This window comes from Pyrus communis, chromosome 13 (genome assembly GCF_041283825.1).
Source record: "Pyrus communis isolate YQ-2024b chromosome 13, ASM4128382v1, whole genome shotgun sequence".
Taxonomy (NCBI): Eukaryota; Viridiplantae; Streptophyta; class Magnoliopsida; order Rosales; family Rosaceae; genus Pyrus; species Pyrus communis.
Window position 1 is genome coordinate 28,329,467 of NC_142577.1, and position 72,089 is coordinate 28,401,555.

At 36.8% G+C, this 72,089-nt stretch overlaps 5 protein-coding genes and 1 pseudogene across 5 annotated transcripts in view; 4 read left to right on the forward strand and 2 right to left on the reverse strand.

The window, feature by feature from the left end:
- Positions 1-14,270: 14,270 nt before the first annotated feature.
- Positions 14,271-21,512, reverse strand: LOC137738131 (phosphoenolpyruvate carboxylase 4). Its single transcript, XM_068477757.2, has 20 exons — positions 21,084-21,512; positions 20,695-20,858; positions 20,314-20,437; positions 20,008-20,085; positions 19,861-19,929; positions 19,688-19,766; positions 19,517-19,593; positions 19,320-19,415; positions 18,957-19,098; positions 18,310-18,432; positions 17,988-18,040; positions 17,628-17,870; positions 17,327-17,452; positions 17,094-17,195; positions 16,874-17,020; positions 16,520-16,618; positions 16,262-16,350; positions 15,928-16,054; positions 15,642-15,848; positions 14,271-15,289 (listed from the first exon to the last, which is right to left on the reverse strand). The coding sequence occupies exons 1-20, from the start codon at positions 21,237-21,239 to the stop codon at positions 14,465-14,467; spliced, it is 3,126 nt and encodes a 1,041-aa protein (XP_068333858.1). The 5' UTR covers positions 21,240-21,512; the 3' UTR covers positions 14,271-14,464.
- Positions 21,513-24,876: 3,364 nt separating this feature from the next.
- On the forward strand, positions 24,877-25,621 carry NUDX1 (nudix hydrolase 1). The gene is made up of 2 exons (XM_068476896.2): positions 24,877-25,070; positions 25,188-25,621. Exons 1-2 carry the CDS (start codon positions 24,923-24,925, stop codon positions 25,496-25,498), a joined length of 459 nt encoding a protein of 152 aa, XP_068332997.2. The 5' UTR covers positions 24,877-24,922; the 3' UTR covers positions 25,499-25,621.
- A 10,074-nt stretch (positions 25,622-35,695) lies between these two features.
- On the forward strand, positions 35,696-36,620 carry LOC137737432 (geranyl diphosphate phosphohydrolase). Its single transcript, XM_068476897.2, has 2 exons — positions 35,696-35,894; positions 36,149-36,620. Exons 1-2 carry the CDS (start codon positions 35,738-35,740, stop codon positions 36,442-36,444), a joined length of 453 nt encoding a protein of 150 aa, XP_068332998.2. The 5' UTR covers positions 35,696-35,737; the 3' UTR covers positions 36,445-36,620.
- Positions 36,621-39,974: 3,354 nt separating this feature from the next.
- On the forward strand, positions 39,975-40,574 carry LOC148692049 (geranyl diphosphate phosphohydrolase pseudogene; annotated as a pseudogene).
- A 5,195-nt stretch (positions 40,575-45,769) lies between these two features.
- Positions 45,770-47,071, forward strand: LOC137738363 (protein MIZU-KUSSEI 1). Its single transcript, XM_068477999.2, has one exon. The coding sequence runs from the start codon at positions 46,047-46,049 to the stop codon at positions 46,842-46,844; it is 798 nt and encodes a 265-aa protein (XP_068334100.2). The 5' UTR covers positions 45,770-46,046; the 3' UTR covers positions 46,845-47,071.
- Positions 47,072-70,430: 23,359 nt separating this feature from the next.
- Positions 70,431-72,089, reverse strand: part of LOC137735927 (uncharacterized) — a 2,233-nt gene continuing 574 nt past the window's right edge. Inside the window, exons 1-2 of the mRNA XM_068475280.2 lie at positions 72,032-72,089; positions 70,431-71,640 (exon numbers count right to left, since the gene is read on the reverse strand). The exon at positions 72,032-72,089 is cut by the window's right edge and continues 574 nt beyond it. Coding sequence (XP_068331381.2) covers positions 70,570-71,640; positions 72,032-72,089 — 1,129 coding nt within the window. The 3' untranslated portion in view covers positions 70,431-70,569. The remainder of the gene's footprint in view (positions 71,641-72,031) is intronic.

Here is a 72,089-nt window from a genome sequence, read left to right on the forward strand (position 1 = left end):
ACTTAATCACCTATGCAAACTAAATGTAAATTTCGTGAAAGAAAAACCTTGTTAGAATTAGTACTAAAAGGAGGATTTAACTTCATCAAGTTTTCAGTGTGATATGTTTAACATTATGGCACCAAAGATTTGGCACCCCAAAGGCTAATGTATATCATCAATACTGCGTGACTGTGTGTTTATTCGATCTATTAATTAAGACTAATGAAGCTGCTAATACATCATCATCGTCCACTTATGCGTTGAATTTAACTTTAAATGCATAGAAATTCAACTAACCAACCCTATATATTTCTTTTTAGGGAGACTTTAGATGCGGTTCTTAGCTATGGATATTCTTTGACTAAAACCTTGTTAGTTTTCAATTTCTTATTGAAGTCCCTGAAATTAATGTGATAATTTATTTCTATGTATATTACTATATTTTTAAAATTAAAAATTGAAATTTATAGTTGTTTATATTAAAGAGATTTTAAACAAAAAACCATAATTTGTGGGATTAAAAATATTAAAATATAAATTATACTATTGTGTGTGTGTGTGTGTGTGTGTGTGTGTATAAACATGGGTACATTCATCAAAATTAACTAAAAAATTATTGTACCAAAACATGGGTGCATTCTTCAAAATCACACACACACACACACAAATAGATATTAGGCTCAATAACATTAGTAAATTTCTTCGATTAAACTTGACATGGATACATTCTTAAATCAAAGAAAAAAGAATGTACCCATATAAGTTTAAAAATGGATTAGAAAAAAAAATTGAATAGATTATATATATATATATATATATATATATAATAAAATAAAGGTACATTTTACATGTAACAAATTGGTATATTTAAGAATGAATACATTTTAAGATAAACATTTGCAAAAAAATTACATGAATGGGTACATATAAGATTAAAAAATTGAAAACATTTTTTTTAAAAAAACCTAATGGGTACAAACTTATTCTAATTTTTTATTTATTTTGAAAATGTTTTGAATTAAAAATTAGTTGGGATTTAATAAAGGTGTGAGTATTAAAATTCTAAATCAATTATTAATTTTTATTTTAAAAAATTATGTAACTAACATGTAAATTTATTATTACATTAATACTAAAAACTTTGATCAAAATATAAAAACTAATAAAATTTCAATCAATGTATATTAGCAACTAACGACTGAATACTAATTTTTCCTTCTTTTTAATTATCTTGGCTTTATTTTCTTTGTAGGGTATCTTCTTTTGTGGTGTGCCTTACGAAAGAAAGAAAGGAAATGCTGGGTTCCTCGTGCCCTTTATTGGTGTCAAATGCCTATTCATTAATACAAGATAGTGGCTCAGATCGTGTCGTCTTGACTATAAAAGGCTTGGTGTCTAGGTGGTCTCACCGTCATTGAAAGGCTGCCATGCTTTTCTTTATTTTTGTTGGAATTGGAATCACCATGTTGCAATTTGGTTGGTGCTCATTATGTTAATTACTATATATCTCACTAATTTTATTACGTATTTTAGGCAAAAAAAAATGTAGCATCAATGTGTTGGACCGCCCGGAGAGAAAGTATATATACTATATAATTTACAGGTCGATTGTATTATTCGACCGATAATATAATGTAGATATCCGTCGGAAAATTGAAATGATAATCTGTTAAGATCTGGTGCTTTTCAAGAGAAGATTCGGGTACACAATTGTGTTAAAAGTTCTATTAAAAAATGAAAACTAATGTAAAGGGTTTGAAAAATTTTAGTTTTAATAAAAAAAATCATGTTATACGTTTTGTTTAATGTTTAGTACAATGCCCATATTAAAGTAATCCAACTAAAAATGTCCTAACCATAATAAATTATGATTTGTCGATTTTACCCCTAACCTTTTTAGGTTGAGTTCTAGATTTTCATCGTTAATGGAGTTCATCGTTATTTTGCAGACCTTCTTCTTTTTCTTTAAAACAAAAATATAGATCCTCATACTATTTAATTTATATTTTGTATTATTTCGTTGAAATGTGATCGTCATTATTATTCATAATGTATTCGAGGTACTGTTTTTCAATTTGTCTTCGTTAGTGGAGTTCATCGTTTGTTTCTCCAAAAAATAAATTTGAGATCTACATGTTATTCAATAATAACAACGGGTCACTGTTTCTGGACTATAAAAATAAATTGTTTCTAGATTTTAAGTAACACTGTTTTTTGAATCTAAGTCATTGTTTCTGGAATCTAAGTTATTGTTTTTGGAATCTAAGTCACTGTTTCTTAAATATAAGCTAGAAAAGAAATAGTGAAATTCATTGTATTTTGATTCAAAGCAAAATAAGCATCATGTTTTTTAAATATAATCAAATGATGCATGAAAGAAAAGAAACAATCAAAGGTTAAAACATAGGTTGTTTCTGGAATCTAAGTCACTGTTTCTAGAATCTAAATCACTGTTTCTAGAATTTAAATCACTGTTTCTGGATTTTGGTTTTTTTTCTTTCCAGATATAGTGTTTGTTTGTGCACAAACAAAACAAACATTGTATCTGATGTTTAGACATGGCATATCTTGAGCATGATTGGCATACCCTTGAGCATGTTGGGCATATCTATACATACGTATATATGTTATTTTCTGGGAAGTATACAGGTTTTACGGCGAGGGGTTAGAAAGTATTTTACTAAATGGTTTTAGAAAAGATTTGTTTTTGCCCACTCACGCTTTTGTTTTGCGCCCCTCCAGGTTCTAGTTGATTAGCAGTTTCGGTGGTTTCCCCAGAGGGCTTTTCCGGCGTTTCTGACAGACACTCACCGTTGTAGGGTCACCTTCGGGTGTACTATTGTCGCAATCTTCTTTTGGGACTGCTGTAGACCTGCTCTGAATTATGTTTCACTTACGCTAGCACTTGTTCTAGGACTTTGTATGCTAGTTTTTAAATTATTCGTACTTTTTATATTACTACTTTATGAGCTTCCGCACGTGCACATGGCTACGTCACCTTCGTGTGATGGCCAGCACGCTCCGATCTCGATCGGGGTGTGTCATATAAAATATATAATTTTTCGAATTATATTCCAATATTTTCAAAATTAGTCAAATTTTGAAATTTCTGAACCAAATTTGAAAGCTTTGATCTGATTTGATCCAATTTCAAAATTTTAAAACAAAAATTGGAAAAGTTGTTTCCAATCTGGTCCTCCCAAAATACACCCCTAATATTGGGGAAAAAAAAAATACACCCCTAATAAAACTATTTACAACAGATAGTTTTTTATGTTTTAAAAGAGAACATATATTCGAACAAAGTACCATAAACAAGAATTCCCTAATAATATGCATGTAATCCACCATGCAGATTGAGTACTACTCAAAGCTTTATCGAATAATATAAAGGTTATAACCCTATCACCCTAAAACCGTAGAAAAATCCATTTATAGAAGGTAACACACAAAAATCACGAAATATCAAAAATATTCTCATACTTAAATGTCGTTTTGGGCTAATAAACAATACAATTCGACTAAAAATGGCCATAGGCTAGGTTAAAGCATACAATGTCGATGCACACATTATTCTTTTGTCACGAGAAAAAGAGAAGGGAAAGCCCTTTTTTGTATGCTTTTTACCCTTTACTGTATACTGCAGTTGCACATACTATAGTAAATTTGATTCGGACGCACTTTAGAAGTCTTATCTTGGGAGCTCTTTTAAGTGCCAGGTGTTACGGTGCTTTGTTTGGAGTCCCCTTTTAAGACGTATCCTTTCCACATTGCCATGAAGGAATGGAGGATAATTGAAAACAACTTTGACGTTAATCCACACATTGCCACGTATACCATTGTTCTTATGCCTTTTTCCCATAATCTTTCTTTTTTCCTTTTTTGCTATCCAAGTTTTGATGTGAGGGGCCAATGAACAGCAATTATGATCAGATTCTTTACTTTAATCGCAATTAGAATAAGATCTTAATTTGTCTTCTTGACCATAACCATATAAAGAAATGATAAACATGGGATGTTTACAAAATCTAATAATTTGATTGGTTAGAAAAGAAAATGAGTCATGACTCATCCTTTAACATAATTTGTTTTATCGATTACGGATAAAATAAATATCAATTTACAATTATAATAATGAAGACATTTTTTATCATCACCCTCATATTGGACAGTGGACACTCACATGTGGAGATCTCTTGGGGGAGGTTGGAAAGATTTTGTAATAATTAATCCTTCTTTCACTTTTTCTGGGTTTGTAAAAAATGATCAATCGCTCAAAGTTTGACTTGTAAATTTCGAACAGAAAACGTGTATGCATATATTTTAATTTTTAAGGAAGAAAAAACCCGTTACTTTATCCAAATACATATAAAGGGGAGAATGTCAAAATAGTGAAGATTTCATAATACTCAAAATGTCTTTTTTGCATTAAAAATTTGATAAAAGAAATTAAAAAAACATGTAAGGTGGCTAGTAAGTTTATTATTTTATAAAAAAACAACAATATTTTAAATAAATAATATTAAAATAATAATAAAAAGCCACTTGCCACACGCTAGTGGACAATAATTTTCAGCACTCAAGTTTTAGTGACCTTCAAGTGCACTTAAGAAAATTCTTAGCCTTCCATTTAATCACAATGTGGGGGGTCTTGATGACCATGAGTCATTATGTTCTTGTTTCAAACATATGATGAATCGGATTCTTTTAATTAGAAGGAAATTAATTACTATTGTTGGGCAATAGATGAATAAATATTTGTATCAGTTACAATGTTAAACTTACATCAAACAATAACGAATGATGACCCACATGAGCAATTAATGTTGACATTGTTCAATAGCTTCATCCTTTCTGATATTGCGTGTGTATAATGCATGTCATCCTATCAACAAGTCAATTCCATGAGCTATATATAATAAAAGATTACGGGGACAACTAACATATGGTCTCGACGAGCCCCTTTTTAATGGAAGAAAGAAAAAGTAAGCGAAGAAAAATAAGTAGTGATAAGGTTTGTTAGCATGCATGTTAAGGAAATTAGCGATAAGGTTAGTTAACTTTTTTTTAGTGAAGTAAAGTTTTTCCCGGATAAAGTTCATCAAGAATTAGATATTATTGCAAGCGTATACGGAATCATGTTAGTAATCTTATTAGGATCATGCACGAATCATCGGTCAGTCCATTTGGAAGGAGAAAGTGGGGAAAGTGAAGAGTATCTAAAACGTAATATATTGTTCCAAGTCTAAACATATGATTTGACTCAAGGAAATTAGTTGCATGCATGAAGCAAATGACAAGGCTACATCCGCACTGCTTAGTACTTATGCATTGTGACAATTCAGTGCAATAAATGAGCAAGTTATTTTACAAAATATCAACCATGCAAGCTAGCTAGCTAAGATCTATTTTGTCATATATATTCTCTCATGCCACCGATATTTTTTGTTCTTTTTCTATGATCGATGAATGTGTGTGACCAATTATATGTAACAATATTGTACCTTAACCCTATGAGCTTTCCCAAATTAATTTGTCGAAATGAAAGGCATACAGAAGTGGTTGAACACTGGGGACATGCGCATACCAGATAAGAGCAAATCGATCATCTTGTCCAGACAGCTTTAGGGACACATTAATAAGAAGCACAGGATGCAGGCGGCAGGCCCCCTACATTGCCTGTGCATTGCTTCTTATATTATGCTCTTTTGCTTCCACTGAAAACCTCATCGATATCAAATGAGTAAATGCATATGGGTATGGAAAGTTAAATTAATATTATGGGTCACTGCATGCATGCTATACTAAAGGGAAGCATTCCACCCTATCAAGTTGAGTATGACATCTACAAACATTTCGATTAGTGCCTTCTTATCTTTGTTGTAGAATTCTGCTGCATGTACCAAAGAGCACGGAAGTTAACCTCAATATATATTCCCAATTGGTTCCTTGTTTATCTCCAAGTTTAATCGATTGTCCATTAGGGTTCTTGTCGCACGTCAATTTTTCCTTTCATATCTTATTTATTATCAAATAATTACACGGTTTGGTTCAGTGGCGGAGCTAGAATTTTGGTCTAGGAGAGGCCCAAATGTCGAAATCCGAAATGCTCACTGAATCTTACAAAAATTAATCTACCATGTGGTGAGCAACCTACCAACATCGTTTAGGTCTGGTATGGCGTCCATCTTATCATCCTCTTCCTTAAACCTAAACCCCAAGCCTCTTTGACGTCCTCCCTCTACTGATTCCCAGACCAAAGTCCTTCTCAAAGCTCACAAGCAACGAATTGCCTGAACTCCATAGGAGTCACCAACCTCAAATCAAACCCAATGAAAGAAATTAGAGTAAAAACGTTGGATTGGGGCTCTGAGCCTATGAAAAAACCTTGAAAATCATAAGTATAGTACTAGATTTTTCTATGTAAAAAAATATCAGGATGGTCATGGGATCATCCTAGTCCTTCCATGGCTCCGCCTATGGTTCGGTTGGCCGGATTATGAGATTTTAACGTTGGGGACTGATCATTCCCTAAATATGGCTCTGTTCTTTTAGAGTCAGTAGCATATGGTCATCAGAGGTTTGCATAAGGTGTTGGGTTCAGTCCTCATTTCTCACATTCTTTTTAAGGATCTTAAGTTTTGGGACCAATGATAGGAGCTTAAGTTTCAGGACCAATGATTGTCTTAACTTTAATGTTGTATTGCTATAGAGTTCAATTGGTTTGGTTGAATATTGTATATGCATTTAGCGATACATGAAATGCATCCGCAACGTCGGGCTCATTTGAAATTGCTTTTATAGAAAATATTTCTACTTGTAAGCACTTTAATTAAAGTGTTTTCATCATAAACACATTGAATTTTTTTTATTAAAAATTCAAGTCCTACACTTGGAAGTGATTCCTCAAGAAGCAGTTGGTAGGTGCTTCTCTAGAATGCTATGATCCAAAAGCACTTTTTTTTTTTTTTTTGTCAAACACGATCAAATGACTACATTTTCATAAGAATTTACAAACAAGACCTATGTAATAATTTGGACGTCCGAATAAAAGAATAGTGATATTATGTAATATATAAAAGTGCGTATTCAGTGAACTCCCTAATTAAGCTGGTGGTAGGCTAAATTTATACGGTGAAATTGATGGTTGTCCTTAGTCCACCAGTGTAACATCCCACATCATTCAGGGGAGTGGATCTTGTAAACCTTATATGTATATTCCTATCTCTACCTAGCACGAGGTCTTTTGGGAGCTCACTAGCTTCGGAGTTCATCAGAACTCTGAAGTTAAGCGAGTAGAGCGCGAGAGCAATCCCATAATGCGTGATCCACTAGGAAGTTCTCATCTGAGTTCCCATAGACAAAACTGTGAGAGCATGGTCGGGACCCAAAGCGAACAATATTGTGCTACGGCATAATCAGGCCTGGGATGTGATGGGGTCCGGACCGGGATGTGACAACCAGAATATTGTCTAATATGGTGCAGCTTTTCAGGCACAACCAAACGAATGTTACCAAACGTATATATCCAGCTAGAAAAATATAAGATATCAATCTCTACATTTAGACTTTATGTAGTTACTAGCATTTTGTTAAATTTACATTATTATAATAATTTAACGATTTAGGGCACGGCACATCACCTATAATTAAGTTTAATTTTAACTACAATTAAGTTTTCAAAATTTTAGAAAGAAATTGCAAACAGAAGTTAACCCTTTTTGCTGTTTGTAATTCAAGTATATTGAAGCAGACCCTATTCCATTTTGGCTTGATGGGGAGATTGGATTCGATGTCAACGACTCCCCCTACTTCAACTTCTTACCAAAAGCATTTTATGCATTAGTTCTACTTTGATAATCTTCTCTCATTATGTGGCCCAGCTGGCAAAGTCGATTAAATTTCGAATTCCCTGTGATGCTTTTGTGGCAAACATATGTTGCGGATGATGATGAGGAGGGGCATTCTGATTTTGTTTATAAGATTGGACAAATTATTAGGTTCTTGAAATATTGGCTGCTTTCTAATTTAGAGCTTACTAACTCGATTAATTGATTTTATTCTCATATTTAAAGAAAAATACCCAATAGCTACTGATGATGAGGCAAAGACGGGAAAACTAACCAAGAATTGTAAATCATAACGGAAAATTGAGTTAACTTATGTTTGAAATTTAATTTAATTTTTAAAGTTTCAAATAATTAAAATTAAATTTAGTTATAAGTGATGTGTCACACCATAAATCTTTAGATTATTATATAGTGACGATTAAACGAAATGCGAGTAAATGAGCGAAGCCTAAATGTACAGTCTCGGGATCTAAGAAATATAATACTACAACGTCACCAAAACAGTGTGTATCCTCTCTAGAGTTATGGCACTTATACAGTTTAGCCGCTTTACAATTGTTTTTTAATTATAATCTATGTACATATCCTCGATGCTTAATGGTGCTTTAATTATTTTAATTATTCTCTGTTTACAGTTTGGATTAAACAAATAAGAGAAGAAGAGCACACTCAGTACTATATATGTACGTGTATGGTGATGATTGCAGTTGCTTTAGAAATTAGAAAACTGCAGTTTCTTAATTTTACTGCGAGATAAGGTGGCCGGTGGTGTCACATCCCGGCCCGGGCGGGACCACTTTCCCGGCCCGGGCGGGACCACTTTCCCGGCCCGCTTCACCACCGTAGCACGATATTGTCCGTTTTGAGCCCCGATCACATCCTCACGGTTTTATTTTTGGGAACTCACGAGCAACTTCCCAGTGGGTCACCCATCATGGGATTGCTCTAACCCTCTTCTTGCGTAACTTCGGAGTTCCTACGGAACCCGAAGCCAGTGAGCTCCCAAAATGCCTCATGCTAGATAGGAATGAGAATATACATATAAGGATCACTCCCCTGGGCGATGTGGGATGTCACAATCCACCCCCCTTAGGGGCCCGACGTCCTCATCGGCACACACGCGATCAGGGTTAGGCTCTAATACCAAATTGTCACATCCCGGCCCGGGCGGGACCACTTCCCGGGCTCGCTCCACCACTGTAGCACGATATTGTCCACTTTGGGCCCCGACCACGCCCTCACGGTTTTGTTTTTGGGAACTCACGAGCAACTTCCCAGTGGGTCATCCATCACGGGATTGCTCTAGCCCCCTTCTCGCTTAACTTTAGAGTTCCTACGGAACCCGAAGCCAGTGAGCTCCCAAAAGGCCTCGTGCTAGGTAGGGATGAGAATATACATATAAGGATCACTCCCCTGGACGATGTGGGATGTCACAGGTGGCCGGTGACAGGTGTTGCTGTTGATTATTGTTAATTATCGTGCATTTAAAATAGTAAAATGCAAAGTGAAAATTAATGGATTAAGTTGGACATTAACCACTGCTTAGTCATTGCCAAAACATTAAGCCCATTAATCTCATCATGTCCATTATATCACATATTCTCAGTTTCCAAATATCCATGGCTCTGTGTAATTCCTTCTTTCTTGTTCATCGTTGAGGTTATATGAGTGGTACTTTTGGTGGCCGGTTTGACCAACAGAATTTGCCTTATCATGCTCACCACAGTGCATCAAATATTAAATTTTAATTAGTCAAGCGCACAAACAAGACAGAAAATCTCGATCGAATAAAATATATACCGCCATATCAACATTTGCTAATTATTAGATTCTTATTTACGTAGCACCATTAACTAAGAATCGATGTTGGATTAAAAGGCAACAAAAAGAAAAGAGAAAAAAAAATAGTAACAGTAAAATTCAATCAGAACATTGAAGGAAGAATATGTATTTCAGCAAACATAATTTCATTACCGTATGTATTACACCATTGACTCAGGTGGTTTCTGTGCCCTAAAGCCATTTCCAACCGAAAGATCCAGAGAGCCAGAGGGCCGAAAATCATCTCCAACTGAGGGCTCGTAGGCCCCACAGAATCTGAAGGGGCCAAAGGGCTGGCCACAAGCGCCACAAGTAGCCAGCCAGCCAGGGCTGGCCATAAATTCATAGCAACCCTGTCGGTTATAACCGACAGGATTGCTTAAAGAAAATTTAAATATAAGTTTTCGTTTTTAAATTTAAGTTGTTGTTTTTAAATTTAAGTTGTTGTAGTTTTTAAATTTAAATAATAAATTATGGTTGGCCCTTTAGCTCTCGGTTGGAGACGGTTTTTTGTGATAAGGCTAAAGCAAGCCTTATGGCCCTCGGTTGGAGACGGAGGCAAATATGATCATGTACTGTTCATTAAAATATTAATATCTTGGATGGCTAGAGGGCTAAAACGAGCCCTCGGGAGATGGCCTAAGCTAGCTAGCCAAGGCCACTGCAGTGATTTAGATTTTTCTTATCTCAACTGATGTATCAAGGCAATGATTAATCTACCACGTATATATTATTGAACATAAAGGGGTGTCTCAATTGATGCTAGGATGCACTATCAAGGATTTTTAACCACACATATATTGTCTTTTAAATTGTATCTTATCATCTGCATAACGCGACAAGTGTCGGGGTTTTGTTTCTCACAAAAAGTCTTGGTGATAATAGAAGTAGAACAATTCATTATATATTATATTTTAGGTTATCAATCTTTTGATATAATCTTTATATTTTTTTTAACACGTTCGGCATTTGTCATACATGAATTAATGATGAAATATATTAATGGACTTGGTGGCCATCCAACAAAATATATATCGATCACTGTCTGGAATCTAAGTTTAAAACAAAAACACACACTGTGTTAATGGGGAGAAGTGGATATTCAAGGTTGACACGGATGTCACTCGCATAGAATTTAGACCTAAAACCAAAGGCTCCACCCCCATCAGTGTCAATTCCATACACAACTTGCGTTTCGTACGGCAGCATAACCATGTTGAAAACACTGGGTTTGAAATTTCAAACATTTTTTAATAATTATATATGGCCGGCCCCTCTAAATCTGAATTTGACAGGGCTGCAGATTTTTTTTACTTGTAGTCGTAGGCATGTTTGCCTTCACTCGGAAGGAAAAAAAAACATTTATTTGACTTCTGTCAAAGCCTTTCGATCGCTGGCTCCATGTTCAAAATGGCATTTGATAGAATTAGTACTAGTTTGATATTAAGGTGTTTTTATAAAATGTGGGTATAAAAAAAATTAAGCTCAAAAAAATGTTTGGTAAACATTTTAAAACAACTTATTTTCACCCATGAAAATATAAAGTATAAAAAATAAGCTTATTCTTACAACACAGCATAATCAGTTTTTTTTTTCAAAACAATGCAACCAACCTTTAATCTAGTAGTGGAAAATTTGTTGATTATTTAGTAATAGTAGTCCCTAACGGTCAATGCTGCAGCTTTGAGGAATAATAGTGGTGCTCCTGGATTGAAAGTTTCTATGTCATTGGAAAGGGCTGAAACCCCAGTTAGAACTCTTTGGAGTTTGGACCGCATTGCATTGCATTATTGAGGGGGATAATATAAAGCACGGAAGCATGCAAGATTGTACTAAAGTAGCCGGTGCAATGATCTAGAACATATGGCTAAAATGATTGAAGCAGTGACGGCTTTGAGAAAAAGCGAAATGTTCGATTGCACAGAATTCCAAAATCAAAGGAGTCCAAAATTTTTGCTAATCTAACATATAGCGTTATTATATCCAAATGTGACTGATTAAAATTCAAGTGGGACCTATAATTGTCTCTTTTCCTCTTTTCTACTTTCTTTGAAATAAACAAAAAAAAAAAACATTTCCACTTTTCTTAATTTTTTTTAGCAAATTAATAATAATTAAGTGGATCCTACAACAATTACAAATCATACCTACAATCAAACATGTTGCCGGAAGGGTTAAATGGGCTTGTTTTGACATCCATTGAAAGTGTGTTTGGGACAAAATTGATTATGAAGTTTAATTGATGATTTTGCAGCAAAGTATGCACGAAGAATCATCTTTAAGTGAAATTTCAATGCTGGACTTTTTGAAGCTCTTGTTCATTTGGTTTCTTAAGATTAAACTGATGGTTGATTATTTTGCAATAGGGTTGTTTTTTGTAGCCTTTTATGCATTTAATGATATATAGAAACTGACAATTATTGTGAGTTTTAAAGTTTGTTTTAGTTTTACTTACTACTTTTTAGCATCAAAGCATTGTTCAATTTTTTTAAAAGACTGTTTTAAGAAGGGCCTTTATGAATTCCACACAGGGCTCCGAAATCTCAAAGACGGGTCTAGATTGATGGACGGTTGGAAAGACGTACGATCGGTCGTAAGATTCAAGCATTGCATACTTAAGCTCCGGTGTCTGATTTGGGCCCTTAACACACTGTTATGTAGAATACGACGACGTCAGGAACAAAGCTCGACGCTTTACTTAGATGTATGAGCATTTTGATCGAATTCCGTTGTTTACTATCCAAAATGGAATTTTTAAGAGTATAAGATATTTTCGATATTTTTCTATTTCTTTAATCGTTTCTTATTTGTACTTCTACAAAGTCTAGAGCAAGTGATCTAGGGCGATAGGGTTGTTATCTCTTGATCCATCAATAAATTTGAGATTTTCTTATTCCCTGAATTATTTCAGTTTGCTAATAGATTCTAACTTAGGGTATTTGGTTTAGTTTCTCTGTTATTATATTACGTTGTGTCATGCTTCTAGATCATGATGACCTAGGATTCTGTATGGGAAATCAAATCCCAGGCATGGACCTAAAGCTGTCCGATCACGGAAAGTACTGAAATAATGCAAACACACCACTTGTTTTATTTCAGATGCTACCTGAGAATTTAACACCTATAGCTTACTGTTAGCAGAAAAACCGACCTGTAAGCTTAATTTGACACAACATTCTCACAAGTCGCTTTAGTGATTGAGTTCCACTTTGGTCATGGCTAGCAGCTGGTTCGCATTTAGTAGCTTTCCAAATGAAGAAATTGTGCTCATCAAAAGAACAGATTCCTCAAAATTCTATCCTATTTTTCGTGAGTCTGGATCATGTTAGCTAGAAGCATCAAAACAAAATGGAACCCTACCTAGCTAGCCTTAGTTATAAAAAAAATTTAGTTAGGCCGGGTCGCACGGCACCAGCTGTGTATGTGATGAACATCTTCAATCATACAGTTGCACGTAAAAGTTTGAATCTAATTGTGTGGCTTGGTGACATTTATAATGGAAGTCAGAATCCAAGAAAGAAAGAAATGAAATGACTTCCCACTAAAAAAATGCATAATACAAAACAGGCTGGTGCAATGCTGTATAATTGTGGCACTACTAGGGCTGATACCAGCAGTTTAGATTCAAAATTGGGTGTAAAGCACTACTATATCGACGTCGAAAAAGAAAGAATTTGTGGTTGCTCCAGGAAGCTTCAACTAGATTTTGTTTTTTTGGAGGTGTTGATTGAAATCACTTCCACAGCTGCAGGCATGGTATCTTCTTTAAGCAACATTTAGCATCTTGTAAATTTAAAAGAAAAGTTTGTGAAGAGGACAAGAGCTTGTGGATTTTGGAAATCAGGTTCTAATTTTAGTGGACAGTACAGAAAGTCTACTTTCCAGAGAAGATTGTAACTCAAGTAAACATAATTGGCAGGCTGCTTTCTCTGTGTTTGTACTGGCCTTTATTTTGTTTAATAAAATCTGATCACCAGTAACCACAATAACCACAATGAGACAACATAGCTCCAATGGCTTCCATTATGAAATTCACTAGGATTTAACAAAGCTTTTGCTCAAGTGCTATTAGATGGGGTGGGGTGAGAATGGTAAATCTTTTTCTTTCTTCCGACACAACGATGTTCCAATTACACTAATTTACGGGGAGGGGGAGTCGAATCCATAATCAAGGAGACATGCACATTATCCTGATCAACTAGTCTAACCACATTTGCGAGAATGGTAAATCTTAGATTTAATTCGTAATATAGACTTTAATTGTCTTTTTCTTTCTTTTTATTTTTATTTTGAAAATGGCCCATGATGGTAATAGGGCTGTGGTTACTATTGAATTGGCTTCAGTCTCGAGCTGGACTTTGTTTGGAAGTTTGGTATTTGGTTTCAATGAAATGAGTGTTCAACCGTTAGATTTGTTTTTAAAAATTGTTAAATATTTTATGTTCAATCACAACTGTTTTTTTTTTCATAGCATTGAATGATACATATCATTCAAGCAAAATTAAGAAGTTTGGGGCCTTTAGTTCTCAAAGAAAACTTTGTTCTAGACTTGTTTTTCATGTTTTAGCTACCGTGAGAAAATGAAAAGAAAATATTGTAGGCGTATCCAGGTGCAAATAAAAGAAAACATTTCAGCATTTCGCCATTGCAGTAGAACTATCTGTATAATATGTCCATGAAACTGTCTGATCGATGCATAGAACGTTTCTCACGGACTTAGCCTCCGAATTACAACCCTTGTGATAAAGCAAGACTGAAAAACAGAAAATGTGGAAATGTTCAGTAAAATAAGCTACATTCAATGGCTTCACTCAGCCTGTGTTTCTCATCCCTGCGGCGATCCCATTTATTGTGATGAGCAATGCATCCCTGAGTTTATTGTTATCGTCATCGCATCTCAGTCTCTTGAGTACCTCAACCTGCAACATGTTCATGGGATTGAGAAAGGGGAGCCTGCTTTCAATCAGCTTCCTCAAGCTCCGATTATTCTCAGATAGTTTCTCGTGCCCGCTGACCACCAATACATATTTCTCTGTCGTCAAGAGCTCCTTTCGCAGCTCAGAACCAAGATGTCGCCTGCTTTCTGAGACAAGGACTTCATCGTAGTGTTTGGCTATTGGAGCGTCTGCCTTCCCCAAAATCATCTCTATAAGGTCAAGGGTACATTGAAAGAAAGGCCATTCTTTGTACATGGCTTTTAAGTCTTCGGTGTGTCCCTTCTCGCAAACCCCCCTTAAACCTGCTCCAACTCCGAGCCATGACGGAAGAACAAATCTGGTTTGGGTCCATGCAAACACCCATGGAATTGCACGAAGATGTCCGATTCCTGTGGAGCTCTTTCTTCTTGTGGGGCGGCTTCCTATGTTGAGGAAGCCAAGCTCAGCCTGAGGTGTAGCCTCATGGAAGTAGGCAAGGAATTCTGGATTTTCATAGACTACGCTCCGGTAGTTCTGGCAACTGATTTTTGAGATTTCCTCCATGAGGTTACGCCACTTTTCTTCACGAGGTGAGTGTGGAGGGCGTATGGTTGCAAGCAGCACAGCTGTTGTGTATATTTCTAGCTGCCTGACAGCAGTTTGTGGCAGCCCAAATTTTGCCTCAACCATCTCTCCTTGCTCAGTTGACCGTAGGGTACCCTGGAAATTTTAGAAACCATTGTAGGTTAAACATCATTAAGTAGAAACTACAAAGGTTTGTGTATTTATTTAGCCATCAGGCATAAGGTTACACAAATTCCGGAACCGCAGAAAGAATGTACACTACAGAATCAAACATAGACAGATTTAGTTGGGTACATGAAGATATCAAGTTATCGACAGTGTCTAGGTTCCAAACATAAGTAGAAGCGTGAACTGAAGTAGGTTGCAGATTGGGGTAAGTCTTTATTCAATGCAGATCATGATCGAGCATTTATCCCTTCAAACATTTTAAAGCTAGAATGCAATCAAGATACAGCAGACTAATGAATGAAAGAACAAGAAAACTTACCATTACAGAACCAGGCGGTTGGGATTGAATGGCAAGATATGTAGGGCCACCTCCACGACCAATACTTCCTCCTCGCCCGTGGAACAGGGTAACCTTAATACCGAATTCCTTACATGCTGCCACAACATCCTCTTGGGCTTTGTAAAGTTCCCATGCTGCAGTAAAACGCCCAGCATCTTTACCAGAATCGGAATATCCAACCATCACCTGCTCAGTATAACTTTGTAAGCTCCACGGGATTCATGGGACCCTACCAAAGTTTATTCAAAACTGCTGAGATAATTACCTCTTGAAGGCCATTATGGTTCTTGATTATGTGATCCCGGTACCAATCAATGGATAATAATTTTCTGATCGCCGAGCCAGCTTCTCTCAAGTCCTTCACAGTTTCAAACAAAGGAACCACCCGCAGCCTATACCAAGATGCATGAAATCCAGTTGTCATATTCATTCTAAGTGCAATTTATGCAGTAGGAAGGGCATTCCAGGAACAACTTAAAGGATACAAATCAATTATTACCCTATACATTAAGACAATGTTCTTACTCATAAAAGTTTAAGATGGTAAATAAACTGCTTAAGTAATCTAGCAATATCGACATAGAGGTGTGCAAACTTACGTTCCACCAGGACACGGCCTTCCTAGCCCCCCACTGACAGCAAGTCGTGCATCTTTCTGCAACAGCTCGACTGCGAGAACATCACTTGCCTGCCAGTTATGAATTGAATGGCAACATTGATGTCAATTTTATCACTCAAACACATTTATGGAAACACTAATCTTGGAAAGAAAAAATCTCTTAATTTTAATGTGCACAAATTCTGCTTTATAGTGCACAACTTCAATATGAATATGGTATATAAGTGGTATGACATACGTTTGACGCCATAGAAATCACATAGGCTCCAAGGGAATCGCTCCCCAGCTCAGCAGCAATGCGGAAGGTATCAAGTACTTCCTTAACATCAGAACCAACCTGAAAAGATTTTAATGAGAAAAGGCATAAGTCTCACAGTGAAGCACGAGCTCGGCAAATTGACAGGTAAAGAGTGTAAATTAGAGCCTTGATGCTGATAATACAAAGGTTCATGTTCAAGACCTGCATCACCATTGTTCGAAGTATACATTTTCAACATCCCCAAAACCCTTGGAATGAAATTTTCGATTGAAGTAATTAGGTTAGTAATTCTGAATTATGTTAGCACAGTTATCCTGATGCTAAGAACCTTACCTCCATGCTTTTTGGAACCAGTGGTCTCTTCCCTTTGAGCTCTTTAGTAAGAAATTTGAGTTTCTTTTCTTCATCCCACTCACTGTATGTATCCATATCCAAATATTTGGTAACAGCATCAAGTGTTTCAGCATGCCTACCAGATTCCTGTCTCGTTTAAATCTTCAGTTAAAATATGTTACCAGAGCAAGATAAAAATTATATGCCAAAATAAGCACACCTGACGCAAGTCGAGCTTCATTAGTACCATCCCAAAGGTAGCAACTCTCCGGATCAGATCAGCAAGCCGACCGTCAGCTAGCACCCCAGATCCACATGCTTGCTGCAAAAAAAAAAAATGACGGTTGTCAATATTAGATAGAAGTTTGTACAAATGTTCTGCAATTGTGTGTGACGCAGGTGCACAAGATAGTAGTAGAGAAGGGGAGGAGGGATGAGTTAAGGAGAGATTACCAAAGACTCATAGCATAGGAGCAGCGGTTCTAAAAGTTGATCTGAAGTGTCATAGTAATCCCATGGGTCATAGTCACAAGGAAGATTTTCAAGAAGAAGCTCCAAACGTGTTCGTGTCTTCATAAGCTGAACCCGCGGAACAAATACAAGCATTAGTAATCGCCAGAACATACAATGACCCAATAGTCAATCCTTTTGAATAAAGCCTAAACCAACAGCACAGGAATATAAATAGAAACTTCTCTATGCAGACAACGACGACATACTTGACATAATTGAAGAATGAGTTCATAAACAATACCTTATCCTTTACATTACCAAGAACCACTCTATACGGAGCAATTCCAGATCTCTGAGGAGGCCTTGGCTCTAAAAGCTTTTGGAAACTAGACCTTCCAATCTGGGACTCTGCAAACATTTTCCTTTGGTTAAGCAGTCGACTTGAATTAGAAGAGGGAGACCCTGAAGATCCATTTGGTATCGTATGCCCATTGCGAAAAGGATTCTGGGATGAAGGATTTGACTTTGGAGAGTCCTGACCGTCCTGTCATAAGAGTGATATAAAAGTTAAAACAAAGAGACTATTTATAAGTAACCACAAACCATGTAAGAATCAAAACCGATGCTAGACTCAAATGCCAGCATCATAGAACTTCTTCACCTGATGGTTCAGCGGGTAATTAGCCCTCGGAATTTCAATTCGGGGAATGCAGTCTACATCAAGGAAAACGCAAGAATCAGTAGTATGAAATATAGGTGAGAGGAAAAAGTTAGCTTGCTATATTACAGACACTAAATAATGTTTTGTCAAAATTCGATTCCCTCCACACTTGATAATGAATTAAACTCCAGTGGGATCATTTTCATAAGCACTGCAACGATGAAGTATTACTTTGGGAATTGATTTGGGTTCCCACATGCATGATTTATTGTATGATGCAGAACTAAACAATTGCAGTTTTAAGAGGATAATTAGATGTCACCTGTGCACGAGGGTTGATCAGCTCTGGCTGGAAGTTGTGATGGAAGAGCCGCACCTTGTTGCTTTGACTGATGTCTACCACAGTACTGATGCCGATTCTCATGGCGATCCTCGGATGAAGTTTCTGGAGAGAAATTTGATTGCCTTAATAGTTCAAAGTGAATCACAAGTATTGTGAACATATATATATATAAATAATAAAAGATAATGAATCCTCAAGCATTCCAATGGAGATGACTAGTAGGCAGTACATAATTTCAAATTAGAAGGCTTGGGATAAGCAGGCCAGATTACATATAGCCTATGCTACATACAGAGTATTGTAAACAAAAGAGAAAAGATTACAATTCATCAATTTAATTACTCTCAAGTGAGTAACCGTGCAGTCTATCCCTGACATAGTGAAACTAAAGTAAGCGTTTAATGGCATATCAGTGTCTCGCAACATTTTTCCTTCTGCGTGACAGAGATTTACAATTGTTGATCAGAACATCAAACTAACTCAATCAGGCAACACTGTTACCCCCCTCCTCTCAAGCTAACGCTCAAGTAATTGAAATCTTATTGTAACCGCAAGAGAATAGAATTATTGACGTAATCTGGTAAGCAGTCAATATATCAATGCAAAAGAACTGCAACATGCCAAACCTTGCTCTAGAATTTCTTCTGCCAGCCTTGATAGTCGATCACTGCAACGGTTCATGGATAGCTCAAATTTGAGGTTATCAATTTCTCGAATGTAGAGATCAATAGCCATCCACTTAGATAAAAGTGAGACATCTTTTGTGACCTGACAATAAAAAGAGTGAGCAGATCAATTGTCATCCTCCTAAACGAAAAATAACATAACACTACACAAACAATTATAAAAGAATAAATTGCGCTACCTTACAAAATTTTCGTAGGAATGACGTATTTATTGACAGAATAGACTCGTTTTGACTTCAAAGGAACAAATAATACAAGTTGCAGAAAATTTACAAATCAGAAAACATTCGGAACTAGAATTACCTTTGCTGTTACATTGGGATTTCCATCTCTGTCACCCCCCATCCAAGACCCAAATTTGATAGGTGTGCAAGTTAATGGAAGTGGTTTTCCGGTATGCTGACAAATATATCAGAGAAAGAAAATCTTGAGATAAAATTCAGAAAGACAGAAGAGAGTGTATGCACAAAAAGAAACTAGAACAGAAATTGAAGACGAACCTTCTTCAAAGCATTGCTGACTCGACGTAGATAATGAGGTACAGCTTTCCAAAGGGATTGCTCCACAATGTTCAAACCTGCAGTATGATGTATGCAACTCTTTCTGTTAAGAACCAAAGAACTTGAATACCGTTAGGTAGTAAATACAAATCTAATATTCAACTATTTTACCTGCCCTAGCTTCATCAACTGGCGTAGGTTTATGGCGCCTAAGCTCATCAGTTTGCCATATTGAAGTTATTTCTCTTACCTTCAAAAGCAAGATACATTAGCCAAACGGAAAATTAGAAATATGACATTTCTTTGTCTTTTAGAATAAAGGAATTAGGCTGGAAAAACAATACCAGATCTTCAATCAGCATTTCTTTGTCTTCATCGCCAAGATCAGGTCGGTGCTTGTAGTCTAAAAGATGCTGCAGGAAAATATATATCATAAATCAAAATAAATGTTCAACATGTTTAAGATTAATGAAAAGCCACAAACAACTTACAGCAATTCTTATATGTTTGTATTGTAAGGTGCGACGATTAATTTGTGTAGGATGTGCAGTAAGAACAATTTCAACCTCCTGCAGCAAGAAAATGTTTGAGATTGAGAATAAATAGACTGATAACTCTTTACCACAAAAACATTTAAAATGCACACGCAAGGAAGATTAATACAGGACTATGCCTTAATCGAGCGAGTTCAACGTATACTCAGAGACCCAATTGAGCAATATATACTCTTTACTTCTCAACCAAGGCATACAAACCGAGATGAAAAGAAGCTAGAAGCAAAGGAAACAAGAAGAAACCTGCTTGCAAACAGTATTATAAAGGTCGTCTGGGGAAACACCGCTATGAACAAGCTGATTAAAAACATCGTCACAAGATTTCGATAGAGATGCCTCATTCGAGTCATTTCGCTGCTTGCGAACCCTACACAAAGAAACAAAATTTCAATAATAATAACCATAAAGCTTATAAAACTCAAAGATACAAGAAATTTAAATAGTTGTCTTTTCTCCAAATCAACATTCTCTTAATTTTCCTATTTCATTGCCACAACTGGAAAAGAATGAAACTTGCATGTAGTTATAAGTAACTAGGCTACTCTCTGTATTGTTATATGGTTATACGGTGGAACCTCAACTTTCTAAACAAAACCGCGGAGTTTGAGTGGGTGAAGAGATTACCTGTGATGGGTTTCGGCAATGCCCATCAAATTAAGGTAGTGGCTGAAAGTACGAGCGAGGATCAAGGCCTCCTCCAAGCTCATCTTTGATATTTCCGACGCCAGTTGCTTCTCCAGCACCTCCGCAACGTCCTCTATCCCCGCATTCCTCATAGTACAAGCACTCTGAAAACACACACGCACACATTCAAACAAGTAAAAAAAGCCCGATTTAAGCCTCTGTTTGGTTGCTAAGAAAAGCCAGGAAATGCAAGGAAAGTTGTCGAAACACAATACTCTCATCGCCATTTTTTGTTTTCTTTAGTTTCTTCTGTTTTTCTCGGCAACCAAACAAGGGTTAGGAAGTTTCGAAATGCAAAGGGAAGGAGAGAGACAGAGAGTGTGAATTACCTGAGCGAGGATTCGGGTCCTTTCGACTTTCTCCATGATTTGGCTTCGGACCTCTCGCTGCAACACCTCCTGCAGAAGGCTGCCGAGCATTCTACAGTCGTCTTCGAAGCTCTGGAACGAGATTTCCTCCGCTATGTCGTCCGTCGTGTCCGTCATTGTTAAAGGGGATGGAGTTCAACAGAGAGAATGGGATAGTGGAGTTCTAGAGAGAGAAAGTGTGGTTGTAAAAGTGTATGAGAGTGTTTCTGTGTGTGTGTGTTTTAGAGAGAGAAAGTGGAAGCAGGAGGGGCAGAGGAGGAGGGGAAGATGGTAATGGTAGAAGTAGTAGTGGTGGCAGGAAAACAGAGAGAGGGAGGGACAGAGTATCTGCTTACGGATACTCTGGGGTGAAATTCGGACACACGTTTACCGAATGGAATGCCAAGGCTTGCTCCCAAGTGGCACTCTCCTCGTAATTTAAGGGCAGCTCTGTGGCTCCGTGCCCACCTAATTCGGGAGATATTTTTATTTTTATTTTTTATAGAACCAATTATTTACATCAAGTCATTTATAATTCAAAATTAAAACTACCATTAGACCGTCGAGAAATGTTAGGTAAATTAGTTTTTTAGATCAAATTTACAAAAGCGCGTGATTTTATCCAATAGAAAATAAATGTATTAATTAATATTTAAATTATAATTTATGTTAACGGTCGAATATAGTGAGGCTAACAAAGACGTATATGGTTGCGTGGTTGGCCCTTGATGGGTTCGGGGTTGAAATGATAAAAACTAAACAACAAGATTTAAGTCGTTCATCCTTGAAAGTTGGCCTACATCCGAATATATTGACAAAGGCTTACAAATAGCGCTTGGCTCAATACAATTTCTTTTTTCTTTCAACTAGTTCGACCTCTTCTAAGGAGTACTTATCCTCCTTATATAGGCCCTCAATTGAGCCCCAAGTCTCTAAGTTCGAGTCTTCCACTTCCTTTGCATTTAATGTGCTGAATACGCAGACTTGATCTGCTAGCTATCCCTCATTTCTTTAATCGACACATGACAACGAAGTGACATTCATTCAAGTCCACTTGCATGTTTTCTTGAGACAGCGTGTACTGAGCACCTTGCTCACCCCTAGGTTGGTGAGAATCCACACTCGATCGCTTAATGTGTCAGCCTCTACGTTCTTTCATAGGCATATCCCTTGGTTCTCCATGAGAGCGCTTACTATATCAGTCTTTATGTTCTCCTTGATAGCCGCCACGTGATCTAGAGTTGATGTCTGAATAGGTATATCCCTATGTCTTAGGGACTTTGTGCTATAAAGTTGTCAATACCGACTTGCAGCTGCTGGTCGAAAAGCACTTTATGGAGAAGCGCTTGGTTTCATTGTAACAGACAAACCAAACTGTTGAGCGGTTGTATGTAGCACTCGGGCTCATCCTTCCCAATTTTGTTGAGCCTTGGTCTTTCGTCTCTTGGGCCTTTCTTCCTTTAAGCATGTGTTTCTTTAAGACTATGGGGATAAGAATGAACCCCGCATTAACACGCCAAATATCAATAACTATAATTTATAAAATTTGATCTATATAATTAGTCTCCTTCGCATTACATTAGATCACTACACTTAAGAATAAGTGACTGGACAAAATCTAGTTTTATTCATAAAATGAATAAATAATTCAATAAATAAATACAGTAAATAAATATAATAAAAAACTGGTGGGATCATACCGGTATATTCCTAGCACAGATCTTATCCTGATCAACAAGTTTGAGAGATAATTGAAAGGAAAAGAATCTTTCTTTTTTGTTTTCTACTTAAAAGATAGTAGCTTACAAATTAGTAATGAAAAAAGAAAAATTTAGAAAAGAAATGGTGTATTTAGAGATGGAAGGTTTTTATTTTTATTGTTTGTTGTTTATTGTCACCTATATTAACTCTAATTTACACTAAAATTAATATGTTAAACTAAAATATTTATGTAGTTGAAAATATCAATGTGTAATTATAAAAATATAGATGTTGTTATCAAATACTGGTTGTTTTCGACAAATTATGAAAATTTGCAATGAGGCAATATATCAACTCATTTAGATTTAGTAGAAACTAAAGAAAATTTTCTAAAATAAAATTTTAAAAGTTCGAAATCTGTAATGAGTTTACCAAAATTTCTGTTGTGAATTGATAAATATCATCAATGTTCCCTAATTTTTCCGTATCTCATCAAATAGGATAAAGTTTACATTCCACCTTTTATTTCTATATTGATCTTTAATCATTAAAGTATTTCAACAAAAGAAACGATAATTTGGTAAGTATTTTAAACATTGATTGTGACTTTTATTTTACTTTTTTTTTTTATCACAAATATTGTTTGTGACTTGAGTGTGTGACAAAGTAGGTTAAAAGAGGACGCGAAGGGCTAGTCCTCGTGATATATTTGGTCAATAATGCACTTGCATAGTTGCATTCAACTGCCAAAAACAAAAAAAATGTGATCAACTTTTTAGATATTTACTTTTGGATGCAGCCACTTGGCAAAATCTTGCTTCATCTACCATTCTCGATCAAAGCTGAAGACAGAGAATCTCATACATTTTCAAATCATATTTATTTATCGTTTATCATATATTATGCAGTAAAAAATTATTATAAATTTTTTTATTTAAAATTGAATATAAACAGTACTTGAAGAAAATTGATCGTATAATATACGATGAACATATATGATTGAAGATTTCTAAAATCTTCACAAAAAGAACCCGAGAATGATCCACATTCAAAGCTAAATACCCGCAGGAAGAAAGCGACTGTCTCTGACAACTATTTGGACGGGCATTGTTTTTCCTTCTTTTGGGCAAATTGGGGATGCAGGCCCAACAAGCAAAAAGTACTTGACCATGCTCTTTTTAGTAATTTGGTCTTCTTCAACCACCAGGTAAGTTAATCCAGGTTTGCCAAACCCATTAGTTAATTAGTCAACAAGTCTCAGTGCGAAGCACGACAACTGATAAGTCATACCGTTATGCATTACTGTTAATTTACGTGTTAGGATAAGAATTAATATTTAACATCAATAACATCAAGGACACTATTCTAAAAACATATGTAAAATATTTGAACTTCATAAATACATTAAAAAAATGAATACACATGTAGCATATCACGGATCATAAACCATTTTATTCTACATTAAACATTATTTAGATCAAGCCATACAACAAGCTTGGTACAATTAAGTATGAAAATGAAATCTCCATTTTGCTTACAAATAAAAAAAAAGACCGAATGCTAATTTTCTCTAACAATTTTCTAAAAATGAAATTAAACTTTGTTAGTGAGGTTGGGTAAGTCCAAAAGCATTTTTGCGTGTAGCACAAGCATGACGAAATGCACAATAAATACTTATTTTTTGTTGTTGTTATGGACTAACTGCGTATTTAAATCCTAAACCCTAAAGTTTCAACAAAAAGAGATTCAACGTCAATCAATCGGTCAACTCCCAACATCCGTGGCGAATCTCTTTCATGAAGGCCACCAAATCAAGTGATCTATATATTTAAAATTTTAGTCAACGGTTTATTTGTTTTAATTTCTTAAAAACTATAATAATTTTTACTGTTAGATGAAATTTTCAAGGTCCGGATCATTTGATCCAATGATCTTGGTGGAAGAGATCTAGATTTCTTCTCATGGCGGGAAAGCCCTAAAACAGAATGGGGTCGAAACGACATCATTAAACAGCGTTTTGACGGAAAGGTCCCCCACAAAACAGTGAATCAGCCTTGCTTTTAAAGTGAGTCGAGTCCTGGCGTCAGGTCAGGTGCGTTGCGTACAAGAACAGAAACAAAATGGAAAACGGGACTACAGCCGCCGCCGCGAAGCCTAGAGTAGCGGTGGTGGTGTTTTTGCTGAGAGGCAAAACGGTGCTGTTGGGACGCCGCCGCTCCTCCGTCGGCGACTCTACCTTCGCCCTTCCCGGCGGCCATCTCGAATTCGGTAATTCTCACATGGGTTTTGTCCCCCTTCTTTCCTAATCCCAAATTAATTACTTAATTTCGTTGAATCAGTTCCAATTTTTCAAATTTCCACGGCCGCGTTTTGTAATTTTTGCAGGAGAGAGCTTTGAGGAGTGTGCGGCGAGAGAACTGAAGGAAGAAACTGGGCTGGACATTGAGAAGGAGAAGATGGAGTTGCTGACGGTCACGAACAATTTGTTCTTAGAGCCGCCGAAGCCGTCGCATTACGTGACGGTTTTCATGCGCGGAGTGGCGGCGGATCCAGATCAGGAGCCCCAAAACCTGGAGCCAAACAAGTGCGATGGTTGGGAGTGGTACGAGTGGGACAACCTCCCAAATCCCCTCTTTTGGCCTCTGGAGAAAATGGTCAGGACCGGATTTAGTCCTTTTCCCAAAACAGTGGAATAAATGGAGATTCAGCAACCATATGTATTGCTATGTAATTTTACATGCAGGATCACGCATGTGTATTATTGTACCATTTTGAATGCTTATGAATCAGTAAAAATTGAGGGGTTTATTTTGTTTCAAGATTTGGGCTTTACTTGTATGAACCTTTATTTTTATGCACGTAATCACTTGAGTTACAAAGCGTTTGCAATTTGGTTCGTTTGGATCACAGTTTCTGACTTTGATACTAGTCAAAGCCAGAGTTAGTCAATTATCAAAGAGATTTCCGACCATCATCACGTAGTGTTACTTTTTGACCATGTTTTATATATTGATATTGTATTTAATGATACAAACTTATCGTTGCGGATTAGTAAACCATTTTTTTTTTTTTATGGAAAAAAACTGAAATTCATTAAAACAACACCCCAAAGAAAACAGTGGGAGGGCCAATCCCACACCGACAAAGGCCTTAAACAGAAGGCACGCCACACGCAGAAAAAACCTAATCTCCAACAGGGAGAAGCAGCCACCGAACTCTTGCTAGCAACCACTGGGGTGACAGCCATGTAGGAACCAAGACGAAGGGAGGATCCGCAAGGAGTCAAGCACAACTAAAAAAAGCCAAAAAAAAGAAAGAAAAAGAAAACCCACCGCAACTAAAAAAAACCAAGACGAGATTGGTGGTTGTGGTGTGCCTGTTGAAAGGGAAGAAGGTGCTCTTACTCTTAGGACGCCGTCGTTCCTCCATTGGTGACTCCAAGTTTTCCCTCCCCAGTGGTCACCTCGAGTTCGGTAAATCATTTTCATTTGAATACCTGCACAACGTACTATACCGATACTCTGTCACAAATATTTGCATCTTACCAATTTCACAACACGCGATTTTGTGACAAAAGACATCTCACTAGTATAAGGAATGAACTATTTATTGTATATTGTAGTTATTCTGTCAATTATCCAATATGAAATTCGTCTATTATTCAACATCTATTGCTTCGATTTGGGATTTTCAATTTGTTTTTGGTGTTTGTGCAGGTGAGAGCTTTGAGGAGTGTGCAGCAAGAGAACTGAAGGAAGAAACTAATTTGGACATCAAGAATATAGAGCTGCTGACGGTCACAAATCATGGGTTTCTAGAGGAAGCGAAGCAGTGCCAGTACGTGGCCATGTCACCAGAGCAGTGTTGGCAGATGAAGATCAAGAGCCTCGTAATATGGAACCAAACATGTGTGATGGTTGGGATTGGTATGAGTGGAACAATCTCCCTACGCCACTCCTTTGGCCTTTGGAGAGGGCGGTGCATGCCTGATTTAATCCTATCCGTCCATGATTGAATTAGTCAGGGCAGATTTAATCTGTTAATCAAAAATAAAAAAGAACCAATTAATCTATGTACGTGAATAAAGATGCTGGATAGTTATGCTCCGAATTAGCATTGGTGTGTTATTGTTTTATTTTTTGGTATATGACAGCATAGACAGTTTGTTGCTATTGGTTTTTTTGAAGAAATGGATTTTCAAAGTTACGTTTTTACTTAAAAGAAAATTGTAATTGATTATATGGGGCTTTGAAAAAATCCGATGACGAGTAGGAAAAACTGAAACAAATTTCCTGATCAGAACCCAGTGCTGGTCTTAAGCTTTTTGCGGCCCTGGGGGACACTAAAAATATGCCCTAACATAACTTCACATAAAATATATTTATTTTAGTATTAATACGTATGTACATAAAATATTAAAGAAAATAGACATTTTTCGTATCAGGGAACTTTTTGGACAAATGATAGATAATCTCTACTGAACTAATTAAAAACTATGGCGAAAGGAATTTGAACACGAGACCTTGAGTGCAAGGGCAAACACTATAGGACCTTTCAAATGAATTTTTCATAATTTAAAATCTCTAATTTTTATACGTAAGCAATAAATGAAAACGAAAAACTGCTACTACTAAAGACCACATATATTAATTTAACTATTGTTTTTTTTTTTGTTTTGTTTTTTTTTTTTTTTTGAGTTCTTATGAAAGGTCACACTTCACTCCAAATTTATAAACATCATAAGGAAAAATTATAGAAGTATAGGATGATATTTTTGGATTGCCGATAACAACACTTTATTTAACAAAAAAATAAAACACCTTAAGTAGGATTTGAACCTAAGACCAATCAGTTAACAATCAACCACTCTACCACTGAGCTACTAAGGAACAACGGACTTAAAGAAGCCGACTCTCATTCTTGGACCAACCTTTCCTCTAGATTCATCGTCTATTTTGGATTTTATCAATTGCATTGATCTTTCCTTTCTCTTGGTGAATCAGATCTCAATCTTTTCTCTTGACAAATAATACAATAAAAAATTAGTGACTCCACAGAGTCGAAGATGGAGTAAACCTACATCTGCGGAGTCACTAATTTTTTATTGTATTATTTGTCTAATTAAATGTAGGTTTATTCTATCTTCGACTCCGTGGAGCTTTGTCGAAACAGTCATCCTGACAAGTTATACCACTCCACCTAAGAGAATTATCAACAGCAAAGTTCAAGCACACAATTATAAGAGAATTATCGACAAGCCCTGAATTGGCTTCAATCTTCTTATGGCCTGTGATGTCATTTTGTTTTATTTTAAGCAAATTTGAGTTTTCAATTTTAAGAGAATTATCGACCTTTGCTGTTGTTGGTGCAATGCAATTAATCAGGTATGACTCTTAATTATTTTGGGTTGTCATACTTTGCTTTATCGAGTTTTTTTTTTTCATTTGGATTAGTCAAATTTTTGTTAGATTACATGATGTATTGTTAGTTGTTAGGCACTGCCATGTGTCTCTATTGTATTGGTGAGTCTAGAAGTTAGTTATGTGTAGTTGTATTTATAAAAAGGAATAGGTTGTAATAACTGGATATATGAAAAGTTTCAGTTTCTCTCACTACTCTCTCTCTTCGAATTCTCTCTGCATTTCTCCATAGCTAAATCTCAGCGTTAACATGGTATCAGAGCCTGCCAAGGTTAACACCATTGGTTGACGATTCCTGTGCTTCCGCTCGTTTTCCGATTCCTGTGCTTCTGTTCGTCTTCGGTGCTCCGGTTCGTCTTCGTTGTTCCGGTGACGGTTTGTTGGTGCGTGTTGGTGGCATTTCTACAAACCCTAGAAAAATTTTTTTGGGGTTTCTTGAGCTCGTCGGTGGTATTTCTTCTCTCGGTCGATCTTTTGTTCGTCATCGCTTGTTGAATTCGTTGTTGCTCCTTGGATCTGTGGCTGGATCCATCTTCAATTTGTCTCGTCGTTGTAGTTGAGGTGTTTTCTTTCGATATCTCTGCTTGATTCGATTTATTACTGGTTCTTGAATTGTTGATTCTTGGCCATTGTTGCTTTGTGATTCTCTATCTCTTGGATTTATTGAGTCTCTGATTGGATTAGTCATGGTTACTACTGCTCAACTAGCACTCACACAATCACCTATCTCTTCGCTTATACCTAGTGTTGGAAACACTGTTACTGTGAAGTTGGATGATTCGAACTATGTTACTTGGAAATTTCAGATAGAATTGTTGCTAGAAGGGAATGGCATTATGGGGTTTGTTGATGGATCTATTACCTGTCCTTCGAAATATGATGATTCGGGTTCTGATGGTGAATTGATAGTTAATAACTCTTCAATCACTGATGCTTATAAAGTTTAGACAATACATGATAAAGCTCTTATGACTTTGATTACTGCAACACTATCCACTGCTGCTTTATCCTGTGTAATTGGTTGTCAAAGCTCACGAGCAATGTGGAATAATCTTAAAGAGCGATTTGCAAATATGACTCGTACTAGCATTGTTCAAATGAAGATTGATATGCAAAACATCAAGAAAGGGCCAAAATCCATTGATCTTTACTTGCAGAGAATTAAAGATTGCAGGGATCAATTAGCCACTGCTGGTGTTGTGATTTCTGATGAGGATATTGTCATTGTAGCTCTGAGAGGCTTACCTACATAATATAATATCATTAAGTCTGTAATTCGAGGGCGAGAGAATCTGGTTTCACTTAAAGAGCTAAGATCTCAGTTGAAGGCAGAAGAGTCTACATTGGAAGAGGTCATCAAATCACCCTCTTTAATGGCAGCTATGCTTGCAAATACTTCCCGTTCAGTTTATGACACTAGTGGCTCTTCCCATACTACCACTCCCACTGGCAATTTTGATTTTGGGTCATATGTTCCTTCTGGTTCCCAGATGTCTCAGTTTTAGCCACTGTCTTTTTCTCCTAACAATGGTCCTGTTGCATTTGTCTCTCAGACTGGTTCTGGGACTTATAACAACTTCAGGGGAAATAACTACAAGTTCAGGGGTAAAAGCAAGAAGTTTAATTCTGGTTTTCATCAACCATCTGGTTATCAAGGCTCTGCACAACCTTCATTTCCATCTCAGTCTCAGTTTCAGCATCCTGGCTCTCCGATAGTTCCAGATCAATCATTTCAACCTTTGTTTATTTGTCAAATATGTGATAAAAAAGGCCATGTAGCTCTCAATTGTTTTCAGAATGGTTGCCAAATATGTGACAGAAAAGGACACACTACTACCACCTGCTTTGACAGACTCAACTCTGCACCTGTTTCTGTGCCTTCATTTCAGAAATACTCTCCATCTTCCAATGTGATTCAACAGCATCCATTTCACTCTTCTACACCACAGTTGTCACATCAATTTCAGTCTTCAAATCCATTTAAATCTCAAGTGCAGAATCCTACTGTGATGTCTCATTCTCAGTATTCAAATGGGATGTTTTCTCCTCAACATGGTTCAACTGGTGCTTTTACTGCAAGAACCAATTTCTCTCCTAGAGCACCACAGCAAGATTATTGGTTACTCGATTCAGGAGCAACCAATCATATGACATCTGATTTGTCCAATTTGCAAGCTGCAACTCCTTATTCTTCATCAGAGACAGTGACTAGCGCTAGTGGTGAAGGTTTACAAATTAAACACATTGGTCAAGCTCGTTTATCTAATTCATCACATACACTTGCGTTAAAATCTGTGTTACATGTTCCACACTTATCACAACACTTATTGTCTATGCATCACGAATTTTCTGTGTGTATACAGGACAAGGTCACCAACAAGGTACTATACCAAGGACTGAGTAACCAAGCTGTCTATCCACTTCCCATTCTTAAACAACCACAGCCCTCTCCTGCAGCATTTCTTGGACAGAAAATCAATACCTATCTCTGGCATTGCAGATTGGGTCATCCAACCAACTCTGTAACTCAAGTAGCCCTTCGTAAGTCTGGTATTAATTTTCCCTGTAATTCCACATCTCAAACTTGTATTGATTGCTTACAAGGCAAGTTTACAAAGTTACCTTTTCCCTTAGTGGCTTCAAAGTCTCTTGTTCCTTTTGAAGTCTTGCATACTGATGTATGGGGTCCCTCTCCTACCAAGTCTTTAGAAGGGTATCGCTATTATGTCTCGTTTATAGATGAATGTACACGTTATACATGGATATTTCCCATGATTAATAAAGCTGCTGTCTTTGAGATATTTGTGCACTTCCAAGCTTATATTCATACCTCTTTTTCTGCACATATTAAAGTCCTACAGAGTGATGGTGGGCGAGAGTATACTAGTATTCTATTTCAAAATTTTCTAAATCTAAAGGGATTGTCCACCAAAAATCATGTCCCTACACTCCTGAGCAGAATGGTTTAGCTGAGCGAAAGAATAGGCATCTTGTTGAAACTGCTATCACATTACTTCAAAAAGCTTCCCTCTCACCTGAGTTTTGGTTTCATGCCTGTGCTACAGCTACTTATCTTATTAATAGAATGCCTACCTCTGTGTTAAAGATGCACTCTTCTTTTGAGATGTTGTTTCAGTCTCCACCTTGCCTTGAGCATTTAAAGATTTTTGGCTGTGCATGTTATCCTTCCCTGAAACCCTATAGACAACATAAACTGGAACCTAAAACCATACAATGCATTTTCTTGGGGTATGTTGCTCAATATAAAGGTTACATTTGTTATGATACCAAGGCTAATAAGCTCATTGTGTCTAGACATGTCTTATTTGATGAAACTGTTTTTCCTAGTGCTCAAGGGTTGTCCAAGTCTTGTCTCCAATCTGATATCTTCACCCAACCACATCCACACTTGATTAGTCACTCTAATACCTTTCATCATCCTCCCATCATACCAATACCATTTCCACAAATACCATCTTCTTCTCAAGTCCCTGTTACTCAGTCCGACTCTCCAACACTTGGTGATCTTGTCTCTACTGGAGGTGCAATTGTCTCAGATTCTACTGATTCTCAAGTTCCTGATCTACAACCTGGAGGTTCACTTGTCTCAGATTCTGAATACAACCCTGCTGTAACTACCTCTCAAGTTCCTGATCTGCAACATGTTTATGTGCTCAATATTAATGCACATCCAATGCAAACACGGTCCAAGTCTGGGATCTCTAAAAAGAAGGCCTTTTCTGCTTCCATGTCCATTGATTCCTATCTGGATAGGGAACCTCAGTCTTTCAGTGCTGCTTCAAAGTGTTCTCAGTGGAAATGTGCAATGAATGAGGAGATGGAAGCTCTTATTACACAGAAGACATGGACCTTAGTTCCCCTTCCACCTCACAAGAACCTGGTGGGTTGTAAGTGGATTTATAAGGTTAAAAGACATCCTGATGGGTCTGTTGCGAGGTATAAGGCTCGTCTAGTAGCCAAGGAGTTCTCTCAGGAAGCAGGTCTTGATTATTATGAGACCTTTAGTCCTGTAGTTAAACCTACTACAGTCAGATTGATGTTATCATTGGCTGCTACAAAGGGGTGGAAACTTAAACAATTAGATGTCAAGAATGCTTTTCTGCATGGCTTTCTAGATGAAGAAGTGTATATGTCTCAACCACAGGGGTTTATTGACAAGGATCATCCAGAATTTGTGTGCAAACTTGAAAGGTCTTTGTATGGCCTTAAACAGGCTCCCCGAGCGTGGAATGAAAGGTTTTCCCGATTTCTTCTTAGTTTGGGTTTTAAAGCATCATATGCAGATCCTTCTCTTTATGTCCAAAATAATGGTCATTCCATTGTTGTGTTGCTTCTTTATGTTGATGACATTATACTAAGTGGAGATGATGATTCTCATGTTCAATCTGTGATCCACCAATTAACCAAGGAGTTTGATATGAAGGATTTAGGAATTCTACACTATTTTCTTGGTCTGCAAATTGAGTATCAATCTCAGGGAATCCTTATTCATCAGTCCAAATATATTAAGGACTTGCTGCACAAGACAAATATGCTAGACAGTAAACCTTGTACTACCCCTTGTCATCCTCATCAAAAGCTATTAACTCATGGTAGTCCTCCAGTTCCTGATCCAGGTATTTACAGAAGTATAGTTGGTGCCCTCCAGTATTTGACGTTTACTAGACCTGATATAGCCTATTCGGTTAATCAAGTCTGTCAATTCATGCATTCTCCCCTTGAAAGTCATTTTGTTGCAGTCAAGCGTATCTTGAGGTATCTCAAAGGGACTATGCAGCTTAGCTTGTGTTATAAACCTGGCAGTTTGAATATTAAAGCTTACACAGATGCTGATTGGGCTGGGGATCCCAATGACCGAAGATCAACTACTGGTTTCATTGTGTTTTTAGGCAACAATCCCATTTCTTGGAGTTCGAAGAAGCAGCATACTGTTAGTCGGTCTTCTACTGAGGCCGAGTATAGAGCAATGGCCACTACAACTGCTGAGGTGGTATGGCTTCAACAATTACTCAAGGATCTGTCTCTTTCTTCGTCAGTTACTTCTTTGCTTCATTGCGACAACATATCTGCCATGGCTCTAGCAACTAATCCCATTTTGCATTCTAAAGCTAAACACATCGAAATAGACTGCCATTTTGTGCGTGAAAGGGTTCAGCAAGGCACAATTTTGTTGCAGTTTGTTGCCTCATCTGAACAATTTGCTGATATCCTTACCAAGGGTTTGTGTTTTCCATTGTTTAGCTCTCATTGTAACAATCTTATGCTTGGGATTGCCTAGCATTAGATTGAGGGGGAATGTTAGATTACATGATGTATTGTTAGTTGTTAGGCATTGCCATGTGTCTCTATTGTATTGGTGAGTCTAGAAGTTAGTTATGTGTAGTTGTATTTATAAAAAGGAATAGGTTGTAATAACTGGATATATGAAATGTTTCAGTTTCTCTCACTACTCTCTCTTCGAATTCTCTCTGCATTTCTCCATAGCTAAATCTCAGCATTAACAATTTTTGCTATATTTTAGTTCGGTTTGTTCTTCATAAAGTTTGGAAATATATTCATACTATTGGATGGTCTAAGGTGTGTGTGCAAGTCTGGTGCTCTTGGGAATGGAATCTAGAAGAAACAAAGAAACAACAGCTTTTTGGAGTGTCCCGGAACTTTCGAATACATGTTTTACGTTTATATGCCGCAAAGATCTTGATTGTGAATCATTCAATGATTCGACTTCTTGTTGCATAGATTTAAGGTTTCTAATATGATTTTCTGTCATCGTTCTCCTTACGCTTGAGCTTCTCAACCAACTAGATGGATTTGAGGCAACAAACACAATAAAGTTACTTTAGCAAATGCGGATTTATTGAAATCGAAACATTGACTTCTAAACATTTCGTTTAATTGACAGCCACCCTCTTCAAATGCACCTTATATACGTTTTAATGGTCGCAAATCGTGTTGAAACACCAAGATTAATATTACTGGGATTAGATAATAAAAGCAAAAGATGAGAACACACAAAAACGATAAAGGAAGATGTTGTGGGTAAAAGTAAGATTAAAATTCATAGTATATCAGATGATGTTGTGGGTAAAATGTAAGAATAAAATTCATTGTATTTGAAAATTAGCATTCGTGATTAAAGATACCAAGATTTGGTAATGACACCATCACGTTACAAGTAGGCTTTATGTTTTTGTATGTAGATATTGTTAATCTTTCGTTTTAGATAAATGTATCAAAACATATCATCATTATTTGGTCATGACAACTTGAAGAAATGTGACATGTGCACTATAATTAAAAGTTAACGCAATGTTTGTTTATACATTATCAAACACATTTAGAAAAACTTTAGAGGCACATAGCATTCGTGATAAATAAAAAGCCTTTCGCACGCATGATTACGCATGCAAAAAGCCTAGTATAAGATAAATTGATAACAATGATGAAGGTTTATTATTTATCTAAAACAAAACAAAACCTTGTATATATGAAGCAACGTAAATTTTTTTGATGCCCTTTAGTTTTTGGGGCCACAGCGGTCGCCCTTGTCGGAACCGTGTATTTTCTCAATCTTCTTCTTCGCCTAGCGTAAATAGAATAGCTTCGCCCACAAAATCCGTCCCCTTATCAAAAAAATTAAGCTCATGGTCAAGCGACACTCATAGTTGAAGAGAATTTTCCGAAGATAATTGAAATTTCATAATTGAAACAATGTATTTTTTTTATCCTCATTTAATAATTATCTCTATAAAATTTCAATCGAATATCATCGAGTCATTGAAGCAAATCAATGATGTTGGTATCAAGTAACATATTCATGAATACCAACAATTTATTAATACACATAGATGACTAAATGGTCTCGAATTCAAATGAATTTTTATAAGAAAAATTTTAAATGATAACGAGAAAATAGATTATTTTGATTATGAGATTTAAATGCAAAGAATGAGTAAGATGGCACGCCCATGTGTTGGATGCAAAGTTGTCCCTAACTTGATACTAGGTTATTCTTGTGACACTTGTCCAATAGTTATCCAAGAAAAATTAGAAACCGTCCGCAAATATTGGTTAGCATTCACATCTAGTCAGTTCACACATGGAAAAAGTGTTGTATACAACATGGTACTACAATAATCAGTCATGAAGTCTGGAGGCAGATTGTATGGCCTCCCTTTATCATGTCTTTCTTATTTGTTTTTATTTGTGCAGTAACGGTTAAATTACGTTAATATTTTATATTTTTATTACTTTTTTGTCTTATTATCTTTATAAAAAAAATCAATATAAAATATTGACATTGCTTAACCGTGACCGTACAATATAGGAGGGGATAGAAAGGGCATGGTAATGGGAGGGCAGACACTCTGCCTCCATGAAGTTTTGGACCAAGTTTTCATATTCAGGATTGACCGACTCATTGAGTAGTCCACTATTTATAGAAGGCGAGGCTGTTAGGCTACGACATGAAGTGCAAACTAAGACACAAAAAGCATGGTTGAGCAAACACAAAACATGCAAAACGGGATTGCGGCGCCGAGAGTGGTGGTTGTGGTGTGCCTGTTGAAAGGGAAGAAGGTGCTCTTAGGACGCCGTCGTTCCTCCATTGGTGACTCCAAGTTTTCCCTCGCTAGCGGTCACCTGGAGTTCGGTAAATCATTCTTTCATTTGAAAACCCGCACAACACTAATACAGATATTGTGTCACAAATATTTGCATCTTACCAATTTCACAGCACGACAAGTTTGATAATTTTGTAACAAAAAACATTTCATTAATATTAGAAATGAACTATTATTATATATTGTACTTTATTCCATCAATTGTTGGATGTAAAATTCGTTTATTTTTCAAAACCTATTGCTTCAATGTGGGATATTCAATTTGTATTTTGTGTTTGTGCAGGTGAGAGCTTTGAGGAGTGTGCAGCAAGAGAGCTGAAGGAAGAAACTGACTTGGACATTAAAAATATAGAATTGCTGACGGTCACAAACCATGTGTTTCGAGAGGAAGCGAAGCCGTGCCACTACGTGGCGATTGTCACCAGAGCAGTGTTAGCAGATGAAGATCAAGAACCTCGTAATATGGAGCCAAACATGTGTGATGGTTGGGATTGGTACGAGTGGGATAATCTCCCTGAGCCACTCTTTCGGCCTTTGGAGAAGGCGGTGCAGGCCGGATTTAATCCTTTCCGTCCATGATCTAATTAGTCCAGGGCAGATTGAATATGTTAACAAAAAATAAAAAAGAACCAATTAATCAGTCTACGTAAATAAAGATGCTAGAGAGTTCTGCTCCGAATTAGTGTTGTCTGTTGTAGTTTTTTTTCTTTTGGTATATGATAATATAGATAGTTTGTTGCTATTGGTTTTTTGAATAGATGGATTCTCGAAGGTATGTTTTTACTTAGAAGAAAATCGTAATTGGCTATGGGGCTTTGGAAAAATCCGATGATGACTAGGAAAAATTGAGACAAATTTCATGATCGTAACCATATATGTATTTTCTCAATTTTCATTAATTTTAGAAAAATATTTGCATTCACTTCTTAAGGTGTCTTGACCCTTGAAACCAATGTATGTTAATCATAAAAATTCCAAAATCGAAACATTATATTTTCTTAATCCTTATTTAATGATTATTTCTATAAAATTTTAATCAAATCAGATATCGTTGAGTTCCCTAAACAAATTGACGATGTTAGTATGAAGCAACACATTTGTGAATATTATTCATTTATTTGATACATATAGATGACCAAACGATCTTGAGTTTAAATGAATTTTCATAGAGTATATTTTTAAATAATAATCAAGAAAACACATTATTTTAATTATAAAATTTACGTTGTAAAAAAATGTTAATCGCAAAGAATGAATAAGATGGTACACCATATGATGGATGTAAGTTGTCCCTAACTTGATACTGGCTAATTTTTTGACACATTTTCACGAGTTAACCCGTAACCCCTTAAAAATACACTTTCACGTCTGAACTTTAATTATTGGGTGGTTTAACTGATCAATACACGTTCATATCGCGAAGAACTGAAAAATCATGCCAAAAAACAAATTAATTTGATGTGAAAACAAATTCTTATGTGTGCTCGACCGCGCGCATGTGTGTGGAAGTACAAGGGGTGATATGTCCTTATTATGAATTTATGAGATGAGCAACTAGCATATATGAAATTTTCAACACCTTCGAAAGAGTTGAATATCGTAAAGGCTTCGAGAAAGTTGAGGTTGGATAAAATGTGGCCAAACCAAATTTAATGCCCCAATAATTTTGACTTTATTTAGGAACTCCTACGATGAAAGCCATCGTGCAACGACAATAGCTAAGGTTATTAGCCTTGTAGTTGTCGACAGAGAACACACTGTGCAAAACAAAGAAAATGATGTTTGAAAATCAATTTTTTAATAATGAATTTAAAACATGACGTGTTTGTAATGTTAAATTTTGTAGTTACATTTCTGTGATCAGGGCCGTCTTTAACATTTTGGAGGCCGTGTACGAAATTTATAAAATGGCCAATTTTTAATATAGTTTTTCCAAAAAAAAAAAAATGTAGGGCAGTATCTTGTTACTAGAAATCAATAACTTAACTCAAAACAAACTTTAGGACTCACTGATTGTAAGTTTACAATTGTCATTAAATAATAAGTAAAAAGAGTTGCAAACATAACCTTCATTAAATAATCAAAAGTAGTTTAATCTTAAGCAACCAAATAAGAAAAAAACAAGCTTTAAAAACTCTAACTTTAAAGTTTCACCTGAATATATATCATTATTATATAATAAAATTGAAAAGAAAATCGGTTTTTAATGTGTTATTGGCATTCATAATATCTAATTGTGCAATTCCAAATTTCTATACTTAGAAGAAAAAAAATTTACACTTATAAGAAGAGTAATTTTTTAATATATAACAGATACCAAAATTTTTTTAAGGTCCTATGCAATTACATCTTTCGCTTCCTCTCAACGCTGCCTCTGATCTAGCTCAGATGGAACTAGTTAGTTTCCAGCCAAGTATTCATTGTCTCAATTATATGATGTGATTTCTATCTCGACTCATTAAAGCATTACAACATGCAAGAGAGGATTATCTCATACTTCGAGTTTTCAATTTTTTTTTTAATAAACGATATTATCTATAGTAAAGGAGAGGGGTGAGCTTAGCCTCATTGAACTAACAATAATGTGGTTCAAATTCGCCCTTAACAAGAATCAAACCTAAAACCTCTCACTTACAAATTAAAAGAAATATCACTAGACTATAATACTAAGTAACACTTCGAGTCTTCAATTAGACTCCAATCGGCGCTGGACCCGTCCTTTTTTGTTACACTTACAGCGTCAACCATAAATGTCTATTGATGTCTAAGACCATACCGGTAGCCGTCCAGTTATTTGCTGTGACCGGAGAAAACTTGGAAAAGGACACACCGACAACGTTACTAGTATTTTTCCTAAATGCATACAACTTTTTGTTTTTTTTTTTTGTTTTTTTTGTTTTTTGTTTTTTAAAGAACTGGAAACATAAATAACCAGGGCGAAAGCCAAACGTACATAAACATGAGAGGGCAGTGCCGGGGTTAGGAACCGTAAGACGCTGCCAAAGAACCAAGCATCACCCCAAAGCACCCCCGCAGCAAAAACCTATTAAGGACGGCATGGAAGACCATCCTTATTGAGAATGTGAATTAATGAAGATGGGCGCCGTCTAACCCAAGTTTAATCACACATCTCCATGTTCTTCCTTGACGCCAAACAGTCTACCGTCTAGTTGGCCAATCTTGGTATCCAAGACTAGCAACAACCCTGGAAAGAATTTTCCAGACTTAAAATTCCTTCTAAGATTGGAAAATTTTCCCAGCTGCCATTAGAAATATCTCCTTGCAGTGAAGAGATTACCTCAATGGAGTCTGATTCCGCCGTAACCCAATGCAAGCCCAACTCCGCCGCCAACTCACAACCCCAAAGCATCGCCAACGCCTCAGCAACCACCACCTTCGGAGCTATAAGAGAATGCTTACGGTGGGGAATTGCCAACCCACAATCCCGAAGCATCGCCAACGCCTCAACATTCAGTTTGATATTAGGGTAATTTAGGGGGCACCAGTGGGGAATTGGCCTAGATGAATCAGGAGGTGACCGAGGAATACGAGAGCCTGCCAAAAGGAAGCCGATGTGAAGGAAATAGCATGCACCACCTGATAAGGAGCAATGGCTTTTGCATTGAAGACATTATATATGTAAACGTAATATATTTTAATCTCATCTTACGCTAAAATGAACCTAATATAATATTAATGATGTGTTGACAACTCTATTAAAATTTCTCTCATATATACATGCAAGTATTTTTTTTTCTTCCGGATAAGCACAATACTCGAAGATGGAGCACCTATATATCTATGTCTTACGTCAGTTAATGCATGGATCTACGCAAATATCATCGCCTTTTTTAAGGGTTATCTTATACACAAATTAAATACAAACTGAAACGATCAAAGATTCAAAGGTCATTGCTGAGATAGAAAATAATAATACAAATGATAACAGTGTTCTGACCAAGAAAGTCCATTTTCAAAGTTCAACTTCTTAGCTGGCCAGAGAGAGTGGCTTGAGCCTGAGCACTCCATCATCGATCTATATATAAGGGTTGGCAGTCAGGCCACATCCACCGCAAAACTATAACACATACTAAGTTTGATATCAAAACATGGTTAACGGAACAATACAGGGTCCGGTGCCGAAAGTGGCAGTGGTGGTGTGTTTGTTGAAAGGGAAGAAGGTGATGTTGGGGCGCCGCCGTTGCTCTCTTGGCGACTCCACCTTTTCCCTCCCTGGTGGCCACCTCGAATTCGGCAAACACACAATAATTGCATATGTATTTATTTTCTTTATCTTAGTTTTTCCGTAAATAGTTATGTTATTTAAACACATAAAATTAACAAATTAATTACTGACCGACTCTCTATTGCATGTATACCCGTTTAAATATTTGTATTTTTGTGTTTGCGTAGGCGAGAGCTTTGAGGAGTGTGCAGCAAGAGAAGTGACGGAAGAAACTGGGTTGGACATTGAGAAGATAGAACTGCTGAATGTCACAAACAACATATTCGAAGACAAAGGCAAGCCGTACCACTACATAGGGATTTATCTGCGAGCAGTGTTGGCAAGTCCCGATCAAGAGCCCGAGAATTTCGAGCCAAACATGTGCGATGGTTTGGATTGGTACGAGTGGGACAATCTCCCCAAACCACTCTTTCGCCCCTTCCAGAATGCGGTGGATTCTGGATTTAATCCTTTTCATGCATGAGAACGAATTCGATTACCTCAATAAAAATGCTTTCTCATGTTTAGAATGCTGGTTCTAATTTGTACGTGTTGTTGATATTGGTTTCTTAAAATAGTATGGTAAATGATAAAATAATTAGCAGATTTGGAATTAGATGATGACATGACACACGAACGTTCAACATTTATGTACATACTTTTGATGTACATTTGACATTAATTTTGTAGGGTCTATTTCATAATATATTTCAACGATCTAAACCGTCTATATTTTTGTAAACATTGTCTTTGAGGTAAGACGTAAAAGATAAACGATTAAATCATTGAAATACATTACAAAATGAGCCATACAAAAATCTGAATCGTCTATACTTTTGTAAACATGGTATTTGATGTAAAACGTAAAAGATAAACGATTAAATCATTGAAATACATTACAAAATGAGCCCTACAAAAATCTGAAATGTCTATATTTTGGTAAACATGGTCTTTGAGGTAAGACGTAAATGATAAACGATTAAATCATTGACATCCATTACAGAATGAGCCATACAAAAACATGTATCAAAATATATGTCAAAATGTGTCCCTCAATCCTAACATATATATCAAAGGATTGCAACAGTACGTAGTCAACCAAGTCCTCTTCTCGAAAGTACTTACATATATTTTAAAGAGAATTTGATTCGGATAAAAATAGATGTGGTTAACCAAACGTAATATTTGCGATTGTGCCCGCCATATTTAGCTAGGTTTGCCTTCTTCCAAAACGCACGGGCGTGCATGGCATGAAGCAGTGATGCAATCATAAGCAAAACTAATGGCCTCAGGACTTGATGGAATTTGCCACCTGCAAACAAGTATATAGTGAGTTTAACTGTTAGAGATATTATGTTTTAAGACCAGTTTTGGTCCATGATTTTTTCATACAAAACAAGATTTCAAACTATTTTGACTTATCGAGAGAAATTTTAACTTAAATGCATAAAAAAAATGCTCTAGCTATATGATACTCACGTATCTTGGTAATACCACATAATTTAGTAAGTGGTGTTTACAAACATCTTCAGGCATTTGAAAAAAAAACATTTTTGGTCTTATTTTTTATTTTTTCTGACCAACTCCTCGTGTATGCTGTTTTATTTCCTTTTTTTTATTATTGACCGTGTCCGTTTTGTTTCCCTTTCTCACACACACACACACACATATGTATGTATGTATGTCCTGGGCCTTAGGCCTTTTGTAGCCCAACCCACCATCTCCATGTCCTACTCGAATTTAGAGGACTCCTGTCCTCCTCATTGGCAAGTAATAAACCATTTTTACTTTCCCTAGCGCCCAAAATCAAAGGTCAAATCCAAAACTAATATGGATTTAGGTCAAACCCTAGCAGCAGTGCACCGCTATGAATCACCGTTCAGCATGCGTTTTGTTTTCCTCTCTTCTGCTTGTCAATTTTTTTCCGACTGCGCTCCCTCCGTCTCTTCTTCTCCTAATTGCCTTTTTGTAAGAACTACATATGTACATGGAAGTTGACAAGCCAGTGCTTTTAAGCGATATCATATGGTATCAGATACTCCCAAGGCTGCCGGCTGAAGTCGCTGATGCGCTTTAAGTGCGTATGCAAGTCTTGGTTCTCCCTCATCCGCAACCCTTCCTTTGTGAACGCTCACCAGAACTATCACAACAACAATAATACTACAAACCACCTATTCCATAATTATTGGCAGGGGTGGTACTCCTCCGCAGAAATAATTGAACAAAGTACGGATTCAGTACCTGTCACCCAACTTCCAGACTTTACTCCACATACTACGTCGACATTACTCCGCATACTACGTCTTTCTCAAGTGAGCAAAGTATCAACGGCTTGGTCTGCGTCAATTATGTTCAGGGTTTTATATTTAATCCTAGCAATAGGGTGTATCGAACTTCACGGTACACTGGCAATTAAGCTCTGCATATCATTGTGGTTTCAGTCCTCTTACGAACGAGTATAAGGTTATCGAAGTTCTGGATGATGACAGGTTTATGTTGAATATTTTTACATCAGGTAAGGACTCATCATGGAGGCCATTGCCGCACGTAGACCTGGATCCTCTAGATTGTCCGTTAAGGAGGAGACTATATATTATCTTAGGGAGGCTCTACAGCTATGTTGTAGTTCGCCCTTTATGTGCAATGCACACCGGTGAGCTAGCGTTCGTCCATTATCAAGCTCCGCTGTTTACTCACCTTAACAAATACAACTTCTGACATTGCGAGTTTCTTGTTTCCCCCAAAACCTCGCATATGCTTTGCTAAAAATCGCATACAAAATTGTTTGAAGATCTCTCATATGCTTCCCCAGCAAAAACATTTGAAGTGACTTTATAAGTAAGCACATAACAGGTGCTTCTTCCCATAAGTGTTTTTGATCTTCGGATTATCAATTTAAACAAGTCCTTAGTCTTATATTGTGGGTTGTGATGAAGTTTGTTTTTGGTTGGTTAACTAGATTACTATTTCGAGTTCTTCTAGCATCATATTTCTCAATGTAACAGAACATGTGTATACTTTTTAAGCACATATTGTTAGGACATCCATATTGTACTATTAAACATATTATGCGCATAGATTATGCTAATAGCATGATGATGTTAGCTCGTAACAAAAATAATATGTTTGTGAGTTGTTATATCTAAATCTGTTATTGTTTTCACTTCAAGTTGTTCGTGCGGATCCTTGTTAGTTGATCCGTGATTATATCTGGTCGGTCCATATTACAAGTTAGGAATCTTATTGTAACATTTCTATGTGGATTGGCGGACTTTTAGAAAAGCTGCCCCAGAATTCAACCACTTTTGACCTAAATAATAGATGGTCCAACTTCACATGTAGAGCATACGCAGATCACGGTGTGTGACAAAATTCTAAGGATTGGCCTCTTACGTAGGGATCTGGCCAATTAAAATTATTCAACCTAATTAAGTAGTTGTTAATTAATGATGGTGATAAGTAGCCAATCTAGCACATCATTTAGCAGAAAGAAGTTTATCGGCTCAATGTTATTCGCCATCATGATTGGATAATTAGGCCTAGTGCTCTAGTGTGAACCAGTAGACACTGGTTGACCAATATTAATAGTTGGAGACGATTTTTAGACTTGTATTTCATACGCCACGTTATAGGTTCAGTTTTTGACGTTAATGAACTATATGATGATGGCCAAACAAAGATTAAAATACTCATGTAAGTCTTCTTGACCTAAAAAAAGGTGAACAACCTTAAAGAAGCCATTAGATGGTCCCTTTTTAAAAAAAATAAAATAAAATAAAAAGAGACTCAAATGTAGACTACTGTTAAGTTTTAACAAAGCCTGGAATATGATCTTACTGTTCCTTACGCATAAACAATTATTTATCATTAACTATAATTACGTTTGACATCGCAAAAATCCAAAGAATTTATACACAAAGATATGATTTGTATACAAAAAGTACATATAAGGTAACTACTTTTGAAAAAAAAAGTTTTGCTCTCTCTTTTTCTTTTTCATCAAATTTGAGAATCACTGCAAGGCAACAGATGATCCAAAACTTAAAGATAGCCAGAATCCAACAGCTTCTGAATCTCATAAAAATATTGTTTGTGAACAATGTCTGCAACTCTCAGACCAGTCATTCTATTGAACCAGAGAGAGAAATTAACAGATATTCAGATGCAAACATAAAAAACAAAGGAAAACAGAAGATAACAAATTAAGGCACAAAACATTACGGGGGCTAATGGTGGCTCCTGGGTACGTGTGTTGGTGCATTGTTACTTGTGGTAGGGGCATGAAGGGACTAAATGGCCGGTACGGTGGTGTGGCCTTAACTGTTTCCAATGCAATAGTCAGTCATTCCATTCCATGTCTACCCCATACCACACGGTCACGCTCCCCTTATTTCATGGGAATAATTTTTGCTCTTTAATCTGATTTATTATTATTGGATGAATTTTGATTTAATTTAATGGTAATTAATGAGATGATACGCGAAATGCATTTTATTTTATGCATGCATGTAGGCAATTCAAACAATTAACAGTTTAATACATGTGTAGAAACCTTTTCATTTTTTCATATAACAATTTACTTTATATACGTGATGGATTGAAATTTATATGTAACAGGTAATGACTCCTCCGCCCTAGTGAATTGTGCAATTTGATTGTCAAATAAAGGCTCATTAGACGGACTAGCTTACTATCGGGAAGCGATTGGATTAGTGGGAACCGTAGGCCCTGCTTCCCCCCGATTTATCGAGGTTTCCCCGTTGTTTCCGATTCGGGGAAATGTTCTAAAAGGATACACACACCAAATGAATCCTCCGTAAAAGAGGAGGACCTTACATATAAGAAATCAAGCAGTGTTCTTTGTACACCCCTTACCTTCACATGATAGACATATTTTTGCTCACCACTCTCAAGTGGTGATAATACTTATCATTCTATTTATCATTATTAGATAAGTCTAAATTTCGAGATATGTGTAGTAGATAGACAAAATTTTCAAAATTTAAACTAATCTAACTGTAATAAATGTAGCAGTATTATCACCACTTGAAAATAGTGAGCAAAAATACACTCTTCACATGACAAAGAATTAGCACAAAGCATTGTCTCCTCTGCTTCCACCATCAAATTATATCTCAATCATCTTTCCACCCTCTCCAAATTCACTTTTCACCTATTCCTCTCTCTCTCTCTCTCTCTCTCTCTCACTCATATTCTCAAGTGGTGAGCGAAAATGCATATTTCCCATGACAAAGAATTAGAGCATTGTCTCCTCTGCTTCCACCATCAAATTATATCAATCATTTTTCCATCAATTGTCCACCCCTTGCCTTCCATAACGGAATTATTTTTGGTCACCCATGCTTACAATCCTATTTATTATTGTTAGATGTATCTAAATTTCGAAATCTGTGTAATAGACAGACAAAAATATCAAAATTTAAATTAATTCAACTAAAATAAATATGGGGGCGCAAAAATTTATATCAATCATCTTTCCATCCCTCCACAAATTCACTTTTCACCTATTCCTCTCTCTCATATTCTCAAGTAGTGAGCAAAATGAACCCTTCACATGACAAAGAGTTAGGACAAGGCTTTGTCTACTCTGCTTTTACCATCAAATTATATCAATCATCTGTCCATCAATTGTCCATTTCCATCCCTCCCCAAATTCACCCTTCAACTATTCCTCTCTCTCTCTCTCTCTCTCTCTCTCCCTCCTTTTAGTTACAGTTAGGTGGGGACTGCTCACCTTCTTTTTGTCAGGATTCTCTAAAGTTAGCCACAGATCATGAGAGATAGTGTTACAAGCAAACAATAAAATCACACACAACACAATCACAATCTTCCATCGTTTTTACTCTCCTCTTCTCTCCCATCACTCCCTCTGAGTCAAACCAACCAAATTTATTAGTGTTCCCCTGTTTCACCACTCTCTTCCAAAACTTTCCAGATGAGGACAATCATGGCAGCAAAGACCCTTCACGATTCATCACTCTCTTTCTCCAGGAGGTACTTCCACTGGAAAAAGAAATCCGAGGACGAGGAGGACGACGACCAGGAAATCTTAAACTTCAGCCACTTGCATTTCTCGGAAGAATCATCGGAGAAAGAAAATCACGAGGAGCTCAGAATCCCAGTCGTCCCGGCAGAAACTGCAGTAATCCCACCAAAGAAACACTCTTTAATGTCGGTCTCCAAGCTCCGCTCGGCTCTCACGGTGTTTGGAAAGAGCCACCGCTCTCACCGCCCCGTACTCGGCCGCAGAGTGATGGGCACTCTGTTCGGTTACCGGCGTGGACACGTCCACCTGGCATTTCAAGACGAACCTAAGTCGGCGCCCGCCTTCCTGATCGAGCTGGCGACGCCGACGAGCGTTCTGGTGCGAGAAATGGCATCTGGGTTGGTGCGGATAGCGCTGGAGACGGAGAAGAAAGCGGAGAAGAAGGGTTTGAAGTTACTGGAGGAGCCGCTGTGGAGGACTTACTGCAACGGGAAGAAATGCGGATTTGCTATGAAGCGGGAGTGCGGCGGTGAGGAGTGGAAGGTGTTGAAAGCTCTGGAGGCGATTTCAATGGGGGCGGGAGTTCTGCCGGCGAGTGACGACGGCGTTGGGGCGGAGGGGGAGCTCATGTACATGAGAGCTAAGTTTGAGAGGGTTGCGGGGTCCAAGGACTCTGAGGCATTTTACATGATGAACCCTGATGGCTCTGGGGGTCCTGAGCTTAGCATTTATTTGCTTAGAGTTTAGCTTAATTAATTAGGCTTGATTAATCCATATTCTGCTTAATTTTGTGATTGAGTTATGAAAACTTGAGGTTGGGTTTTTCTCCTATGTATCTCTCTCTCTCTCTCTCTCTCTCTCTCTCTCTTTTCAAATTTTGTAGCTAATTGAGAATGTCGGATTGTGGGTTTTTATGTATAGGTGTTATGCTTTATTACTTATGAGAAAGAAGCTCATGGTCTTTCAAGTTGGAATTCTTTTTTGTATTCTTCAAAATCCAAAACCAACTCATTTTGACGGAAGTTCTAACGAAGTTGACGAAAATAACCATAGTTGAACGTTTTGATAAGTAAACCGACCAATAATCATGAATTTTTAATTAATGGACGATTACTTTGATTGGGTTAAAATTAATAGATCATTGTTATAATTTATTATTTATGTAAACTACGAAAGCAAGATCCAAATTCCGGTGTGGAGTTAGAAGCATACTAACTTATTTGACAAAGTTCAGGTCTGCTATAATTTTGAGTGTTAAAAATCTTTGACATCAGATTGTGTTAATGTTGGAAACTTAGACTTCAACCCTTTCAATTTTGCAAGTTAATTACCACTACCACACTAAGTAGCCATAGTTTGGTACTGAGGTGATTCTGAAAAAAAAAATGGCTATAAAAAAAAGCTGGGAGTTTTTTTTATGTTTGATAAACATTCAGCTTCAGCTTTTTTTCACAGTTTTGGATGAAAAAAAAGCCAAAAACACAAAGCTGCAAAACTTAGCTTTGAAAAACTTTTTTTTTTTTTTTTCACATCTGTTTTACATAAAAGTTTATCAAACACTATAATACTGTTTTTTTTTTTTTTCAAAAGCACTTTGACAAAAAAATTTACCAAACACTCTGCTGCTTTATTTCACAGCACAACAGAAACAGTTTTTTTTCAAAGCATAGAAATACTAAATCAGCCCGTAGTCTCTCTCAAACCAAGAAAGTGATACAAAGGAAAGGGACTTTGCCGCTTTGGGATGTTTATGCAGGCTGCAGCTCTCTTTGGACCTCTTTCATAGTGCATGATGGGAAAATCAGATGATCATGGGAACTTTTGTGTAATTATTTGAATGGAGAGTTTTACTTTGCAGTTCGTATCATGAATCCAGGAAAATCATGGGATCCTGAAAAAAATGATAGTGTAGTGATTTTATTTTCACTCTTATTTGCACGTCTTCAGCTTCTCTCTATACGCTTTTCCCTTGTACAAGTTATATTAGTCTATTAATACTCCGGTTTATTCAACCATGCAGCTAGAAGGAAACAAAAAATGAAAGAGAGCCGGAAGTGAGAAAATCACTTTGTAAAGATACAAGTTATCACTACCCATGACTAACAAGCAATGTTATCTGCAATTACTGCCCCAGGGCTATGGAACTAATTATAAAACCAACTGATTAATTAACTCATCGGATCATGTTAATTATATTCAACACTCAATGACAATGTGAAGAGTGACCAACTATTAATCTCCTTTATTTAATTGATTAGAAAAGCATGGGTTAATATAGGTACTAATTAGGTTAACAAACTCTGTCCCAGTCTCATTAATCATTATGTGTCTCTATCTCATTGGAAATTTGAAAGAAAAAAGAAGGTAATTTTTCAGGGGTTGTTGGTTACAGCCAGGGCAAACAAATCCATTGGGATTCCCGTCAGCAAAGCTTAATTTTGGTCAGGGACTGTTTGGTTGGAATTCAATTATTTTCAAAAGATACTGCTTCTCGTTTGTCTGATGCTGAAAAAGCTGCCATCTCTGTCTTTCGCTTTATTGTCACCCTGCAGCGTGCCTACTCAGTTCATACTTCTGCAGCAGCAGCGGCCCATCCTAAATAAAGCTCTTTTATTTATCAGTTTCACCAAAGTTGTGAAGCAAAATAAAAGTCTTTGGTGACAGCTTAGGGTGAGATTTCCATGAAATGCGCATCATTGTATAGAATGTACTAGTGTTTGTACTGTTAGATTAAGATCGTTAAAATTTGTTTGTGCAAAACAATGTTTTAGAAAACACGCCTAGGCGGCTTGGGAGGTGGGGGCAGTGGTGGAACTACCTCTGCCTAGTAGAAGGATTAAATTTACCTAGATGTGGTCGAGGTGCGTCTGCAGTTGACTGGGCGTCCCAAGACCCTTCATCGATCCACTACTTGATTCTCCCATTCACAATTCATCCAATCCCTAATTCCTCAAACCCTAATAACGTGTTTACATATCCGTAATCGAAATTAAAACATGAAGTTGAATTCCATTACGAAGTATTGAACTGTTTACTAATTTTAGAGGAATCAAAAGTGTGGATCCCATACGAAAGAGGGATTCCAACTCCCCAAATTTGAGGAATTGAACTCCCTACATGGATGTGGTATTTGAGTTCCGGGAGAGTGAGGTAATGGGAATGCATTTTTCCTACCTATTATGCCCTCCGATTATTTTTAAACTTTCAAGTCTGCCACTCAACTCATCGCTCCCCACCGCTCCCTGCACACTCTGCCTTCATGTGGCAGCCCTCACCTTCCAGTTCCACCTCCCCGTGCAACCTTCACTACCCAACCCACCAGCTCAAGAACCCCATCTACGTATCCTGAAACCAGATTCAAAAATCAATCACCAAAATCCTGAAAATAAACAATTCAAACCAAACCCAAACCCACAAATGCAAGGAAGCAACCACTACTCAAAAACCCAAAAAATTATGAAATACTGTGCAAGGAGAAGAGGTAGTGGCTATGGGGTAGGGTGATGGGTTAGATGGAGGTGAGGGCAGGGATAAATGATACGAATAATTGCAGGGAGAGAGGAGTGTTCTATTCAACTGGGTTTGAATAAGGGCATTATTGATATCACTGGTCTCCTCGAGGAAGAAAAGAGAATCGTGGCTCTGGTAAAGAGCACGGTCAGGGAAGGATGAGATTTGTAGAGATTTTCTAATAAATTTATATACAATTTTTTTTTTTAAGAAGGGCATTGTAGTAATCACACCGATTTTTATTCCGATTCAAGTAAATTAGTAAACAACTTATATGAATTCAGTACTATTTTTATTCCGATTCCAAAATATTTAAGCAAACAACTTCAACATGAATCTGATTCTAACTCCTCATTATTTCAATTTCTCCTCAATTTAATTTCTCTTATTTTGATTCCGATTACGTATACGGGCCATAAATTCTCCCCAATCACATGTTTCAGTTTTACCGCAATTTCATATCTCAATTTGTTCCAAATTCAAGTTTGATTTAGTACTCTAATTTTAATTGGGTCACTAGTCAACACGATTGCTTATTTGATTGTTAGTTAATTTGCTTTACAAAGTGGTATATTATACATAAGGAATTGTTATTAGCATTCCAAAAATTTCATTCTACACTCCAAACTTTCTATATTAGGAAAGAAAAATACACTTTGTGAGGAGTGTAGAATGAGATTTTTGAGGTACCAATAACACTTCCATATACATAATATATATATATATATAGGATCAAGTGACAAATATTTTTACAAATACTTTTACACTCTTTTTAAGCCTTTTGATTACATCCAATGGTTCTTATTTATTCGTTAAATGACATGAATGTTTATGTGGATTTAACTAATATTAAAGATAAAATAAAATTGAAAAAACATAAAATTTGGATAATTAAAAAAAAAAAGATAATTTAACTGAAATTGGTTCTCTCATTCCCTTTTTGATCAAGACTTGAACCCTAATAAAAAAATCATGAAACTTCTTCTTGTAAATATAAACTCGAGCTTTGTCCCTTGATTTAATATTACTACTCCAGTATTTGTAAAAGTATTTGCAGAAAGCGGTTGCTGGATTATGCAGGAGTTTAGCCTTGACCCTAAACTTTGTTACACAAGACCGAACTGTGGCTTCTTCATCACTAGCTATGCCAGACAATCACAGCAGACTGGTACACAAGAGCCAATGGTTTTGTTAACAATGGTTCGACGGACATGCCACAATATTACTACTCCAGTACACAAGAGCCAAGTAGTGGTACTGATTCCTCTCAATATGATCCGCCGCAGACTGGTACGACTGGTTTCGCTGATCAGGCACACTACTTTGTTACACCACCAGCCAGACTACTTTGTAGCCGATCCCACTGCGGCTTCTTCACCAGCCAGTCCATCCAATCTTGATCAGAATCATCAAATCAACAATAAGGATCAAAATCCACTTCTTAACTTTGACTACACCCAATTTTATGATTGTGATGGTGATGACATCAAGCTTCCTCATCGGCAAAGAAGAAGTTTCATGATTTTTTTATTAGGGTTCAAGTCTTGATCGAAAAGGGAATGAGAGAACCAATTTCAATTAAATTATCTTATATTTTTAATTTTTCAGATTTTATATTTTATGTTTTTATTTTATCTTTAATATTAGTTAAATCCACATAAGTATCCATGTCATTTAATGAATAAATAAGAGTCTTTGAATGTTATAAAATCTAAAGGCTACAAAGAAGTGTAAAAATATTTATCCCTTGATCCTATTATATATATATATAACTTAGATCCTGTTAGGCTTTGCCTCACACCTCACACCTCACACCTTATATCTCAAATCTCAAAATTTTCGCCTAAGTGAGATTATCTATAAAACGCTTAGTCTTCTAAAATAGTGGTGCAAAACCATCTAGACTCGTGCACTATCGTTTGTTATATCTACAGTATATCAGAGTATGAGATGAATAACTGTTTAAACGGCTATATGCAGACTCTCATTAGTCGGTTGTCATACCTACAACTTTTTCATGGAAGAAGAAAAACAGAAAAGTGGAAAGCCTGTTTTCAATATCTCTGTTGCTGCTTCCACAGGCCAAACCAGATAAACAGACAGATGGGAAAGTAGAAATTATTATTTTTTTGGTTTGTAACTTGTTTTTGCATATGCATATGCACTTGTTTTTTATTAAATTTCATGGGGTTTGGTCCAAATCGATAATTTTTAAACATTAAAAAGGACAATGTTGGAACTTGGGACATTCAAACTTGTCTCTCTATTTGAACAAACAAAAAAAAAAAAAAACTTGTCTCTCTATATATGTGTCCCGGATCCCTTTTGGACTCAAAAAATTTGAGCTTAAAGATCAAATGATCTAGGCCGTTGAAATTTGATCAAACGGTTACAAACAGAGGACCTTTCTAAAAGTTATAATAATTATAACCGTTAGATCAAATTTCAACGGTCCGGATCATTTGATCCTTAAACTCAAATTTTTTGGGTCTGGAGAAGATCCGGATATGTATATATCTGTGAGTGGGGGAAATGTCATGTGAACTTGGACAATTAAAAAAGTAGTGTTACATTTATCATTTATTTGTACAATTAGTTGTATCATTTCTTTAATTGAAATAAGATTCGCAAACACATGTATTCTATCTCTATTAGCGAAATGATACGAGTGATGGTATAAATAGATAGTAATAATAGCATTTTTCAATTAAAAACCCTCCCTAATCATATGTTGGCTTTGTTGGTCTTTACCAATGAACTTCAATCCATTTGAACAAAGGACTGTGGGCTGCCGAACCAACACAACCCAAGTTTGAAGTCTCAGGGGCCTGACTCAACCAACCATGTGCGCAGGTTAAGCTTGGGCTAAGCTTGGTGAACCAACCCATTTTCATTTTGGATTGGGTAAAATGAATCATTGTCATTATTATGGTTTTAGTTTTTAACAAATGATATTTAAAACTACTATAATTTAGGAAACTTTAATGAAAAGCTCTCGATATTATTTATTTTAGCAAAAAATCATATTTTTACATTAAAAAGTCAATATTGATACTATTCACTTAGCCCTTTATTTTGTCATTATCATTAAAACTCAAAGTTTTCAAACTTTTTTCATTAATTTTCCTTATAATTTACAGACAAAGAGTAGACTTGAGTGAGTCTAATCAAATTGGTTGAAGTAATGTGTTCCACCGTCTACACGTAAATTTAAACTATCTTCTTCATAGTTATTTAGTGTGTGTCATATTATTTCTCAAAACAAAAACTACGAACATAAGAATACAAACTCAAGTGCAAGAGAATGAACATGCTAGCCAACTAGCCTAATCCATATTGCATATGTCTTTATTGATATTATAAGTTATGATAATGTCAACCGTAATGTACCGTTGCAGAGAATGAAATTAGGAAAAATCCAGTGACCACGTTTAAGCCACAGACAACAATCCCATCACACCAAGAATCAAATGAAAAACTTGTCACCGCTTGCGTGTTGTTTTGGCAACTATCAAACGGCCAACAGCTGCATGCCAATTTTATCCAACTGTACCTGATTTGCTCTCCCAATGTCTGATAAGATAGTTGCTGGCTCTTGCATGCTCCAGTAGATTATGTCAAAACTCCAAGACAACCTACGAATACTTTAGCGAAGATACTTGGCTCTTTCGCTTGGGATTTTATAGAAGTAGCCTTTTTTTTTTTGTTTGTTGTATGGAAGTAGTTGTTTTTCCTTACTTGCTAATTACAGTTAGATGTGATTGAAAATTGTTACGCTTCTATTTGAACAGTGTACTGTGTACACGCACTTTGACTTTGTTCTTGTCGGTAAAAAACTTGACAATTTCTTAAACGACTCTTTAACAAGACAGATAAACGACACGAAAATAATAGGTTTTGGGTTAACACGATAACTAATCGGATCACACGATAATAACCCGTTAATAACGGGTCCTTAACAAGTTTACACAAGAGTGGCATGCGAGTAACATGTTTCGACACGATAAGAAAAAAGTTATTTTGATGATGTTAATTTTTTAAACTACTAAAAAAAAATTACTATAAAATACAATAGATATAATGAATATGTATATATTGTTTATTAATTATTATTCGATATAAATTTTAAAATTTAAGTTCTATTTATTCATTTATTTTTATAGGATATTATAGGCAAAGATTGAGATTAAAAATCCTAAAACACATAAAAATAAAGATATCAAGTAACTTAAAAATACCAAACACATTAAAAAAATTATAATAATTAATTTACGTGGGCGAAAAATATGAAAAAATATGCAAAAGCTCGTAGTTGCATCCTTTACGCTTTGAGAATGGGTATATGATCGTTTGAATTTTTAAAACTATACAAACTCTCATGAACAGTATTTTTAAGGGTGTTCAAAATAAACAAAATTCATAATCATTAGTGTATAAGTTTGAAAGATGTGAAAGCATAATAAACGTTTATAATTGCATCCTCAATGCTTAGATGATGGTTACATGGTCGTTTAGATTTTTAAAACCCTCAAAATCTCATGAATAATTGAGTGCAAAATTAATAATAATTATTGTAGAAGTGTGAAAAATGTAATCACTCGTAATGAAAAGCTTTACAACTTTCATGAAAGCGTCAACTTCGAAATTTAGTATGTATATACTAATTTAGTATTATGTTTTACATTTTTTTGGGTCAAATTATGTTTTTCATTTTCATTGATTTAAAATATATTTTTCTTAACGGGTCGGGTGTCACATCCCGGCCCGAGGCGGATCACTTCCCGGGCCCGCTCCACCATCGTAGCACGATATTGTCCGCTTTGAGCTTACCATTCCCTCACGGTTTTGTTTTTGGGAACTCACGAGCAACTTCCCAGTGGGTCACCCATCATGGGATTGCTCTAGCCCCCTTCTCGCTTAACTTCGGAGTTCCTACGGAACCCGAAGCCAGTGAGCTCTCAAAAGGCCTCGTGCTAGGTAGAGATGTGAATATACATTTAAGGATCACTCCCCTGGGCGATGTGGGATGTTACAATCCACCTCCCTTAGGGGCCCGACGTTCTCGTCGGCACACACGCGACCAGGGTTAGGCTCTGATACCAAATTGTCACATCCCGGCCCGGGGGGGACCACTTCCCGGGCTCGCTCCACCATCGTAGCACGATATTGTCCGCTTTGGGCCTACCATTCCCTCACGGTTTTGTTTTTGGGAACTCACGAGCAACTTCCCAGTGAGTCACCCATCATGGGATTGCTCTAGCCTCCTTCTCGCTTAACTTCAGAGTTCCTACGGAACCCGAAGCCAGTGAGCTCCCAAAAGGCCTCGTGCTAGGTAAGGATGAGAATATACATATAAGGATCACTCCCCTGGGCGATGTGGGATGTCACAGAGCCTAACCCTGGTCGCGTGTGTGCCGACGAGGACGTCGGGCCCCTAAGGGAGGTGGATTGTGACATCCCACATCGCCCAGGGGAGTGATCCTTATATGTATATTCCCATCCCTACCTAGCACGAGGCCTTTTGGGAGCTCACTGGCTTCGGGTTTCGTAGGAACTCTGAAGTTAAGCGAGAAGGAGGCTAGAGCAATCCCATGATGGGTGACCCACTGGGAAGTTGCTCGTGAGTTCCCAAAAACAAAACCGTGAGGGAATGGTAGGCCCAAAGCGGACAATATCGTGCTACGGTGGTGGAGCGGGCCCGGGAAGTGATCCGCCCCCGGCCGGGATGCGACATCGGGTCATATTACTTAATAATATTAACGGGTTAATTTCAGGTCGGATCATATTACCCGTTTACTTTAACGGGTATTACACGACACGACTTGTTAAGCTATCGGATATGTCACAAAAATAACATGAATACGAGAAACATGACACGAATGTCAGGTCACGTACTCACTTGATTTCTTAACTTTATCCTTAAACACGATCTTCTCTCTTTTACTTTATTTTTTAGTTTTTAATCATAAGTAAACAATGAGATTTGTGTACACATTTCAAACTTTGATGATCTCCAAGTAAACGATATATGGTTTTCTTTCTTTTGATAAGACGAATGGCATGGACTCATAGCTTGTGGCTGTTTTGTTGAATATCATTCGTGAGCCGAACGCGCACATGTAATTCAAGTCTTCAAATATGTAAGAAATTAAGAGCAAATAATAAACAACAATATCCATCTGTCTTTCCAAGTGCAGACTTTCCATGCTGCCCCCATATGACAATAAAATAAAAAATTATAAATACAAATAAAGCATTCCGATCAAAAGTCGTGGCATGCAGAAGTAGTTTGTATTTTAAATAGAATAATGCTTGTGTCCGTTTATTAGGGACTTACTTATCATCTTATTTATGATTAAAGAATATTTATTGTTCAAATATTGTAATCAAAATCGTTCATTCTCTTTATCATCGCCTAAACATCATATATGCAAATATTTATTTAATTTGAAATTTTTTTAGCCATTTATATGCATAAAACAAATAGACGATTTATCATGAGGATGCTACTTGTTATCAAAATTGTTGATTGGTTTAACACGTATGAATGACTAAACTATTTTCAAATTGACTGATTTTTTGTAGATGATGATAAGGAGAATGAATGATTCCGATTATGATATTTAGATGATAAAGGTTCATTAATCATAGTGAAGGGACAAGTAAGTCCCTCCATGGGAGGACACAAGCATATTATCCTTAAAAATAAGGATAATACTTGCATGGGGAATGAGCCCATTCCCCAACTTGCAAATAACGAATCATTACCGTTAAAACTTCATAATCAAAACCGCTCTTAATCTTCGTTTAAAGATCACCTCTACAAAAAAAATTATTCAAATCGGAGATTTTTTAGCATTTACACTGTTGATATATTTTGATACATATGGATTGCTAAATGATCTCCAATTTGAATAAATCATATTCAAATGATAATTAAGAGATTAAATAGTTCTGATTATGAAGTTTTTACGATGAAGATAATTCATTATTTGTAAGTGAAAGAATGAGCTCATTCGACAAAGAGGAATACAAGCATTATCCTAAATAAAAATGATATTATACGTTCGAGAAATTAATTTCATTCTTTGTATAAAAACAGAAAGCCCTTGCTGTCCTTCAGATTGGCGGTGTTTAGGATAATATCATTATTCATGGAAGTCCCATGTCCTCAAAGTCAAACACGAGTTGCTTCATCATATGAAAAAAGGCGAAAAAGCATAGAAGTTTATATAAGTGCATGCAGATTTGAACAAAATGAAAAGATACTGTCAATTGCCCAATGTAACTTTAAATTAATCTGCTTAAACTTTAAATAAAAGTGCTTTTCCTTTTCTCTTTACAAAAAGATAATGCTTGTGTCCATGATGAGCTCATTTGCTTTATCAAAATTTATAATTGGAACAGTTCAATTTCTTTATTCTCATTCAAATATCATCATAAAAGAACAAATTAATTTGAATCAAAGATCGTTTAGTCATTGAAATGTATAAAACAAATTAATGATATAAGTATCATTATATCAAGTAACATATTTATGATCAACTCTTCATTTATTTGATATGTTTGAATGATTAAATAATTTTTTATTCGAATGATTTATGGTGAAAGTGATCTTCAAATGATGAAGAAGAATTTTAACTATCCCAGTCGTCGAGTTTATATGCTCAAAATACATTAGTTGTAATTAAAAGGACATGTGCATCCCCTTATGTGGATGCAAGTATGATCCCTACACATATATCTTGCAAATGAAATGTTAAAAGTAATCGCGCACTAGTTATAATATTCAATATGAAGAGTTTTGATTTTTCTGCCGAGAAAGTTCCTCTCATTGAGATACAATCAGAATGCCTTTCCTCATGCAGAGAGAAAGTTCCTCACCATTTCTACGGTCCAACTTGCATGCAACTTTATCCTTTTACTCCCACAATTTTCACTTTTGAGTGTGAATGTCAATGCCCTATTACTTTGTCAACTCTCTAAACCTCGTGGTTAGACGGGAAACTGAGAAAAGAAAAAACACCGTACAACGAACTCCATATGAGGTGAAACCAGGAAACAAATCCCAATGAGTTTATGAATTTTCGTAGCAGATTTTGATATTAACTGCTCCTCAAGAAAACAATATGACCATGAAAACCGTCAATGACAATAGTTTGCTGGAATTTAGTTTCCACATTTGAAGTTCTTGAGATTTGGATTTCACGTATAAATTCGAGAATGGTGAGGAATGCACACCTTTCCAAGCTTATTTTGCTAATCACAAGTCAAGGAACTAATACTCTTTAATTAATGGTCTCAATACAACAACTTGTGATATTTGTTTTCAAATTAAAATAACGAGAATCGTATCTCGTAAAAAGTAAGAATATGTATGGCAAATGAATTGTGTTTTAAATTTGGATGAATGATCTAATAGTTCAGACGATGTTTATTTTTGATAATTTTGTCATCATAAAATTGTTTTTAAATGAGTTCATTTAACGATTTAAAATATTACAATAAATCTTCTAATCGATAATTGGGCCAAAGAAATAGCTTTAATTTAATAAGTTTTTTTTTTTCATATATTTTTTGCTTTTATCCACAATTTGACTGTACCTCATTCCCATTACAAAAAGATGCCTTTCTGTGTCTATTCTTAGAATTTAAACAAATTAGAATTCACAATTCTCTATGACATCTAGGTGATAAAATATTTTTAGGAACAAACAAATTGTATGCACCTTTACGCATTGATTATAATCACGAAATTGCCCAGTTCGGCGCCTATTCGTTTCATTAATTAGGCAGGCCAAAAAAATATGTCGGGATGCATCTAAGAAATGGTCTTTAATTTACATTTAAAGTTCAACAAAGCCTACGCAGCTTCAAAAGTTCATCATGTCCAAATTAAGCACATTGGTAACCCCCGTTTAGGGAATTAATAAGGAAACGTATCTTCTTTTTATCAAAGATGTCCTCCATTTTGTATATTGTTTTAATAGATTTTCTGTATATGATCATGGACCTCGTGATCAAGGTGACAAACATGGCAATGGATTAAAATATTCTCCTAATTTAAGTGATCAATTCTCGAGAATTATAAGTACTTATTTAATTGCTCATTTTTCTTACCTTTTGACAATAAAAAACCATATTGCTCATTTTTCAGGCTGGGTATTTGGTAGGTTTAATGAGCAAAAGGTTGTTGGTATAAAATGGGGGTTGGTACGTAGAATTAGGGTAGTTTTGGTACCATGGTGGAGTAACTGAGTAAACCTACCATTTTTTTTTCAATTGAAGTTTATGCCACTCTTTGAGGGCCATGCGCCTGCACAAATTAAATTTCAATACATCGTAGGCCTTTTCTAAGACCAAATTTCATCAAAATTTGAGACAATGGTGCCATACGAAAGTACATTTGTGCTAATATTGATGAACTAAACATTACTATTTTTATTTTATTTTGAATTTAAGGGACGGTGTAAACCTCTAATTTATTGAGTAAAAATGTAATATTAAATATAAAAATATATAAAACCACTGTCTTGATTAACTAACTGAACTTACCAGTTCCTTCAACTTTTGATCAATTTTTCTAAAAGATGTGATTAGACATATTCCATGAAAACAAAAATCATCTACTGAATGGTGGAAGGCTAAAAAGTGGCGGGCCAAGCCACCAAAAAGTCTAATACCAAAACTAAAAGGCAACTGTGTGGATTGGATTTTGGGGAGCCAATATTATAAGCTATTCTTGTCAATCAACCAAAAGCATGGCGAAGATACGTCCAAATGCTGATGCATGATGCATCAGAAGAAGTCAAAACCAGAGAAAGATGAAACCTACTCTGCTCAGAATCTGAGAGATCTAACCGTTGAAACCTCAAAATATCGATACTTAGAAGAATCATAGAATTCAAATCACAAACAAAGAAAAAAAAAAAAAAAAAAAAAAAAGAAGTGCCGGCATTAATTTGAAAGGTATTGCAACTTTCTTTCTATTGAATTGAATATAACATTTCAACAAATATAGGTTTTCTATATACAGTATACTGGGAATTATCACAAAGCTAGAAAGAAAAAACGTAGAAACTCATATCCTTCTGATCTGATCCCAACATTGAGGTTCAAATCCGATTCGGAAAAACTTTGAAACCCTTTACTAAATACAATTCAACAAGAAATAAAAAGCTACAAAAAACAGAAGAAGTGTATATAAAAACTTAATTTCTAGGTGTAGAGTCCACCGCTGAGTTGTGCCTTTTGGAAGGACCAGAAGGAGGGATGGGAGTCCCTTTGGGGAAGTAGCTGAATATCTGACCTCTGTATCGAAAACCCGTCTCGTGTTTTCGGGGATTAAACGTTTTCGCGTGATCCAGATTCATCAAAGCCTTCCCATCCAGCCTCACCACCACAGTCTTCGCTAGCCTTGTTGCAGTGCAGGACCCCGTAAGAAGATTGAGAACGAGAAGAACAACAAATACGGTTTTGCACGACGAAAGGTGTTTCGATTTCGATGAGGGATTCGAAGCCATTGCGGAGATTGCAGTGCGGACTATGATCTTTGAGCTTTTGATGTAGTTTTGCAGGGTTTAAGGAATGATATGAGAGAAGTTCTAGGTTTTTATTATTTACTGAGGAGGGAGAGGGGGGTTTGGCGTATTTTATATACATGTGCATGGGGAAACGGGAAAGAGTTTGGCATTCGGCATTGCAAAGACTAGGAAAGAGAAGGAGGGGAAGGAGGAGTGAATTGCACGCTAATGACTAATGGGAATTTTGAATGTCAACTCTTTTGGAATAATATATTGGCACACAAAGTATATTTTTGGTGCCGGCTAAAGACTTGGCATTTTGCCTTTATTTCTTTTATATAATTTTTTTCAATACTTCACCTTCCAAATTCCCAATTTCTCTCTTTCAGGTCAAATATGAGTGAAGATTTTTCTAGGAAAACACCACCCACTTTGTGAATTAAAATTGTCAAAGTTTTGAGAGAAACAGACCAATGATTCAATACTAATCACATTAATATTGTTCTTAACTTGAATATATTATATGCACAATACGACATGTGTGAGGTTTTACCTCAACAGATTACCATAAGGTTAGTAATAAAACAATTTACAATATATTGTATTTTACTTTGTTGATTTTCCGATGTATCGATTTTTACATTCTTCAACAAAAATTTGGACCACATTGCTTAGATATGCAGAAGTGCGAAGAATAAGTGTGTTGTAGTGCACTTGATTAAGCCGCGATTTGGGCAAGGCTGTTTGTTTGTTTGTGTGTTGTAACTTTTCAGCTCTGAACCAAAGAAAGATAATAGAAAATAGTAGCTTTTGGGTGCTTGAAATAATGGAATTCCTTTACATTTTGGGGACAGGAAGTAATTTTGTCTCACACGCAGCAAAAATTGGACTTCAGAGACGGCAAGTTAGCATGCCAATATTATATGTATAAGATGATCAACTTATATAATGAAGTTAGTAATTAACCTCCATGTTGGCCCTCTAATTAATCGATCACATTTTCAACAGAATTAATGAAACAATTACATATGTTAATTAAGTTTATGACGACTTAATTAATTAACGTACGTAGATGGTATAGTCCAAGTCCCTCAGCTTTGGTATAAATAATCATTTAATTATGATTGTTATGTCCATAATTATGGCTTAAATTATTATCAGGAAATTTTAACCGTAATGAAAATTCTTTTTTAGAACGATGAGTCATATGAGGATGAGGGATGAATGGATGATGGTGATGATCTTTTGCGTGCGAAGGTCTGGCAAGAATACAAGACTTGAACGGGTCCACTAATTTCTTTGTTTAACTTTCATTCATATGACATTGACGGATACCTGTTTTTGGTACATAATCTCACTTCTGAGGTGTGTGATAACAATACATGTACAAATAAAGAAAATGATGAAGTTACATGTTTTCTTCTGAACGCAACTTCCATTCTTTACTGTTAATATGACGTTAATAAGTTTATAAAATATGTAAATTACACTTGGATAATCGATACAAATTTAACATTAATAACACGTCATCCGTCCTTGATTTACATAAATTTCATATGCATGCATATCCATTTTGAAAGTAGATTCAACAATCTAAGCAATACACCTTAATTGACCAAAATAATGTTGTATCTAGCTGACTATTATTTTAAAAAATAATGTAAGACGACTCATGGACTGATGAATATATCAAGAAGTCAGGTAAATGGGTCGAAATCAAAGACTTGGGAAGGAGGGTTTGCGTGTTGAATGTGTGACAAATGCCATCTGGGTTGGTAATGAAATTTAAGATCAATTAAAAAAATTCCATGTCAAACGTCAATGTGATGCATGCTCATGAATTGGTGCTAGCTGCTGCTGCACTATATATAAATTATCAGTTTAATTAGCCAGTGTTTGGCCACCGCATTACGTTTAGGATTTGGATTAGGGTTTAAATAAATCCAAAATCAAAGAAAAATTAGACAAATGGAAAACAATGTAAGATACCTTATTTGTTGAGACCGGCATCCGGAGATTATGGACGTTGGGTTTTGTTGTTTTTCGTTGACACTTGACAATAATATTCAAAATCGTCGAATAAATAGCGTAAGTTTTGGTGTAAACCCTCAAGTCACCAAAATTCTAAAAGTCAAAGTAGATTCATACCAGTTAGGATTAGGGTTTCCCCAAAAAGAAAGTTAGAATTAGGGTTTTGGGACCAGTACTCGTCCTAGTGGAAATATTACGGGTGTGAAACATACCATTTGGTGATGGCTCTTCCTATGTGACATATTGTCACACCAATTTAGCATGAATTGGTTGTGTGCATAGTGACTAGAGAGTACTATAAAAAACAAACCCCATGGCCATCAATGTGGTAGTTTGCTCGCTTATGGACCGTCCATTTCAATACTCCTGTTTGTTGAGTCGTGGGGTCTTGTTGTATTTAGAATATGGCGAGTCACATCTCCAACTTTTTTGCTAATAATTCACATCCGCTCCGCCTCAAATTTGGACCTGGCATTTCTGCGGCAGCCCACAATAAACCAAATGAATTAAGTTGGGCTGATTGGTGAAGCCCAACAAGGCCCAACACAAAAACGCCATAAACTGTAAATCCTTTTTGTCTTTCTCAAATACTGAATTTTCTTGCATTAAAAGTGATTAGACATCTAAATAAAAACCGTTAGGTCCAGTTATGGAAAAAGATTTAACGACTTTTATTCTAATGTGTAACTTAATTGTACACTTATAATGTGCATTAGAGAAAGCCTCCCCAAATAGTACACAGTTGACAGTATTATTAGGATATTGCTCTTCACAAACTTATTTTTATTTTTCACATATCCTTGTTAATTATTAAGTCGAGACGTTGTGTATCGACCAAACCTGTTGCATGCAAGTTTATTTCATTTCAAAGATGCAAAAGTCAATAATATACACAATGCATTCTTCTACCAAAACACAAAACTGGGTACACTACTAGCAACTGTCAATCAGTCACTATACTTTATCTAGGTTAAGATTGAAAGAATGGCTCCTCTAGCAATATCTAATATTTCCAATTTGGAAACATATTCTTTTATTGGACTTTTAAGTTTTAAGATAATAAGGAATCAAAACTTTATGGAAAGCCACATCAAAATAAGCTTACCTAATCAAACTCGCATAACATAATTCAATGTTGGTCAGCGGTTGAGGACGAATTTTAGGTACGTATTATACACGGTATGTCCTGAATTCGATTTCAGACGCTGGTGAATCATACGATGGTGGTCATAATAGGCTGAAATGTCACTATATATGAGTCTTTTCGACCTGCGAAAGGATGAACTGACGTGACAAAGCTACTATACGGTCCCTTTTAAAAGAAAACTTGTATTTTATAGCTTTTACAAAAAAGTCTAACATTTCCGTTTCCCCCCGAATGTCTCCTAAATAAAGCATTGAAGCGTTTCAATTGAATTTTCTCAATCGCATTGTCAACACGTTGAAAATGATAGAGTGCAATATGTACTTATCAGGAAAGCAAGTTTTCAGTGATTAATTATACTCTCGCTTCGCACTCCAAGGCTCTCGTAATTTCTTAGGGGAAGTGAGTTCTACACTCCAGTTTTTTCTTTTTGCATTCCTACTTTTGTTTTTTAGCTCTTGGATTGAATGAATCAAAATTGAAAATAAATTGAAATAAAAGATGAAATAGTGTTGGAGAAAACCACGAGAGTGTGAAAATCACTATCCTACTATATAAATCTCTTTGCAGTTATTATACTTTGAACATATGAACTCTTGTATGAAAATGATGCTCAAGTTAAAAAAAAATCCTTTCAATTATGCGGCAAAACCATCAGAATGTTGGAAATTCAAATAAAAAAAAGGGTGCTACTAGCTATTGTTGAAAATCAATGTCAAAGTTAGGCATGGAAAGTTAGGCAATGTTAGGTATGGTTGAATAAAAATTATTAGGTGCATTTAATGTGTTTTGTGTGGTAATAAATAATCTTAGTTTAATCATTTGGTTTGCTATAAATACCCAAGTTCTCAAGCATTGTAGATCATCCCATCCAAATCCCACTTCCAATTGTGAAGAAGCTTGTAAGCTTTCTTATTCCAATAGTTTGTAAACCTTTTCATATATCAAAGTCCAAGTGTTTAGCCAAAGCTTGTTGCTTCCCTCCTTTCTCTATTTCTTTCTTTGTCCAATTTTATTTGAGAGTGCAAAGTGAAAGAGGTGTGATAGAGTTTGTAAACTTATCACCCACATATTTTGGTATTGAGTTAGTAAACTGTAAAATACCAACAATTGGTATCAGAGCCAGAATACCATTCTGGCAGGTGCAGCAGTTATGGCGTCCAACTTAGTGCAACTCCAAGTTCCCACATTGAAGAAAGAAAATTATGAAAGATGGTGCATCCAATTCAAAGCATTGTTTGGATCACAGGAGCTATGGGAAGTTGTCAGTAGTGGGTATGTTGTACCCACTGCCGAGCAAGAAGCCGTATATACTGCGGATCAAAGAAACACTCTCAAGGACTTACGAAAGAAGGACCAAAAGGCGCTGTATCTTCTATACCAGGGTTTGGAAGATTCAACGTTCGAGAAGGTTGCAGAAGCAACAACAAGCAAGCAAGTATGGGATACACTCAGTAGAATCTATAAAGGAGTAGATCGAGTCAAGAAAGTGAGGTTACAATCACTTCGAGCAGATTTTGAAACTGCTCATATGAATGAAGGGGATAGCATCTCCGACTATCACTCAAGGCTCATTGTGATAGTAAATCAGATGAGGAGAAATGGCGAGAGACTCGATGAAGTATGAGTTGTGGAGAAGATACTCCGGTCACTCACATCTAAGTTTGAGCATGTGGTGACTGCCATTGAGGAATCCAAGGATTTGGAGGTGATGAGCGCAGAAGAGCTACTAGGATCCCTCCTAGTTCACGAGCAACGCATTCAGAAGAATGCAAGCCCCACAACGCTAGAGCAAGCTTTGGAGTCAAAGTTGAATATTGACAAACCAAATAAAGGTCGTGGGCAGTGGACCTCACGTCGTGGGAGCTCATCCAACCGTAGCCGAGGACGAACCCGAGGAAGAGGTCGAGGCTATGCACAAAATCAAGGTCAGTCTCAGGAGTGGAGATCTACTCGAGGAAAGGCGCATATCCAGTGTCACAACTGTAAGCAATATGGACATTATGCCAATGAATGTTCACATAAAAATGGTGAGCATGTCAACATGGCAGAATCAAGTGGAAATACTGATGAAGAACTTACAGTCTTACTAGCACACCATGATTCCAGTAGCCAACAAGATGTTTGGTATTTGGACTCTGGTGCAAGCAATCACATGTGTGGAAAGAAGGAGTTTTTTGCCGAACTCAAAAAAGGGGCCTATGGATCTGTAAGTCTTGGTGACTCCTCAAAGTTGCCAGTTGAAGGCAAAGGGAAGATCAAGATCATCCAGAAGGATGGAAGAGAAGAATACATCTCCGATACCTACTACATACCAGGTATGAAGAGCAACATTCTGAGCATTGGTCAACTGCTCCAGAAAGGGTACATTATACATATGGAGAACATGCTTCTCACTCTCAGGAATGCAAGGAGAAAGCTTATTGCGCGTGTTCGAATGTCAAAGAACCGGATGTTTCCGTTGAATTTGAACACAAAGATTGGAAGCTGCAACATCGGTGTAATGGAAGATGAGTCATGGAAATGGCATCTTCGATTTGGCCATCTTAATTTCAATGGCCTAAAGTTGCTGTCAAGTGGAGGAATGGTTCGTGGTCTACCCCAGATTGAAGCCACACGCCAAGTATGTGAAGGTTGTGTGCTTGGCAAGCAAGCACGACTATCGTTCCCTGTTGGTAATACATGGAGAGCAAAGGCACCACTGCAGTTGGTGCACACAGATATATGTGGTCCATTGGATCCCATGTCTTATGGAGGTAATAGGTATTTTATTACCTTCATTGATGATTTCAGTAGAAAGACTTGGGTCTATTTTCTCAAGGAGAAGTCAGCTGCCCTAAAAATTTTCAAGGAGTTCAAGGCACTCACAGAGGCAGAAAGTAACCACAAGCTTGTGGCTGTGAGATCAGATAGAGGTGGAGAGTACATCTCCAATGCTTTCCAAGCATACTGCAAGGAGCAAGGAATTAGGCATCAACTTACTGCTGCCTATACCCCACAGCAAAATGGGATAGCCGAAAGAAAGAATCGAACCATCCTTGACATGACAAGGTCCATGCTTAAGGAGAAGAATTTGCCAAAAGAGTTATGGGCAGAAGCTGTAGCTTGTTCGATTTATTTGTTGAATCGATGTCCAACAAAGAGTGTCAAGAGGATGACACCACAAGAGGCTTGGAGTGGATACAAGCCGAATGTTACACACCTAAGAATTTTTGGGTGTGTTGCATATGCTCAAGTTCCAGAAGCCAAGAGGAGGAAACTTGATGATAGAGGTGAGAAGTGTGTGTTTGTGGGCTATAGTGAAGAGTCCAAGGCATACAAGCTCTACAACCCACTAACTGGCAAACTAGTGGTTAGTAGAGATGTCATCTTCAGTGAGGAAGAGACATGGACATGGAACAACAAAGAAGTCAGTAAAGAGAAGATCGTCTCCACTGATTTTGAAGAACCAGAAGTTGTACCACCGATTGAGCAACAGCCTGCTCAAACAATCACAACAACTCCAGTGCACAGAATTGCAAGGAGTGGTCCTACATCTAGTGAGGAAAGCAGCTCCTCAACTCCAGTGAGGTTAAGGAGTCTCACAGAGATTTATGGACAAGAAGAAGAAGAAGAAACCAACATTTTCTGCTTGTATGCAGACCACGAGCCTTTCTCATTCAATGAAGCTGTGGAAGAAGATTGTTGGAAGAAAGCCATGGAAGAAGAGATCCATGCCATCGAGAAGAATGACACTTGGGAGCTGACAAAGCTCCCACCAAATCAGAAGGCTATTGGTGTCAAGTGGGTTTACAAGATCAAACGCACTGCAGATGGGAGTGTGGATCGATACAAATCAAGGCTTGTAGCAAAGGGCTACAAACAGAAGTATGGAGTGGACTATGATGAAGTCTATGCTCCAGTTGCGAGACTTGACACGGTAAGATTGCTAATCTCTCTTGCCGCACATCATAAATGGAAAATTTATCAACTAGATGTCAAGTCAGCCTTCCTTAATGGAGTACTTGAGGAAGAAGTGTACGTGGAACAACCGGAAGGCTTCCAAGTACAAGGAGAAGAAGATAAGGTGTATCGTTTGAAGAAGGCTTTGTACGGCCTCAAGCAAGCACCACGAGCTTGGAACTCAAGGATCGACAACTACCTTCACCAAAATGGATTTCAGAAATGTCCATACGAGCATTCAGTTTACATGAAGAATGGTGAAAAAGGGGAGTTCTTAATTATTTGTCTCTATGTAGATGATTTATTGTTTACAGGAAACAATGAGGCAATGTTCCATGAGTTCAAGCAATCCATGTTCAGTGAATTCGAGATGACTGACAATGGATTAATGTCATACTTTCTTGGCATAGAAGTGAAGCAAGAAAGTGATGGTATCTACATCTCTCAACAAAGGTACATGAGAGACATATTGAAGAAGTTCAATATGGACAAGTGCAACACTGTCAATACCCCAGTCGCAACTGGATTGAAGCTGTCCAAAAGAGGAGAGGGTGAGTTTGTAAACTCAACAGTGTACAAAAGCCTCGTTGGAAGCCTAAGGTACCTTACAATCACAAGACCTGATATAGTTTATGGTGTTGGACTCGTGAGTCGATACATGGAAACACCAAGGGAGTCTCATTGGCTGGCCGCCAAGAGAATTTTGAGGTACATAAGAGGTACTCTAAACTATGGTCTATTTTATAATTTTGGTGAAGATGCAAAATTATTTGGTTATTCAGATAGTGATTGGGGAGGTGACCAAGATGAAAGGAAAAGCACAACTGGCTATGTGTTTTTTCTAGGATCAACAGCTTTCTCATGGACTTCAAAGAAGCAATCAATTGTTGCTTTGTCATCATGTGAAGCCGAGTATGTTGCTGTAGCCTCAACCGTGTGTGAGGCAATTTGGTTAAGAAATCTGTTGAAGTCAGTGTGTCATCCACAAGTGGAATCGACTGTGATTCACGTAGATAACGTGTCTGCAATCAAACTTGCAAAGAATCCTGTTCAACATGGAAGGAGCAAGCACATTGATACCAGGTTCCATTTTCTAAGGGACCATGTGAAGCAAAAGACAATTGAACTTGTCTACTGTCACACCAAGGAACAAGTGGCAGACATCTTCACAAAGCCATTGCCAATTGAAACATTCCGGCTACTGCGTGAAATGCTAGGAATGAAGGCGTTTTGATTTGAGGAGGTGTGTTGGAAATTCAAATAAAAAAAAGGGTGCTACTAGCTATTGTTGAAAATCAATGTCAAAGTTAGGCATGGAAAGTTAGGCAATGTTAGGTATGGTTGAATAAAAATTATTAGGTGCATTTAATGTGTTTTGTGTGGTAATAAATAATCTTAGTTTAATCATTTGGTTTGCTATAAATACCCAAGTTCTCAAGCATTGTAGATCATCCCATCCAAATCCCACTTCCAATTGTGAAGAAGCTTGTAAGCTTTCTTATTCCAATAGTTTGTAAACCTTTTCATATATCAAAGTCCAAGTGTTTAGCCAAAGCTTGTTGCTTCCCTCCTTTCTCTATTTCTTTCTTTGTCCAATTTTATTTGAGAGTGCAAAGTGAAAGAGGTGTGATAGAGTTTGTAAACTTATCACCCACATATTTTGGTATTGAGTTAGTAAACTGTAAAATACCAACACAGAAAAGCAGTACTTAGTAGCACTAGGGCAAAAAAGAGAGTGGCAGTAACAATGTTTGAAAGAGAAATTGAGCCTTGTTTTAGTAGACTAGGCTTGGTAAGCTTGAGCTATTTAAGTATGCTCGCTTTTGCCGAGGGGTTCATCTTGGCTTTGTCTGGTAAGTTGTGCAATTTCGGCAGGAGTCGATAGTTGGGCACTGGATCCCTTTGGACTTGGAGAACGTGTAACGTTGGGTCGGGGTTTTCCCCGTCCACTCATCGTGTGGAAGGGGAGAATAATCAACAGATGCTGGGTGAGCGAAGCGGGAAGATGATGGATGTTAGAGCGGTTGAAAGAGTCGCTAAATGGAAAGCCGTGGAGACGGGGGACTCGAGTCAAGCTGCTGGTGTGGCTGTTTTTCTTGGTGCTGTTATTTTCTTGCGTTTCAGAAATTGTATACGCTCGCTCATGCGATGAGAGAGAAACTCATGCACGTATACAACATGTTTGTTGAATTGAGCGTATTAAATATTAAGTGTTGAAGACTAGGAAAGACATGGAAACCATATAGTTTCCCAAAGGGATATTCAGCTTCTCCCACAGAAGCCACTCAATCAAGCCCAAGAAAATCAAAAGAAAATGACCACACTTAGGTCCTAGAACAAAGAGAATGGTGGACACAGCATTTACATTCAATTGGGTCTGGAATTGTATTTATGGATCCAACCTAATAGTCAAGGTCTACAAAAGCACTTCTGTGGACAGTGCTTCCACAGCCTACAAAAGTCTACCCATTGCCACAAGAGTACAAAGCCATGCAGGAAGCTGGAAGCTACAACTTTTAATACCTAGCAATGGTGACCCAAATTTCACTTTCAATGTATTAAAGTCGTGCCAGTATTTGCACCTTTTTATCCTTTTGAAAAAGCAATAAAAGGATCACACTTGCCCATATTTCCATTGAAGTCACTTCCCTCTGCTGGTAAAAATTCCCAGCATTTACAGTTAGTTGGGGTTGCTCTGTTTAGCAAGAAACCCAAATGAATTTTTGCCATCTGTATATTGGTTTGCAGAGCAACTGCCCAATCATATGTTCTTATCTTCTGTCATACCAGATTATCCTTTTGACATGTGCAGTAGAGTTGGCATCCTGCTTCATATACTAAGGAAGGTCACGGTTCGATTTGAATTAGTGTCGTCACCAAATGACGACTAAATCTATTAACTGTTAAGTGATACGGTTTGGTTTTGTTAAAGATTACACATATTTTATGTTAAAATAGAGCTAAATTCGGTTGGTTTTGTGTCCATCCCTAAATTTGGCTGGTTTTGTGACCATCCCTAAGTTTGGCCGGTTTTGTGACCAACTTTTTTAACTGCTAAGCAATGCGGATTTCTTTAGTCCAATATTATGATTTTAATGTTAAAAGCGAATCAAACCACTCACAATGACCTCTAATGCGGTCGGTTTTGCGTCCGGTCCAAAATTGATTTGATCGAGAACACGAAAGCATAAATATTGTTTTGATTCATGTTAAGAGGCAAAATAAAGCATGACAAAACAAGCAATAAAATTCTAAGTTACGGTTGCTTCCAACTAGAGAAGTTATATTCTATAGTTCTAAAAAGAAGGGTTATCTTTATAAATCAAGTGACCTCCTCCCCCTCCTGCTGACATGGCCTCACCCCAATTGGGACATGCTCTGCTGGCACCATTCCACTGGTGTAGCAGAGATTAGGGTTGTTCCAAGCACCAAAACGACTCCCCATTTTGTGATAAAACGACTCAGAGAATTTAAGCTCCCCTGTCAGGTTGTTGCCGTGGAGGTAGAGTGCACTGAGGCAGGGCAAAGTTGCAATCTTTGGCAAGAGGTTGCCCGTGAGCTTGTTGTCACTTAAACCCAAAAATCTCAACTTTTTTAAGTTTGAAATTGAATCTGGAATCTCACCAATTAGACCTAATCCGGAGAGGTCTAAAAATACCAAACTCTCCATGTTTTGCCACTCTAGGGTTTTGAGGTCTCCACCAATTGGGTTGTTGGATAAAACCATTTCCTCCAAGGAATGCATTTCTTGAAGTGATTTGGTCAATCCACCTGAGAAATTGTTGCTCCTGAGGTCCAATAAAGTCAACTTCTTTAGATTACCAAACCCTATTGGCAGCTGCCCTTCCAGTTGATTGCTGCTCAAGTCAAGCTTCAAGAGTGAAGTCAAACGTCCAACGGTGATTGGCAAAGGCCCAGACAGTGAGTTCCTACTTAAATCAAGGATTAGCAGCTGATTCAATTCACCAAACCCATCGGGGATTTGGCCTGTAAACCAGTTTCCGGTAAGAACTAGCCGCTTCAATCGGACTAATTCACCGATATTTGTTGGTAATCCACCTCTTAATCCATTCTCCACTAGTACCAATGATTGGAGCTTTCTGAGGCTGCCAAAGGTTGTAGGAATCTGTCCAATGAGGCCCGGGTTCGATCGAAACTCTAGTGATTCTAAGCTGCCGGCAACCTTCCACCAGTTTTCTGAGGGGATCGGAACTGGATGCTTGTGGGGTGAGAGGAAGCAATTGAAAATGGACAGGGACTTTAGGTGCTTCAAATCAAACAGTTGTGGTCTAAATTTTGCACTTGGGGAACAACCAAGGGAGTTGTCAAGAATAGGTCCAATATTCATGGAGGTCACGTACCAAACCCCATCATACAAATCACAAGACACCCCCTGCAACAGAAATTTAAAACCTCATCGTATCAAAACTAAAAATGCTTAAAACTTTCGACCAATTCCGAACCCGCAAAAATGTTAGCTGACCGAATCCTAACATTGAAAATATATATCGACTTCAAATGAAAACCCCGTACAAATAATTGGAACTTGTTTTAAAGCCCTAATATACTATACATTGTCTTTTAAGTAACTCGGGTTCACCCGTTAACTTGAAACTCTTCGGTTCACATCTAACCGTTAAATACAACATTGCCATTTTCCCTTATGTCAAGTACAACCGTACAAGTAAAAACCAAAAAGGAATATATAGCTGGTAACTTTGGATTTAAGCAATGTTGCAGAGAAACAGTACAGGATGGTGTTGGTGGGGGTTAAAAAAGAGTACCTGTATAGGAGTCCACCCACAAGGATCCGGATAGAGGTCCGAGCCATTCCACCATTTA

Bases quoted from the DNA above. Each gene is read 5' to 3' on its own strand.
- LOC137738131 (XM_068477757.2), bottom strand. From the start codon at position 21,239: ATGACGGACACGACGGACGACATAGCGGAGGAAATCTCGTTCCAGAGC. The intron at 19,594-19,687 runs GTAAAATAGTTG...ATCATACTGCAG, and splicing joins AGTTGATGAAGCTAGGGCAG to GTTTGAACATTGTGGAGCAA. The intron at 16,055-16,261 runs GTAAGTTTGCAC...ATCTTGGTATAG, and splicing joins AGGCCGTGTCCTGGTGGAAC to GCTGCGGGTGGTTCCTTTGT.
- NUDX1 (XM_068476896.2), top strand. From the start codon at position 24,923: ATGGAAAACGGGACTACAGCCGCCGCCGCGAAGCCTAGAGTAGCGGTG. The intron at 25,071-25,187 runs GTAATTCTCACA...TAATTTTTGCAG, and splicing joins CGGCGGCCATCTCGAATTCG to GAGAGAGCTTTGAGGAGTGT.
- LOC137737432 (XM_068476897.2), top strand. From the start codon at position 35,738: ATGGTTGAGCAAACACAAAACATGCAAAACGGGATTGCGGCGCCGAGA. The intron at 35,895-36,148 runs GTAAATCATTCT...GTGTTTGTGCAG, and splicing joins TAGCGGTCACCTGGAGTTCG to GTGAGAGCTTTGAGGAGTGT.
- LOC137738363 (XM_068477999.2), top strand. From the start codon at position 46,047: ATGAGGACAATCATGGCAGCAAAGACCCTTCACGATTCATCACTCTCT.